At 35.5% G+C, this 72,089-nt stretch overlaps 1 protein-coding gene across 1 annotated transcript; it reads left to right on the forward strand.

Annotated features, from left to right (window-relative positions):
- Nucleotides 1-12,143: 12,143 nt before the first annotated feature.
- On the forward strand, nt 12,144-58,391 carry LOC149567606 (polyprenal reductase 2-like). The gene is made up of 6 exons (XM_089820846.1): nt 12,144-12,582; nt 12,709-13,061; nt 43,053-43,287; nt 57,523-57,624; nt 57,803-57,874; nt 58,041-58,391. The coding sequence occupies exons 1-6, from the start codon at nt 12,388-12,390 to the stop codon at nt 58,143-58,145; spliced, it is 1,062 nt and encodes a 353-aa protein (XP_089676972.1). The 5' UTR covers nt 12,144-12,387; the 3' UTR covers nt 58,146-58,391.
- The last annotated feature ends 13,698 nt before the right edge of the window (nt 58,392-72,089 follow it).

Here is a 72,089-nt window from a genome sequence, read left to right on the forward strand (position 1 = left end):
AGTGATGGGATGGGATGGAAAGATGATGAAGAGAGAGGGTGAGGTGGAGTGCACGATAGATAAATAATTTTCAAGAAGAAAGTGTTTATTATGAGATTCTTGAATTGAATCACGAGTAGAAGTTGAGGTAGAAGACCTAGACTATTCGGCTACAGGAACGAATATGTCTTCACTATGTTGGAACTATTGTAGGAACTCCTCGCCACTAATTGGTTTGTTGTAGAGTTTGAGGCGATACCCATTGACAAGTAACTTGAATCAAACAAGATCAATAGTAGACAACTAGACAACTCCATTTTGAAATACAACAATAATTTCATATGGTCCTAACCAATGAGTTTGAAACTTTCCTGGGTTGTGCTGATACCTGGAATCATAAAGAAGTGCCCAATCTCCCATGACAAACATTTTATCCTTGATAAATTTATCATGCCACTGTTTTCATTGATATTGGATGAGAAATGTGTTATTCAATGCATATTTACGCCACATCAAGGCCATTTAAACTTAGAATTTGGTCTTCTTGTGTAATAGTAAGTTCCATACCAAGCTTTAGAGCAGTCCTTAATGTCTTATATTCAAACTCTACAGGCATTACAACTGACCTACCATAGACTAGCTCAAAAGAAGTGAAACTTGTTGTATATTTCTAAGTGTTTCTATAAGCCCAAAGAGCTCTAGGAATGTGTGTGGCTCAATCCTTCCTATGGAGTGCTACTATTTTGGTGAGAATGGCTTCCAACTCCCTGTTGGTAACTTCTACTTAGCCATTAGCTTGTAGATGGTAAGGTGATGATTTTCCATGTTGAATGGTATATTCCTTCACGAGAGCATCTATCAGATTAGATGTAAAATGAGCTCCCTGATCAAATGTCAATTCCCTAGGGACACTAAACTGTGTAAAGGTAGATTCATATAAGAATTTAGCAATGTTGTTATCGCTTGGATGTTTCATGGGTTTGGCCTCTGCCCACTTGGTTACATAATCAGTGCAAACTAAAATATAGGATTTACCTTGTGAAGAGGATTCAATAGGACCTATAAAGTCAATCCCCCATTTATCAAAGGTTACAATGACTATCTAAGGTTGTAGGGGCATTTCATTTGATTTAATGGGTCTCCCCATGCATTGAAACTTATCACATTTCTTTGTGTATCTAGCTGCATCCTTGTGGAAACTTGGCCAATAGTACCTAGTAGTCAATATTTTAAAGGCAGTTTGCTTGGCTGCAAAATGACCCCCATAGGGTTCATCATGGCATGCCCTTAAGATATCATATGTTTCATCTTCCCTTAGACACCTACGCATTACTTGATTAGGACCAATATAAAACATAAATCCAAAAATCCAAGAATAGTTACAACTCTTTTCAACTAGTAACTTCCTTTTGTCAGTAGAGAAGTGAATTGGCATCTTTCCTATGGTTAGGTAATTCACAATATCTACATACCATGTATTTTGTGCTGACAATAAGAAAAGATGTTCATTTGGAAAAGTATCGTCAATGGCTACAGGATCATCAAGGACATGCAACTGAGAGAGAAAGTCAACTACCACATTGGCCTTGTCGGGCTTATCTACTATGGTGATATCAAATTCCTACATAAGTAGTAACTAGTGAGCTAATCTTCCTGATATTGCAGGCCTATTCGTCAAATAATTTATAGCAGAGTGATCAGTATGAACAAATATTTCATATCCAATATAGTAGTGCCTAAATTTATTCAATGCATAGATAATTGCGAGTAATTCCATCATCATGAGACATTTTTCACTATTTAGGGAAAGGTTATAGTCTTGGCATCTCTCGAGTATCTTTTCTAGGTTGCCTTTTGCTTCATCAAAAGTAGTCCCATAAAGAGTAAAATCATCCATGTAGATCTCCATATAGTCAACAGATATATGAGAAAAAGATACTTATGATAGCTTGTTAGAATATGGTTGGGGCATTACACAAGACAAAAGGTAAACTTGAATACGCAAATGTTCCCCATGGGCATGTGTAGGTTATTTTTTCTTGGTCCTCTAGAGATATTTGTATCTGATTGTAACCACTAAAACCATCTAGGAAAGAAAAATATTTCTTGCCAACTAGGTTATGAAGGACTTGATCTATAAATGGCACGGGGAAGCGGTCTTTCTTAGTGGCTAAATTGAGCTCTCTATAATCTACACAAACTCTCCATTTTCCTCCCTTCTTTGCTATTATAACTAGGGGTGAGACCCATTGGCTATCAGAGATAGGGTAGATAAAACCAACACTTAGTAGCTTATGTAGTTCATTCTTAAACTATATCCCTCAAAACAAGGTTGACTCTCCTCTAAGGCTGTCAAGACAGGTTCGAAGTTAGGAATGATGTAGATCTTATGCGTGTAGAGCATAGGATCTAATCATTTCATGTCCATGTAATCCCAAACAAATACTTTTTGATTCTTCTGTAGTAAGTGTAACACAATTTTCTGATGGGAAGGTGATAAGGCATTGTTTACATTTAGCTCTCTTTTTGGACTAACTTCCATTTTAATGACCTTATCTATCATGAATAACTGGGAAACTAGAGAATAATCTACCTCATGGGGTAATAAGGAGTGAAGGAATTAGGAGGCTTCTGAATACCAAGGTTTTTTCAAAGGTGATAATATGGTTTCTAGGATACATTCCACTTGAGAACACACTCGAGACTCTACCCCATACTCATTCATAATAATGGACAAAATTATCTCATCATCTTTCCAAGAAGCTACAAATGACTCTTGACCTATCATCATTAGTTGATGGATGGAATTGACCTCTGGATCATCATCACCCAAGTCTAGCCAGATTATTTGGTCATCTTGCAACAATGGCTAAGCAGGGGAATATAAAGTTAGGTTCATAGTATGGATAGTATTGGATATTGTCATCTTCCCAAACCGGAAAGCTATAAAGGCATCTGTAGTAGCTAATCATGTTCACCCTAAAATTAAAGGATATCTTCCCATGCTAGCCTTTGGGGAAAGGACAACAAAGTCTGTTGGTTACTCCCAAGATTTTAAGGAGACTATGACATCTTCTATCATCCCATCGACTTGATAGTAGAACTATCAGTAAGCTAAAGTATGGTTGGTGTTTCTTAGAGACGAATGATATGCAGTTGAGACAATACCTCCTTTGTCATGACATTGATGGATGCTCCTAGATCAAATAAAGCATTTTGAACATGCATCCCATGAATGGTGACAATAATCACAAGACTCCCAGGATCAAAAAATTTGGGTACAATTAGTTTCTCCAACATTAGATCAAACAATTATCCTAAGACATGAATAGTTTTTGGGTCCTTCTTTCTTCTTGGTTGTTTGATACATGCTTCCTTGATGGCTTTGGTATAAACAAGAACTTCCTTAATAACATCAAGTAATGGTATTTTTACTATCATTTGCTTTAGCTAATTAAGAAAATCAATTACTATTTGATTCTCTGTAGGTTGGCCTTGTTCTATCAACCCATGAGGAAATAGAGGATCTTTGGCTACAAGAGAGGTTTGCTAAACTAACACATCGACTTATTTAGTTGGGGAATCTTCAACTTCATTTATTAAAGGTTTTTGTGGTGAAGAAAGAGTAGTGCCTAACCTTAAGTGGATATCATTCAAGGAAATAACATAGCTTTATTGTTGTGCTGGCTATTTGGTATTGTTGGGATTAGGATTAGGCTAAACTGGTAGCTAAGTCTACTTAGGGGGAGTGTTAGTGGTTGCAGGAAGAGGCATTAGAGCCTGCTATCGAGGTGGTGGCATTAAGGCTTGTTTACTAGGTTAGTTATTCCAATTTTGGAGTTGCTGCCAACCTTGTTGAGGTTACTACCAACCCTGTTGAGGTTGCTGCCAACCCTACTAAGGTTGTTGCCAATTATTATTCCCACTAAAACCAATACTCTGAGAATTTTTCCATTGATTATTACTATTATAATTTTGGAGAGGATCTTGTGGCATACCTTGTCTTTGAGCCCATGGCCTTCATTGAGAAATGTAGAGCACCTGTCCATTTTCATCAATGGCTTTAAACTTAGTAGGCATTGGTTGTGACTCCAAGCTTACAGCATACTTTCATCTACAATTCCTTTTCTTCTTCCTACAATGTGGACAATATTCAACTAGCATGACATTAGTTTCTTCCTTCTTGCTTACATGGTATCCAACTAAGTGGCAACACCATTAATGATGTCTTGTTTGAAATTTGATAGTAAGTTGGATAGCTCCATCTTTGATACTCCTGAACTACCATTAGACTTATGTGGTAGGTCTGTAAGTCCCCTACCTTTCTTCATAGTGGTTCTAGAATAATTCAGACATATACTTTGTATATTAGTCCAATTTTTTTGAGTGATGTCTCCTCTCGCCATAAGGTCTAGGGCATCAATACTTCCATTATTTACACCTCTCTGAAAAAGATGTTTCTTTGATTCCTCATTTAGTTGGTGTTGTGTGTAATGCTGCAGGTTGAACATGAACTGCGAGACATAATCTTCCAAGGTTTCATCTTCCTTTTGGGACATTTTGAAAATGTCACCCCCCTTAAAATCTTGACCCCTACAATATTCTTTATACTTTGTAAGAAACAAATTGCTCATTGTAGGCCAATTTGCTATAGCATTGGCACCTAATCCCATGAACTATCTCAAAGCAACTTCCTTTACTTCAACTTGTGAATATCAGTTGTATAGTCATAACTTTTGCAAAGGATATCAAATTCAAAGAGGAAGGTTTTAGGATCTTTAGTAATTAGGTCATAGAACTTGGGAAGTGCAAAAAAAGGTATGTTCTTCAAATTCTTATTACCTTGCTGAGGAGGGATAGGAAAATGAAATTTAGGCTGAGGCTGAGCCATTCTTGGAGGAGGACCTAGAGGTGGTGGATTATAGATAACAAGGGCAAGTGGGTTGTCTTGGTATTCAGGTTCAACAAAAAGATCATTCAAATGCAAGGATTCTTCAGAGGATGAACATATTCGTTCTTGAGTAGCAACACATGGATTTTCAAAAGGTTCTTCTTCTTTGTTCTCATTGTGAGGTTCTTTTGGCTTAGGATTAAAAATATCTTCTTGATTATTATGAGGAAGAGATCTCCCAAGGAAGTCTCTTCTTCTATGCATGCAAAATAATGCATAATTTAAACTAACATAATGACTTTAGGGTTGAACTAGATTGACACCATCGCCAACAAAAACACTAAAAAAAGCTAGTTAGTTTAATACCTTAATAATAAAGGATTGGACATCCTTTCACAATGATTCTATGGTTAGAAAACATCATGTGTTTTACTTAAAATAATACACTCACTTCATTTGATTTATCAATCCAGGAGCATAAACTTGAAATGATGTCTACAAAGTATATGATCTAGTTCACCTTTAAAGTCATTACAACCAAAGCAAAGACAATGTTGAAGGAAATTTATGCTAGAAATGGAAATAAGAACTTAACTTAAAGCTTAAGATAATTTTGCAAATGGTAAACCTATCTATGCACCTATTCTACAGGAACAATTCATTGGTTCTGTTATCAATGGTTGCAGCAGCAACAAAATTCTACCTTACTTAGAAACAACAAGCAAATGAAATCTATTCTAACGAAATAGTTCACTCACCAAGTAGGCCCCCTTGAATGGGTGATCAAAAAATACAATCAATATAGAACTGTGCATTCTATTCATTCATGGTGAAAGATTACACTTGATTGAAAAATCGTATCATAATGTTGCTGCTATGAAAACTAGCTTATTCTATTTCTTTGATTGCACTCAAAGTTACAACAATCATTATTTAAAAGGAAACTAAAACTACTTCCTAAATCTAAGATTGCTCCATTAACGAGGATCAATTACAAGCTCATAAAGTTTGAAACAAAAACAACATTAACTACGAATAAATCCTCCAGGAATATAGCAAGTTGTGGAAGCTACATCTGTGCACTACAACAACAAAAAGCAATGATTGATTTTCCATGCTTGTGAAGGTCCACAATTGGCTTTGACTCCTTTAATGCTGGAATGTTGATCTTTGAATACTTGTGGCAAACACCTACACAAAAATCAATGTGCAAACAACCTCTGGGGGGTAGGGTATGTACGCCTCGTTTGTAGCGCCAAGCGCCTCTCGAAAAAGAGTACGAGGTAGTCCCATATCACTGTCACCATATGTAAACCCAAAAACTATGGCATAGTGTCGTGGACTATAAAACCACCTTTCCTTTCCTTTCCTTTCCTATACATACATACAAATAAATAAATTTAAAAAAATAAAAATAAATTACAATATATATATATATATATATATATATATATATATATATATATATATATATATATATATATATATATATATATATATATATATATATATATATATATATATATATATATATATATATATATATATATATATATATGCACTCTTAAGGAAAAGGAAAAGGTGTAAAGATGTAAAGTTCCAATTACCATCAATATTAAGGAAAAGGTGTAAAGTTCCAATTACCACTCTTGCAAATCCTATGGCTATAGGAGGAAAACTACCCAAAACATAGCATAGACGGGGAAACATTTATTAGCATGTATAACTACATCATTATACCATTTATGGGCATGAATTCAAGCAAATATAGCATCTTTAAAGTATCCATACTTTATGTTTTCACACACACACACACACACATTAAGTTCATATGCTTGAAACCATAAAGTAATGACTATTTGTAAGATAAGTGTTTGAGAACAAGATAAAAAGAACTTAGAAAGATGGCCTTTTGGAGGCCCATCATGTGGCTCCAATGCCCCTTACTTCAATGTCTGATGCACAAAATAACTTTAAACAAACATAAACATACTAACTATGGCCTTATTACATTGATTTTGAATATTTGGCCTTATTTTCCTCTTAAGAGTCGTGGTACTCCTACATCACTTTAATTCATGACAATGTTATGAAAAAAATCTGATTCTTGTTGAAATGTTTTGCTAAGTGTGTTGACAATGTTTCAAGTTGTGTACATAGTAAAGTTGAACAATGATTTGAGATTAATGACTTGTTTATAACTTAACTCTTACAATCTAGTTCAAAGAATGAAGAAGGTTTTAGCCTCTCAAAATAATAAAAACTTGAGATTAGAAAATAAATTCTCCACTTTCTATCTAAAATACCCTATCATCTCTGCTTGAAAATTGTCATAGTAAGCCAAATTGTCAATCTTCATAATTTTCTCTATAATTTCATCACCTATATATTTTTCCATCTCTTTTTGATCATTACACACAAGGCCTTTAATAAAAGAAAACAAATGTCCTCAATATAACTTCATGTTTGGAGGCAAGTCTAATTTGAGTGCATTTTTGTTGAGTTGTTCAAGAATTTGAATGGAACATAGCCAAGTGTTTTTAGTTTCTTTGATTTAACTCAGAGTCTGAAAATAAACATCCATAAGGTAACTTCATCTTTGGAGGCAAGACTAATTTGACTGCTTTTTTTCTAAGTTGTTCAAAAATTTGAATGGAATGTAGCCAATTATTTTCAGTTTCTTTGATTTAACTTGGAGCCTTTCTTTCTAGAGTAAACTTGCACCTTATCTCAACTTGGAAATTGTGTTCAAATATTTCTTGACCATTTCTTGATTTACAATTATCTTGAGACACTTTCAATCTCTCTTGCAATTGGAAATGAACTGATCTTAAATTCTTAAGGCATTTTTCATCTAGGAAGATTTCTTAATGCATTTGGAGATGAAGTTTATGTGATCACAATAAACAATGAATTAATAATGAAAATATTTATTTTTCCTTGTCTACATCGAAAAATCCTTAGCATGTTGAATTTGAAATCTATTTTTTTATTATCAAATCTGTCTATAATTGAATTTAGCTACAACAATTGACATTTATCTTTGCTCAAATAGTTTATTTCTATGTTTTTCTAAGAAAGAGTATGCTTTTTTTATTGGCATAAGTGGTATGGTTGTGATCATTGAAAGTTGTTTGTGTGCCTCAGTGCCACATGCAAACTTGTCTAAGTGTGTGCTTGTGTTAACTATAGTGTTTATTAGCAAAAGTTCTTTTCATATGATTAAGTTCTACAGGATGATTCTGAGCATACGTACATACATACACATATATGTATATATATGTATGTATATGTATATGTACACACACACATATATAAATATATATGTATGCATACATACATACATACATGCATGCACACACACACACACAAATTTTATATATATATATATATATATATATATATATATATATATATATATATATATATATATATATATATATATATATATATATATATATATATATATATATATATATATATATATATATATATATATATATATATATATATATATATATGTATGTATGTATGTATGTATATATGTTGTATATTTTCTGATATTTGTAAGTTAAATTTTGAGTCTTTATGAGTTATTGAAATCAATCATGAATTATCTACTAATTTTCACAAATGTTATCCCTAGCTTCTAGTGACAAACAAAGTGTTAATAGAGCATGGTTCTCCTTTGGAACTTGCAACTTCGGTTTATTTTTCATGCTTTTTATTGCATCTCTCATGTAGTTTCCACCTTCCCTGAGTTATGATAATTGAGACTAAGGGTAAAGGCAATATGCTTGACTATTTCCTCTTGTGCGATGGACTATTTTATGTGTTTACACCTCTATTACTTCTTATTTCTTTGTTCATGAAAAGTGATGAAGACATCTAACATGTCATGAAATTACACTATTTGCATCCCACTTTATTCTATATGTCACATACATGTTATGTTTAGCATGTGATATTTTTGTAAATGTGACTTCGTGTTATTTGTTTAGAGATGATGCAAAGTAGTAACAACCATTATTTGTTTTTGTCGCTATAATGTCGACCCAAAAAGACATTTATTTGTATCGTCTTATATGTACTTCTTCAATTATACTTGTATTTCTATTACCTTTGGAGGATAATAGGAATTATTTTTTCCATAAAATTATATACATGATTTACCATATGATCATATTTAGCAAAGAGTTAGTATATCCCTTTTTCTCTCTCTCTCTTTTACATGTTTATTTCTCTTAATTTGTCTTCATTCAAAGGAAATTCATACTGGAATCATGCTTATTTATTCAATTTATTTTACCTTAAATCCATTACTTCCATTAATGCATAAAAAAATGCTTTAATGCAGAGGCATACACTTTGCTCTTTGCTACACATTATGCACACACCATACTGATCATTTTTTTGCAAATTACTTGGTAAATCCTTCCTTTTGATTAGTAATATCCTCTTAGTGGGTATCTTAACAATTCTTTTCTTAGGGTTATCCCTTCATGTCCATGTGTATTATTTTGCCATGTACATTATTCAAAGACAGTGCTTTCCTTAGGTCTTATCCTCCTATAGAATATTTCCTTGTGGATAATGCTTCTCTTTGTTATCCTTTTGATGGGTTGACTAGCATAACACAAATTTCTAGACTATATAATCTATATTTTTCACCTATCTCTTTCTTTACACGACCCTTAGTAAGCTTACCCCTCCACCCCCACCCCCACCCCCTCCCCCCCCCCCCCTTCTCTCTATTTAAGATTGATGAGGAACTACTTGTAACTTGGGGGCTTGGTGTTCTCATTATCTCTTTCACCTTGATGAGATCTCTTTCATATGATTTTATCCACTTTATCACAAGTATGAAGAAAGTTCATACTTTCACTAAAGTGGGGTCTAAATGTAGCACCCTAACTATAAACACTTATAATTTTGGTCCTTAAGGCCTCCATACTTTTTATGTTTGATTACCTCAATTTGACACATTATTTGAATTATCATATCAAAATTGACCCCCAGTTAAAATTCAAGCAATTTTTTCCTCGACAAGGGTGCCTCAAGATGAGTAGGTCGTAAATTTTGTAACTATGTCATTACAAGTTTTCCTTGTCATGCTAATGGGCCCAAATTTGAATTAGAGATTGGGTATTATGCTTTTGAGCATGATTCTATATCCCAAGTTAGTCTATTTCAAATTTTGAGCCCCAAAATGCCCTAGTGAGGTATAAATCCAAGGCTACCTCCCTCTTGTAGGATCCAATCATATCCATCTCATACCAATATATTACAGGGTGAATTATTCAAGAATTTAGATATATCAAGTACAATACAAGGAGGAATCAAGTTAATTTAAACAACAAGCCTGTAAAATATGGAGTAATGTATGGGTCCTAACATGTGTGAAGGTATTCATGTTCTTCCTATCCCAAATCCAAGATCAAGACTACAACACAATTTTTTCTTAAGCATCTTTATGAGCCATACAATATTTGTGAGGGCATAACATCTTGTTAAGAATATTAGGTACTTTCTTCTTTTCTAATGTAATGAATGCAAGATGAAATTTGGTATGCAATGTCTCTCGACTTGTTTGATCATCCTAGTGGGAACTCATTCCAAACTATTAAAACTATTTTCCCCCGCTTACAATTAGTTTTTATGTTATCAATTCCATTGAGAGCATTTTGAATTCCTAAATTATAAGTCGGTAGTAAATATCAAAGCACTTGATGGTAAATTATGATATAGAATCTGTCAATATTTTCATTGCGATTAATAGGCAATGTGAAGTGCTATGTGCAACCATATTGAAATTGACTATCCTCTCAAAATTAGGGAATCATCTGTTGAATTTCATAGTAAATGCTATTTGTAATGGATACCTAGATAATTATTCAAGTAATTGCCAAACTATCCTTATATTAGAAAATCTTGAGAACAAATACTTTAATTACTAGGCAATTAGTATGAAGTTCAACTTTGTATCCATATTCTATCCAAGATAAGAGTTTCCTCTCTTTATCAAGAACCAATTGGGAGAATGCTCTTTTTTGTATCAATAACTTGCTTCCATGAACTACTGTTTCTAAGGGATTTTTCTAATGCATGATATAGTTGTATAACTATACAATGGAATGTGTTTTTTATCACAAAAAAAACACAACATCTAATGTAAATTATATTCTTCCACCTCTCTTGATTAAGATATCCTCTCCCCTTCTTCTTCACCATCTTCCTCAACCACAAAGTTTCTCTCATAATTAATTTTTTATATTAAAACCACCTTACCTCATCCGTGTTTTAAACAAAACTAGTTAGTCCATCAAACCCTTAATTCCTCGACAAGTCTAGTAACCCAATTAAGGAATGAGACTTCATATGATTGTATAAATTAACATGTCGTCTTATCTTGTCTACAACCATCTCTTCCCCTACAAATAACCCTTTTTGTGCCTTACTTTGTGATATGAGTTTCTCTTGCCTCTCTATGGTTCCATTGAACTTTCCAATTTTAAAAGTTCATTTTTGGGACAATAAAAAATATAAATTTTAATAAAGCATTAGAGAGAGCATGAGGAGAAGACAAATATTAAAAAAATTTAAGAAAACATAGAAGATCTAAAGACCAATGTTGTAGAAATATTTATTACATATATGTAGTAGAATATGACCATTAATATGATTTGTGTGTAATGAGAAGTGAGATAAAGGGAATGTTTATCCAAAGAGATGACTAAATGGACACCCACTAAAGTTTTTGATGACATGAGCAAATGACAAGCCTTCTTATGAAATATGATATTTTTAGTTTATAGAAGACACATTCTTATTTGCATATAAGCATACCTCTTGAATCAAGATAAATGTGTCCTTCATACTATTTACATGCTTTCCAACAAAACAATGTACTAATTTACCATCTTCAATAATACAAACACTAAAAACAATCATTAAATAAAAATAGAATACTAAATGACTAGAAATTGATTATTATATTAATGAATGAAGTAATGTGCACAAATGTTTATCAATTGCATTCAATGCAAAAGCATTTTTGTAGATTTTCATATACACTCATATAGAATAAGTTTTTAAAAAATGCAAAAAAAAAGTTTTTAAAAAATACAAACTTTAACTTTTTCCAAAAAGAAAAGAAAAGGAAGTGGATAAAAAAAGGTCCGTAAGAAAGAATTAATAACCAACTATTACCAGATATAGATAAATAAATTTTATGAATCAATACTATATAATAATATACATACAACTTGAACTTACATCCCTTGAAATTGTAGATTACGAATAATTCAAAACCTGCGCAGACTACAATTTTCCGAGAAGAAACGAATGTTACTGTGAGCATGGGTTCTCACTCTTAAAACTGGTCCATTTAGTTTCCTCTTCGTCAAAGGCAAATTCACAAAAAAATACCATATTCTTTGCTGCAAGTTTGGATTGCCGGAGATGCGAAAATATCTGGAATATAACAATGAGAAGACAGGCATGGTGGCTCGATTCATATGAGGAGAATGAAAATGATAACACTGGCAGCTTGGTGGCTGCTCCAACACTTACAAATCTTTTTAAGGATTGTCTGGGTTACGGGCATCATTCCAATTGTCATTGCCTCGATTCTTCACCCCCATGCGGGTGCATTCCACAGGTTCATCCTTGTTGCCGCAAGCAGAGGCAAGCTCATGAACAACGTGAAAACTGTGAGTAAATTACACCTAAAATTTCTCTCTATAGACAAAACAATGCACACTTGCACCTTCCGGTGGAAAATTAATACCTATATCCACCAGCACTTTTATTGAATCATATGTGTTTGTGTGATGTAGAGATGGAGTGTCCCACAGAGCTATTTCCTGCATTTCTACTTCGTGAGCGCGATATGGACCACATTTCTACTGGTTTGCATGTCATACTTTGCCTACTGTACCACTGTAACTCATTCGTCAGACTCTCTAAGGTACTCTAGTGTTGCAAGCTATCTAGCAGGAGGCGCTGACTCGCTGTCATCTGCAAAACCCCCTTACATCCTGGCAGAGTACGGTAAGCAGGCATGGAAAACCGTCTTGGCTCTGCTACTGATAGAAGCACAAGTGGTGCGACGGTTGTATGAGACGGTGTATGTGTTTAATTACAGCCATTCTGCCCGGATGCACATTTTGGGTTATCTCACTGGAATTGTGTAAGTCTCGTTTACTCATTGTATTTTTAATTACAAGGTCCGGCCAAATTGGATTCTGAATGCAATATTTGTGATCTAATGTTGTACATGCCCATGAGCTTATTCCCATTTATTAGATGATGGCCACGGGGGCTGAAAGTTATTGTTTATAGGAAGCATCAGGGGCGCAAACCTAAACGTTGAAATCAGTCTTGACTTTGAGTGACCAAGGTTCAGGGATTAAATGGCAAAACACACTTATTAGAATGCCCCGAAACTCATACCCCACGCGCCCACCCTTTTCAAGGCCGAGCTGTGGACCAACTCTACTAGTATACCTTATTACATTTAGAAATGAGCATTACACACTCAAACAGTGGATCCCTGGTATTCACAATGAAAGATTGTATTTGGCTGTACTAATTGGAGCTCCCTAATTTTTTTTTGTCTCGGCTTCAAACCTTTAGGAAGAAGTACATAACCGGACCTTATCATGCTTAGGGTGTGAAGCTACTGATGCTTTACTCTTGAATGCATTTACGATCAAATCGACCCTTGAATTGAGACCATTGGTGCTCCAATGTTTTGCATCGTGTAGATCATCTGCCAAAGATCTCACTATAACCCACCATTTCCATTCCCATCTCACTATAACCCAACATTTTCAGTCCCTTCCATTTCTAGACAGATTAATAGTTTGATAACATCCTTGAGGCTCAAAACAATAATGACAAAACATTGTTCTAGAAAGAATGGTGAATTTTTGCCAAAATTTCTTCTCAAGAATTTATTTTTGGCTTGATTCTGTCTTTTTTATGCAAGATCAGAATTTACCATTCAGAAAGTTATTCCTTTGGGAACAACTTCAGCATTCTGTAAATGGAGTAGGAACAAATGGGCCTCCTGTACCTACGCGGACCACCGCTTGGAAGAATTTTGTTTGACAATACGATCCATAAAAAATTTAGAGTTAGAAATAGATCAATGTAACAATCCTACTATAATTGCGACATATGAACCTTAAATGGTGCATTTGAATCTGTTGCCCAGATCACACAATTGGAGATAGAAAGAATGCCATCTGACTGTTCAATTAGAGACTCACTTATATGGTTGATGAAACTTTCATTCTTATCACTTGGTTCGAATAATAACTTGTTTGTTGTCCTACTTTGGGCATTGCTGTTTATGTTATGTGCCACTTAATTCTAAAAGTAACTTGTCCTGGGGTCCACAACACTGATTGCGGTAGATGTGCTTGGTTACTTGTCAGATGGAGCTAGATTGCAAGGGAGACTTAGTGGTGTCTTTCTTCTAGGGTGAAGCCAATTACTTAATATTTGCAGGTAACCGAGCCTTCACTTTCAGACTGACTCAACAACATTTGCAGGGTATTTTTTTCGCTTATATGTGCTTGAAGGAACTGTCAAACAGTGTGAGGGAAATTCTCCATTTATTTTACTGGCTAAGATGAGCCTCCTAATTTTCTATTAGAATATTATGATGTTTCTTTATGGTCAACTTACTTAGTCTTTAGATTATTAGGTAGTTTCTATTTCCGTCTTTAGTTCATGATTGTTTCTTTTAGAAACATCGCCTTTGTAAATCTATATAAGGAGTTTTCATCTCCTTTGTTTAATGCAACTACAACAACATCAATTATCATAACATGGTTTCAAAGCGGGTCGATGGGATTTCATAAAATTTGGCAAATTTTTTTCGGAAACACTGAAGCCTTTTTTGCTCTAGAATATTTTCCACGTAGGAGGTATTATGAATTTTTGTGTTTCATCTTCGAAGATTTTTGCTGGAAATCGCAAGCCTGGTTGAGAGTATTGATTCCATGATTTCTTAGTTGCTGCAAAAGATTCTTATTTTCAAGGGTTGTATGTACTTGCATGTGAGTTGCATGTTCCTGCATGTGCTGGTTTACCATGTGAAGTCTAGTTTTTTACCGCACAAAGGTTTCTTTGATGGGTTTTCATAATTTTTTCCCTTAAATTTCTAATTTTTTAACTCACAAAGTTGCGTGGGATTCTTTTGTTGGGTTTATAATATTTTCCTCAAAAATTATCTTGTGGGTTTATGATTTTTTTCTCAAAAAATATTTGTTGGGTTTTACCGTTTTTCCTAAAAAATGAAGCTTAGTATTCTCTAATCCTTGTCTTGAAATTCTGTTGTCCTTGATTTTTTGCCTCAAAAGTCATGTTAGGTTTTTGTCAAATTTTCTCCTAAAAAATCGTGGCTTTTTGCAATTTGTTTTGGGGCATCATGCTTATCTGCAAAGTTTGAGGGTTTGCCAATTTTATCTCAAAATCGTGCTAGTTGTTCTCAGTGTTTGTCTCTGTCTTCAAGGAAGAGCAGCTTCTGTAACCAACATTAGGTTGGGTGTTTTTGTGACGATTTCTAGTTAGATGTTATGCTGATTCTGGGAGGGTTAGTGGCAGATTTATCTTAGTGGCAAGCTCTTGTCTTTTGTTGCAAAGTATTTTGAAAAGGGGACATCCTTATCAATTTATTTTTGGGCGGATTTTTTGGCTTCTTAGTCATTTACATTTTTTTGCAGATCTAGGGAGGGTCTCAGCAGCAACAAAATGTTCTGAAGAATATGTGCCCAAAATACATCATTTACACAATGACCGTTAAGGGAGGGTATTAGAATATTATAGTGTTTCTTTAATGGTCATCTTAGTTAGTCTTTAGTTTAATAGGTAGTTTCTATTTCCTTCTTATTTCACAATTACTTCTTTTAGAAACATTGTCTTTGTAAATCTATATAAGGAGCTTTCATCTCCTTCGTTAATGCAATTACAACAACATCGATTTACCATAACATTGTTTGAATCAGAGTTGGCTTAAAAAAGTGAGGGAAAGCATCCATTTTCTAGGCATTTCTTTTGCTATTCAGTTATCAGTTGCTGAGCAGTAGAAATGAGTAATGGCTAGGTTTGAAAACAAATTTGAAGCAGCCTTGATCTCCCCTATGCTAAGAAGATTAATTTTTTTTGGTAGGGCACATCTACCACTAATGCCATTTTCGTTATGCATCTTTACTATATTAGAAAAGGCATGTGGAAGTTTTCTCTAGGGAAAATATGGAATTCACGGGATCCTCCTTTGGGCTTAGTTTTTTGCATCTTGCCTTGGGATCAAGGGAGGTAACGACTCCCTGACATTAGCCCCCATAGAGCTATCTTTGCTGGAAAGTAGGTTGTGTGCCTGGGCAAATTTTAATTAAATAATTAAACCAAAGTGCTCAACAGTTATAGTGCCAATTTAAGATTTGTGTCACTATTGTTAATTCAAAGATTAAGTGACAGTACTTGGTTAATGAAAGAATGTGAGACTACTTTGATGGTTGCAGACTTAAAAGTTTGGTTGAAGTAAGAAAATGATGAATAAAATCACCTGTGTTGTGTTAACTTATTTGTATCATATCATGGTTGTGGAATGTTGCAAATTTTTGCCAATAATAGATATTTGGTTGCAAAGCTTGTCAGCATAGATGATGTGAAAAAGAAAAAAAATCTCTAGCCAGCTAAGAATGGATTTATGTGAAGCTGGATCTCTCTAAACATCGTCATCTACAATAAAACTTTTCATATAAGTAGGAACTTGGCATTATGAATTAGTTATTACACTTTTCATGTAAGTAGGAACTTGGCATTATGAATTAGTTATTACATTATGATTTTTTCCATCTACGATTCCATATTTGCCAGAAATATAAGTTTATTCAACATTTAAGAGTAATAATAATTAATTCAAGCAAGATCTTATGACCAAGTTGTTAAGCTTTAACAGATGAAACACCAACAATGCATATTCAGAAGAAAATAGATTCTGCAGTAGTTGGAAAGGCAAAGCGATGAATGGATGGAGAACATAGAGAAATGGGTTCTTAAATAATTAACTAAAGAAAAGAAAAGAAAAGATTATGAAATGGACCATGCAAGGTTTTTGGCACAAAAGCGTGAGAGCCCCAGCTTTGTTTGAGATTGCTATTGTAGTAATGTACATATCTTTTTTTTGGTTAAATGTGAACAGCTTTCAGATAGAGACAGGAACAAGCTAATTAGTATTCCTCAGGTCCTATCCACAGCTTATTATGAGAATTTTGATTCTACTTAACAATTACCATTTAATAAAACTTGAAATCTGTTCATCACTATTCACATTTTGTATTTCATGTGCAAAGGATCAATTAAACAACAGCAACATATCCATATAATAACTAACACTAGATAATCACAGGGTGTGCATGCAATAATTAGGACATCCAATATTATATTACTGCCGCAAATCAACAAGTCCATTAAATATTAGCAATCACCTTAAAGGGACAAAATCCAAATTGTAATGATAGTTGCTGTAATGAAACTAAATAGCATCAAATCATATCGTACATAGAACATTTCATATATCAATTTCTTGGGTGTATTGTGTATCCATATCAAAGTAACAAGAATCGGAATCGGATCGGAATCGGCAAGGCCGAATCAAATCGTGAATCGGCCATGAATTGGAATCGAATCGGCCATGAATCGGAAAATTTAAAAAACCCTTGAAATTTAGTAAGTAACTTATTTCATAAACCCTTTATCGCTGATTCGATTCACCGATTCACAAAAAATCGTTTGGCTTGAATCGAATCGCCGAATCGCGTGAATCGCATGAATCGCCGTGATTCTTGGAACTATGATCCATATCATAATGGTGTACACATAATTACGACTAATGACTGAAGTACAACCATTCTTTTGATAATGGTACATTGAATACAACAAGGCTGCTGTAAAGAATACTAGTTTGAACTGCATGTTTTCAGTTGGTTCAACAACGTTGTGAGTACAAGAGAGAGGAGACAGTATCATTGGAGTGCTTTACAGACCACTAACTGAACTCCTGCACATCTTACTTTCTTGGGAATGGTCCTATGCTTCTTTAGGGAAGCAAATAAGGAGATTTGATAGAGTAAGAGAGAACTATGTCTGTGCCAGCAGAAATAGCATGAAGAACAAAAGTAGTCAAGTGGAACAAAATAACACCACGAACAGGCAGGCTATGAATGCATAAATCATGGATTCAGCCAAGCATATAAATAAACATTTTTTCTATTACATACTGTTTGTTTCAACCATGTTTAAAGCTTTTTCAGATTCATTAGCTTATCTTGAGTTTCCCAATTTTTGTAATTTCATAAGACACAAGAGTATAATGCTCGATTTAGAACAAAACCCAAAGTGATTAAAACACTAGTAAACCCTCATTCTAAGTCAAGCAAAATACCTTTAATATATAAAGAAGATCAAACCAAATAATTCTCACTTTAAGTTACCAAGCAAGAGACTTTCCTTATTGAATGGATTTGCACATGGATATGAGTGATGTAGTTTCTCTGGGAGACTTCAAGATCTTAATGGCATTGCCCCTTGTCATCAGTTCTAAGCTGTAAATATCTTTGAGAGGTCCTTAGCCTCTCCTATTACAATGATTGTTGAGTCAAAATCTATGGTAGTCTTCTTTGGATTCCCCTCCCCACCTTCTCCCCACCAGGCAGGATCTAGACAGATGTCTCAGAGATGATCTCTATAGATAGTGCATTTACACCACCTGGGTTAACCCTCATGGGGGCTTCAACCGAAGATGGCTTTTTATGTTGAACACTTCTTTGAGATTTAGGATGATATCATTGCTTTCCCTTCATATACTTCTCGTCATTGGTAGCACTCCCTAAGGATTCCTCTTGGGTCTTTTAGAGTTGGTTCCCATCATCTTCATGTCTAGATTGACCATTTTTTGGAGAGAAGGGACAAGATTTGTTAGCTTTGCACTCTTAGTGAGATGGAGTTGGTGGAGCACTTTATCTTTTGTTGTCCTATCTATTGCGAGATTAGAGGCAAGTTCTATTGTCTATTCAGAGAGTCTCGCTCCATTTCATCCTTCTTCAAGTACATGGATCGGCAATGTGGGGCTCTTTATCTTCAGGAGGCCATTCACTTGTGGGACCACTGTTTCTAGGGCCCCCTGTGCTCTTTATCAGATCAGCTCATTACCTCTTTCTTCTTAGAGATGGTTCACGACACCAAAAGATACTAGGACTCACCTTTTCGGCCTAGATCTATGAGACCACGGAGATCCTATTTATAGAGATAGTGGCTTAGATTTACTCCCTCTTCGGGTTCGAGACACCTCCAGAGGCAGCAAAAAGTCAGCATCGCCCCACTACCATTATCAACATAGTTGGAAAACTTGGCAAGTTTTAAAAACTCACCTCGGCGAGTTTTTCTGGCTCGGCAAAGGAAGAAATCGCCAAGTTTTCTGCGAAAACTTGTCGAGTTTTTCAGTAAAACTAATTTTTTTAAAAATATTTTTTTTTTGATTTTTTGTTAAAACTAAAAGGCTAAAAACTTATATATATTATATAAAATAGAGATAATTACGGTATGCTAGTAGAGTTGGGAAAAGGAAGATGTGATTGTAATGATGTATTTACTTCTAATTTGACATAAACTATTAACTATTTTGCTTCCTGCCATCAACATTCCACACAAGAATGCGATTTTGTACCCACTATGCATTTATATATATCTAAAATCTGCTTGTTTCATTTGTGTTCTCTTTAATTAACTCATTACATGCATCTTGTCATTGAATTTTGCAAAAAAAAAATTATTTTCAATTAAATTTAAGCTGTTTTTTTGGTGGCAGATTTTTTTTTGAAAAACTGGCAGAGTTTTTCCTTTTTTTTTTTTGGGGCTTGGCGAGTTGTTGCCAAGTGAGAGTTTTCCAACTATGATTGCCACATCTACGGACTACCCCTATGTTCAGAGACCTTTCTTGGTCTCATTGGCTTCTTAGCTGTGTTTGGAATGGTAAGGTTATCATCTTGCCCTTTCCACCCCCCCAAACTGTCAGGGTTTTTGCTTGTTCTTCCACTTTCTCTCTTCTTGTTGTTGGTTTGAGGTCACTGTTTGGTAGTCCTGCTGTTGGCTCTTCTTTGATTGTTCCCCCATTCCCTTTGACCCATTTGTGGTCACTTGTTGGACATTAATTTTTTTATCTTTATCTAAGGATCTTCTCAACAATTATTTTCTCTTTCATAGCTCTCTCATTAATCCTTAACTTCCATATCAAAGAGGGAAATCCTATATAGAAGTCTGAATTGAACTATTATCTTTCATTTGAAGAGTTTCAAACTCTCTTTTAAGCAACTGTAATTTGACTAACTTTATTTTGCTTGTCAGTCTCTTTCCAAGCGTTTTGAAAGTTTCCCACACCTTGGAGTAATTAGTTGATGCTATTCTGGGGAAAATGGCCTTTACCATTGCTGCTTCAAATTTCAACAATGCACAAGCCTTTTGCATCCTTTCACCTGATCTTTTTTAGTTGGATCTTTTGGGCATTTGTCAGGGCTGCATATGTAGCTGGGCCTAGCACTCTTGTGAAGCCATTCACAACTAGCTCAACAAATCATTAGCTATTAAAATGGTCTTCATTTTCGTTGGCTATACATAACTTTTTTCCATCAAAGATGGGTGCCGGTGCTGACTTTTGACCTCTGTTTCAGCCATGCGAGAAACCCAAAATATGAAAATCTAATACAGTAACTTTAATGCCCAATATAAACTTAAACCTTTTGGCTTCAATATAACTGAGCTACTGGTCCCTCTGTGGCTGTGGTTCCTTGTTGTTCCATCTGTGGCTTATTTTCAACAATGGTACACGTTAATAATATTCAGGATAGGACAACTCAGAACAAACCAAACTTTTATTTCAACTAACTTGATCCATAGAAATCAACAGGTTTTTGCTGTCTCAATAAGCATCAACCTCTTGATGAGGGTCTTTATCGGATAATGACAATCAGTCAGGACACTACAATTTTCAGTCAGGTAAAACCCACAGGCCATATGGGTTCTAATTGAGTGAACAAGAAAGTATCAGTTTGAGTTTCCTATAATATAATATTATTGAGAATTTGAGTTATCTATTTCACGGAGAAGCTAATTAAAACAGTCAAAATCAGAGATATTGAAGCAAAGCATAAGTTAATTTCCACAACTGAATCGCCTGGCATGGCAGTGACAGGGATTTATAATACCTTTCCAAGCTCTAAATAGATAAAATAAATGCATCTTTAAAATCAATTGATGGCAATGATGAAATAATCACTTATGTTAATTTGTAATGTCCCTTTTTGGGAACATAAGAAAATTACCAGCCAACTTATACGATAAATAAAGTGACTTTGGAGTTAAACTAAAACTATTAAAGAAGTCTCTTTTAATTAATACTGGGAAAAGGTGACAAATGGGCAATAAGACAAAAGACAAAATGAGAATCTAAAGTCGTGGTTGAGCTTTTAAAGAGGAAGTCTCATTCATTTTGGGCATGCTTGGATTATTGTTTGTTTAGAAAATTTTAGTTTCTCTTGGAGAAACATTGGGAGAGTTTACATCTTTCATTTCAGACTTGAGGACGCAAACCTTCAGCCATCATTGGTGGATTGGACGTAGCCCCAATTCATCATTGTAGTGGATTCAATATAGAGTTCATATTGGGTTTATAGGTTCTTTTATATGTTTCCAATTTGACTGTTATTGCTGTTTGTAAGATTGGACTCTATGCATGTTATTGTATTGCTGATTTATAATAGAATAGCAAATTTGATTTGTTAAAACCATAGTTGGAAAACTCGCCAAAGCCCAAACCTCTCCAAGCCCCCCAAAAGTTTAATTGGGAAAAACTTGGCATTTTAAAAACAAAAAACTCGGGAACCTAAAAAAACCACTGAAATTTAATTAAAAATACACTTTTTTTTGCAAAATTAAATGAGAAGATGCATCTAACAAGTTAATTAAAGAGAACACAAAAGAAACAAGTAGAGTTTAGATATACATAAATGCATAGTGGGTACAAAATCACATTATCATGCAGAATGCTCATGGCGGGAAGCAAAATAGTAAATAGTTTCAATCTGTCAAACTAGAAGTAAATACTAAATACATTGATACAATCACATCTTCCTCTTTGTAGCTGCACTAGTAGGAAAGCGAGGGGGTCTAGTCCTTGAAGAAGTGCCCTGCACTGTGATTGGGTGTGAGTTGCGTGACTGTGAAGTTTGTGGCTGAGCCTATGCCTCCTCGCTCGACATCCCTACTGACTGGCTCGATGTTTGGAAGAGGATGTATCTCCTCCTACATGTGGCATTGGTAATGCCTCGTCCTTTGAGCTTGAATCATCATCACTCTCGTCCTCAATGTCATACATTGTGAAATGAAAATCTGTTCCAACACCCCCCTCCATGGCCTGCCTCTCCAAATCAGCGATCTCATCCAGTGAAAACAATAGACCTGGCTCCTGTGCCGTCCAATCAAAATAATGATCTATCTCTTCTAGATCAAGTGAACCAGGTAGTGCTGAATTCGGTGCCCTTTTTATGTGCAACTTAAGATTACAATGCATATAAACAAGGTCATTAAGTCGTTTTTGAGTCATTGTATTTCTTTTCTTTGTGTGGATGGACTCAAATAAGCTCCGGTTGTGCTCACAATGGGATGCGCTACAAGGTTGGCATAGGACTTTGAGAGCAAAATTCTTTAAATTGGGGGTATTGCCACCCCAACTTGCCCACCAACCATCTGCAAAACAAAATATAAAAAGTTATAAAGCAATGAAAAAAGATAATCAGGAAACACAACTAATCAATTTGCAAAAGTTTTAAAGTTTGATAGTTTACCTAGTGCTTGAGTAGCTCTTGCTCTCTTTGCTAGCATAGAAGAGAACAAATTACCCCTTGATTCCACATAGACTGGTTGTTCAGTCACAACAAGGTCTCTCTTCGCTTCAATAAATATAATTCTCTCAATGCATTTAGTGAGACCTTCCATGACCTCTCCGTTAGGATCTGAGTAGGAATCATCAGCCCTAAAACAAATAGAAAATGATATCAAGTCTTACTACACAACCTTAAAAAGTAAAGTAAAATAAAGTTTTAGTAAAATCTCAACTTCAAGGACAGTCATAATACCTGAATTTGGGGTTGAGGAAGTAGCCTGCTGCATGAATGGGTTGGTGGAGCATATTGTTCCACCTCTGATCAATTATTTCCCGAATGGGGTTTAATCTAAATCTGTTCGCATGATAGTAATTTCTAACAGCCTCTTTGGCCTTATCCATGGCCTCATAAAGACCTTCCATTGGGGATTGTTGCCCATCACATATGTGCAAGACTCTAAACAAGGGCATAGACATCTACATTTGAAATTTGAAAAATACAAATTAGTTAATAACATAGTAAGCTATGAATTAATCATGAAACTTGAATCAACTAAAAATATAATATTTTGATTCTTTAAGTTATCTCCACAATCTCCTTAGCCTTTGCCAAAAAACTATCATCAAAGACTAGCTATGCTACAGCCTCTCCTTCGGGCTTCTTTGAGCAAGGTGAGGCAACCCAATCAGCACACACAAACATTTGTTTTAGAGCCATTATGTGGTCGAGAATACTTTGCAACATCAAGAACACCGTTGCAAACCTCGTCATAGCGGGTCTCACCAAATCTTTGCCTAAATCGCCTAGCATCTCCCACAATTGGACTCACCCAATCAAGTTTTCCTATGCCCTCCAAAAGAAGGTAAAGGACATGTGCTGCACATGGTGACCAAAAAAGCATGGGATGCCTCTCTTGGAGGATTCTACCTAAAAGATTAGTAAAAAAATCAATAATTAGTTACAAACTTTTCATATTTACATCAAATCTAAATTGATATTACCATAGCATTACATTCATGATTCATATTGAATATAAAAAATAAATTTATTTGCTGCCACATATGTTGCTGCATTATCTGTGATGATTTGCATCACATTTTCCACTCCCACCTCCATGACAACATTCTCCAACATTAAAACCAATGTGTTTGCATTTTTCACTTTGTTGGAGGTGTTAATGGATTTCCAAAGCACCACATCATCATTGCATGCAACCAAGAAATTAATAATGGTTCTACTTCTTCTATCTATCCACCCATCAGATAAAATGGTGCAGCCATATTTCTTCCACTCTTTCTTTTGTTCTTCTATCAACACTCTTGCCCTATCAACTGCATGGTCAAGCAACCTACAAAATTTAGGTGTAATAAAGTGTTAGTAAAAAATAGGAAATAACAATTAAGATTTAAAATATAACAATCAACTGAAGTGAATCACAATTATTTGCAATTACTAAATAGTAAAATGCTAACCTTACACTCAAATCCTTGTGAGAAGGCGGCTTGTACCCTTTGCTCGATATTGAAATTGGATTCACCAAATAACCAATAGGGACTATCAACCACATACATTGAGATATTGTTGAAAAACCAAAAATCAGCTGTTACAATATCAGTTTGCTCATGCACCTCCTTGTACCATCCAATGTCCTTTAATGATGGCTGTGATCCAACTGTGTTCTTGCACACAAAATAACTCCCTATCCCTAATGTGGATGGTGATGAAGAACTAGGAAATGTAGAAGAAGTGGAACCGGCAAAAGAGGCATTTTGTTTGTGGATCCATGGGCCATGAAGAGATCTCGGTATGTTCTCAAGTGCTTCTTCTTCTTCTTGCATATCAAAAGGAGCTACTTGAGATTTAGCTATGGCTACCCTCATAGCTAATTTCGCCCTCTCCCTATTCAATTATTTCTCTTCAGCAGCTGCAAGTAGGGCATTGATGAATTTTTTTCTTCTTCAGTTACCTTGAGACAAGGATTTGAATCATGTTTCTTTATGCCTGCAAGGTGGTATTTGAAGTGGTTTATGCTTCCAGAGATAAGTTTTTCACATGGAATGCATATAACCTTCCCAACATCGTTTGGAGTTTCATAGACATACCGCCATGCCTTATCTCTTGCATTTCTAGGCCGAGTGCCTATATATCTAGATGGGCATGGTTTTTGTGGTCACTCTTCTTGCAGATTTGTCATGCTTTTTTAATGCTTAACCGCTACCCTACACATAAATTTATAGAAAAATGAATAAACAAAGTTAGGACTTGGAACTTAGAAGTTAGAAACTTAGATCTATGAGTATGAACTAGTTTCTAAACAAAATAAACGAACAACTAAGGTTTGTTTTTAGAGAATCTTACATATTCTTCAAAAAAATTTGTTAAACATAGAGCTGAATGGCTTTCAAATGATTCAGACATAGAGTTAAAATGTTTTTAAATGATTTGAATTCATTTACAAGCAACAACAAAAACAATAGAACATTTTTAAAAACTATTAAAAGTTTTCAATTATGATAAAAAGAACATACCTGGAAAGGGATTTGTCTTCTAAAACTGGTTAGAATCCTCTACAAATCCCACTCAAATCCGCCTTGAATCACTTGCAATCACCTAAGAATTCCTCCAAACCTTCTTTTCTCCACACCTCAAGCCTCTAGAGTGCACAAATGCAACTGGCATTGCAAAAAAAGGGACTTTTTGCCCTATATTGCCGTCGCAACACACGGTTTACTGTCACTGCAAGTTCTTAACAATTACTCGCCGATTAATTGGCGATTTTTCCGCCCCAGCTAAGTACTTGGAATCAGCGAGTTTTTCTAGGGAAAACTTGCCGAGCTAAAAAACTCGGCGAGTGTTTGAAACTCGTTGAGTATTCGGCGAGTTTTCCAACTATGGTTAAAACTGAATATTTTAATGATCATTATCGGTCCATTTGCTGGTTTACATACTAGTTTGGTTTGCATGAGTTATCTTTTATGTGCTGAAATCTGTTTGAGAGAAAAATTGGTATAATATCCTTTAGGGATATTATAGTGGTATCAGAGCCCTACATCCTGCTAGCCTGTGAGGTTACAGTTTTGGAGAAGTTATCTGGGTTGACAACAAATACATTTCATTTAGATAGAGAGCATATAAAATATTTTGGTTTGGAAATTGATTAAGTGTTGGAAATATTATTGGCATGGAGTAATCCTTGAAATGATATATTCATGGTCATGGCTTTGATTGCCATATTTATTCATCATGAAGGCCATAGCGTGGAAGTAATATTTTTGTGCATGTTTTGAAGAAAATTTCAGGTCTTTTATTCATTCCTGAATAATTCAGTAAATTGGAAAATACTTATTGTAGACGACTTATTTTATGCATGCAAACAATTATTTTCATAAGTCTAAAACTTTGTTTTGTGGGTCCTAAATTTAATCGGCACGACTTGAATCTATGAAATATTTGCCAATTAAGAGTTTGTGAAGCGGTGGCTTTGAGGGTATGAACTATAATTTATTTGCCTTGATAGATATCTTTTGAGGCGAAATAACGTTGGAAGTCTGATAAAATTCTGTAAACCATTAAAGGCTTCTGAAAGTGATGCAGTGATTAAAAGTCAAGGAGATTGTCAAACTATAAACAGGCTACAAAATAGATATAATTTTATTGAACTGGTAGTGTATTTTCTTTGTTGAACAAAGTTACATTGTTGTCGCTTCAGAAACTATAGTTTTGCGGTAGAGTCAAGAGAAATTTTAGCGAGCAAATTTTGGAAGCACACAAACATCTTTGCAAGTAGGTTTGGCTCGTTTTTCCTATCAAGAGAAATTTCACGACTTCTGAATGCTGGACATACTAGGCCATTCTGGGGAGTACATGTGAGCGGTTATACTTGGAGTTGCCGTGAAGAATCTGGCTATTCAATTTTCTGCAGAGCCGCTCCATGATATGCCACGAGAATGAATGATTGTTGAGTGGTGGAAAAAATTTATGTGGAAAAATTTGTAGCATATTGGTATTACAGTGAAATAACTTAATGTGCATATTGGTTAATAATTTCTTTTGAACTTGAGACTGATCATCATAACTGAAGGAATAATTTCAGGTATAACAACACTGGCTGAGTTGTGGGCTGGTTGCATCTAGAAAGAGATATCATAGAAAATCTCTATTTTTGGAAGCTATCGAGAAGCAACATTTTTAAAAGACTAATTTTATACGATTAATAATTGTTGATAAAAGCTACAGGATTCGTTTAACAAGTTAGACAAGCCTAGAAAATTCAAAATCGATGGAAATTTGTAGAAAGGTATGGTCCAACATTTGAAAACTTAGAGCCTCGTCAGAACTGTTACACTAGATCATTAGCATAGCAAATGATGCTCAAGATAGGTGCTTACAGGGGGTTGGAATAGCGAGAGTGGCAGAAGTTTGAAGAATATATTGGGCCCTGTTTATTGTCCAACAAGATTACCAAACTTGGGCAGAAGCGTTACCTGAAATATTTAAGCGAATTAAGGCCATGCTATCATTTCATCTGTCGGTGACTGCAGTTTGTTGTTAATTTATTCTTCCATGAGCTGTAAGCATAACAACAATTTAGATGCAAGCTGTTGCCAGTCAATCTGCATTATAGTGCAGGCTTCTTATTTAGAGTGATGTCAATTAATTTATTCCCAGGCTCTGAACGTTGGAGTTAAGAAAGCAACATATTTTGGTTGGCAAGTTCAATGAGTAGACATGTATTATATCCTAAATAGTTACCTCGTCATATGTTGAAAGCATAGTTCCAAGAATCACGGCGATTCATGCGATTCACGCGATTCGGCGATTCGATTCAAGCCAAACGATTTTTTGTGAATCGGTGAATCGAATCAGCGATAAAGGGTTTATGAAATAAGTTACTCACTAAATTTCAAGGGTTTTTTAAATTTTCCGATTCATGGCCGATTCGATTCCGATTCATGGCCGATTCACGATTTGATTCGGCCTTGCCGATTTCGATCCGATTCCGATTCTTGTTACTTTGGTTGAAAGACAATCCAAACCTGTGCAAATAAAAACTTTATCACTAGGCAAAGTAAAGGTGTATACACAACTCAAGTAAAAGATATTGAGGGTGTGTATTTTGATCTTTGTTGTAATATTCTCTTTTTGCACAATATATCTAAGAAATTACCAGTCATTTCTGGTGGGCTGGAATTAACGCTTCACCACGAGCGTTTGAAATAAAGCAAGAAGAAGAAACAAATAATGGCTGCAGAGTATTGGAGTTGGACATGTGTGCTATTTGTGGATAACTTTCAAAATATGGTCACTTTTCGACTGAGCCATAATGGTGATCTTCCTTTTCCAGATGCAAGAATCTATACACTGTCATGTATTTTCTGACTGCTACTACAAATCTGTGCATTGAAATTTACAGTTTGTGCTCAAATATAGACAATAACAACTGCATAATAGAAAATGTTTGCGAATCTTTTTGTGCACCTATTATGTATCATCTGGTTTGAGTTTTGAATACAGTGAGGGGTTTTCTTTTAACTTGGTAGTGAGCTCTATTGTATTGAGGAGAGACTAGTTGTATCTAGTCATGGGGAAGTTTAATGGTTGGGAAAAAATCAAGATCTTATTAAGATACAACAATAGTTGGCCCTCTGTCCTTCCTGTTCGATGTTTTATGATATTTTGTTCTAGCGTGGCTAGTTGTATGGTGCTGAGGTACATTTTCTCGGGGGCTTTCTTTGCTTATCTGCTAGTTACTTTGTAAAAGGTTTCAGGTCCTTTCAAAATCTGTTTTTACTTAATCAAAACAATAGTTGGCTCAAAATTTCCAATCTGATATGAAGACTAAAATAATGAGCATATATGATGAGTGCAACAAATTCTCTCCACAAATTCATAAAGAATTACCCTTCATTGATTACATAAATTTTCATCCAAAGTTTCAAAACAAGAATGATATGGCAAAGAAGTGTTATGAATTGGTCCAGGATCTCCTTGCAAAAGATGAGTGCAGAAATTTGTATGAAGAAGAGAATAATCAACATAGTGGTGGTCTTGAAAAAGAAGAGAAGCCAACTACCACTAATTCACAGCCTTCTCATGATCATGGTATTGGTCTATTAATTGGTGGTATGGAGGTAGAGGATTTTTGCAAGGCTGCCTACATGTAACATCCACTTTTTCTAGGGCTTAACTAACAACTAGCATATCAAAGAAATACAATTATTATGTCATTTTCATAAGAAGACAGTTACATCAGTTATGTTCATGTGAATGAGATTAACAGTTACAATCAGTTAAATGAAAATTTTTATAACTAATAATTGATAGTATTGTCAATAAATGTAAATATAGAATTTGAGTTTTACATACCCTAAATTCTAAAACCGAAATTTGCCTAAGGCAACATCTGCAAAACCCAGGTTAATCCACATATACCACTTAGGGCACAAATAGCTATACCACTATCGAAAAGTCAATTACCATTTAGGGCATCAAATACCATTGCACCACAATGACAGATACCATCTAGGGCATCAAATATCACTGTATCATAATGACCAATACCACTGTATCCTTTTGTTAACTATGGCAACAACACAGTTAAAAGATACGTTCGTATTCATTATTCACATAAATGAAGGACAATTCTAACAATCATCAAGTAAGCCTATCTCTAGCATACATATATAATTCATGTCGAATTGGAAGATTAAGTGATCTAATTAGTTACCATTTACATTGCCGAGAAAACTGATTTCATTGCAGGAAATAAGTAATTCAACGATATCAATCAATCTAACATATCTTCAACTTGTAAATATCGTAAAAGTAAAATACCTGTTACCAACAGATGTTGAATACATAACTTATCTTTGCCTTGTGCATGTCTTGGCATCTGATGGAGAGGGGAAATATTGTTAGGGTCTTAACCTCCCAACCGCATACCCTTAAAATATCCCCACAAAATCTCATTCGAGAAAGGCCCTTCCTACCTGGAATAGACATGGAGCACCTTGACCAGCCACTGAGCATCTTGGTACTTAATTCCACCACTCAACTTAACAACTGAGTATACTTGGACAATCATGAGCTGACTTGGATGTTTTAGTAATTTCTTTTTAAGATGTTCATGCAATTGAGAATCTGATCATAGTTTGTGCTTCCTTGCAGGATTCCTCTCCTCTTCACCCATTCACATGGCTTCACTAGTCTTGGGTGCATCACAGGAGATTGCTATTATTCCTCTCCTCTTCACCCATTCACATGGCTTCACTTGTCTTGGGTGCATCACAGGAGACTGCTATTAATAATGAGATCTTTAACATATGGTTTCCTTGAATACCTTTTTGATTCTTACTACAACTAGTATACAATAAATATCGGTGAGTAAGTCAGAGTATCATATTATAGGATTCAAATTCTCACAAGATTACTTTATGCATAATATAGTAAAGAACATGTTATGGGGACTGTGATCTGCCCCTATGTAGTCATCACACAAGATCAAAAATAAAAGAAAAGAATTAGAGCTTATGCCTTATATTAAAAAACAACTTTGCATGCAATATACATGCCACACATTTACAAGTGATTGAAAAGCAATTATAATGATGTCCATCGTGCATGAGGGTGTGGGTTTGTATTAGTATATCACCCAAGAATCTCGAACAAAAGAATAACAGAGAGAAGAAAAAACTCATGCGCCTTCAAAATCAATAAGCTCTTGGCCTTTTGGTTACGACTAGTATGCATCATACAATCATGCTATCGGGGAATATATCTTTTCAACGATCCGCAAGATAAGGACATATAAAGGGAGCTGATTAAACAAATTTCATGACTCGAATATGTTGGTTATGGTCAATATCATGGCCTGGCTACCACAACCTTCAATCTTGCAAACAAAGTTTTGAATCATGATTTAAAGCTGGTAATAATATCGAGTCTTTGACTCAGAGCAATCAAGTGCGATTTAGAAATGAACTTCCAAGAGCAATAACTAAGGCAGCGGAAAGTGTATAATAACTCCCTTGCGCTCCATCGGTTATCAAGAAGATATGATGTGCACGGTCACTATTGGCCTCAAGAAAACTCTTCAGATGCTAATAAAATTTTGAAAGAAGAATATGCTGATACAAAGGTGGCATACGCTCAAAGACATGGAGCCAAAATAAAGACATAGAGATTATATTTCCATTGATTTAATACACATCACCATCGGTTGGAAATATTGGAAGGAGCATTTGAAACATAAAAAGCCCGATGGAAAGATAGGCCACTTCTCAAATCCATTGGAACAATAATAATGATAATTATAAAGGTTCTCCCTCCAAAAGATTTAAAAGTATATTGGCAACATGGTATCTTTGCCACTTCTATTTGTACGTACATACATACATATATGTGCATAAATTTAATCGAATATTTTTTTTGTTAATTAAAGAGAATACAAAAGAAACAAGTAAAGTTTAGATATATATAAATGCATAGTGGGTACAAAATCACATTCTCATAAGGAATGTTGATGGCGGGAAGCAAAATAGTAAATAGTTTCTGTCAAACTAGAAGTCTAGAAGTAAATACTAAATTGCTAAATACATCAATACAATCACATCTTCCCCTTTCTAGCTCTACTCGTAGAAAAGAGAAGGGGTCTAGTCCTCGAAGAGATGCCTCGCACTGGGACTGGGCGTGAGCTGCGTGATTGTAGAGTCCATGGCTGTGCCTCCTCACTCGACATCCCTACTGATTGGCTTTGCATCCTGAAAGTGGATGTATCTCCTCCTATATGTGGTATTGGCAATGCCTCCTCCTTTGAATCCTCATCGTTCTCGTCCTCAATGTCATCCATTGTGAAATGAAAATCTCTTCCAACACCCCCCTCCATGGCTTGTTTATCCAAATCAGCAACCTCCTTTGGTGAAAACAATGGACCTGGCTCTTGTGCCATCCAATCCGAATAAGGATCTATCTCATTTAGATAAAGCGGACCAGGTACTTCTGAACTCTGTGCCCTTTTTATGCGCAACTTAAGCTTATAGTGTACATAAACAAGGTCATTGAGCCTTTTTTGATTCAATCTTTTCTTTTCTTTGTATGGATGGACTCAAATAAGCTCCAATTGCACTCACAATGGGATGCACTACAAGGTTGGCACAAGACTTCGAGAGCAAAATTTTTTAAATTGGGGGTGTTTCCACCCCAACTTGACCACTCACCATCTGTAACACAAAATATAATAAGTTATAAAGCAATGAAAAAAGATTTTTAGAAAACACAACTTATCAATTTGCGATAGTTTTTAAGTTTAAACTTTGATAGTTCACTCGAGGCTTGAGTGCCTCTTGGTCTCTTTGCTAGTGTAGAAGAGAACAAATTACCCCTTGATTCCACATAGACTTGTTGTTCGGTTACAACAAGGTCTCTCTCCGCTTTATTGGATATCATCCTCTCAATGCATCTAGAGAGACCCTCCATGACCTCTCTATTAGGATCTGAATAGGAATCATCAGCCCTAAAATAAACAAAAAATTAAATCAAGTTTTAGTACACAACCTTAAAAAACAAAGCAAAATGAAGTCTTACTAAAATCTCAAGGAGAATCATAGTACCTGAATTTGGGGTTGAGGAAGTAGCTTGCTGCATGTATGGGTTGGTGGAGCATATTGTTCCACCTCCTGTCAATTATTTCCCAAATGGGGTCAAGTTTGAGTTTGTCCACATGGTAGTAATTTCTAACAACCTCTTTGGCCTTATCCATCACCTCATAAAGACATTCCATTGGGGATTGTTGCACGTCACATATGTGCAAGACTCTAACCAGGGGCATAGACATCTACATTTGAAATTTCAAAAATACATATTAGTTACTTACATAGCAAGTTACAAATTAATAATGAAACTTGAATCAAATAAAAAAATATTTTTTTAATTCTTGAAGTTACCTCCACAATTTTTTTATTCGTGTTACATCCTCTCCTTCAGGCTTCTTTGAGTACATCAAAGCAACGCAATCAACACACACAAACATTTGTTTCAGAGGCAATATTGTGTTGATAATACTTTGCAACATCAAGAACACCGCTGCAAACCTTGTCATAGCAGATCTCACCAAAACTTTGTCTTTAGTGGTCCTCATCAAACTAAGAACCCATGGGTGATTATAGATATATTTGATGACTCGCCTTGCATCTTCCACAATTGGACTCACCCAATCAAGTATTCCTATGTCCTCCAAAAGAATGTTAAGGACGTGCGCTACACAAGATGACCAAAAAAGTGTGGGATGCCTCTCTTGGAGGATTCTACCTAAAAGATTAGTAAAAAATCAATAATTAATTACAAACTTTCCATATTACATCAAACATTAATTTAATAATACCAAAACATTACATTCATGATTCATATTGAACATAAAAATTTAAATTTACCTACTGCCACATATGGTGCTGCATTATCTGTGATGATTTGCAACACATTCTCTACTCTCACCTCCATGACAACATTCTCCAACATTAAAGCTAATGTGTGTGCATTTTTCACTTTATTGGAGGCATCAACAAATTTTCAAAACACCACATCATCTTTGCAAGCAACCAAGAAATTAATTATAGTTCTACTTCTTACCCCATCAATACTCTTGCCCTATCAACGACATTGTTAAGCAACCTACAAAATTTAGGTTTAATATAAGTGTTAGTTAAAAATTATGAAATACCAATTAAGATTTAAAATATAACAATTAACTCAAGTGGATTTCGATTATTTACAATTACTAAATAGTAAAATACTAACCTTCCGCACAAATCCTTGCAGAAAGGGGCTTTCACCCTTTGCGCGGTATTGAAATTGCGTTCACCAAATTCAACCAATAGGGACTATCAGCCACATACATTGATATGTTGTTGAAAAATCAAAAATTAGTTGTTGCAATATCAGCTTGCTCATGCACCTCCTTGTTCCATCAAGTGCCCTCTACTGATGGTTGTGATCTAACCGTGTTCCTAGACACCAAATAACTCCCTATCCCTGATGAGGATGGTGATGAAGAACTAGGTAATGTAGAAGGAGTGGAATCGGCAAAAGAGACACTTTGTTTGCGGATCCACAGGCCATGAAGAGATACCGCTATATTCTCAAGTGCTTCTTCTTCTTGAATATCAATAGGAGCTCCTTGAGATTCAGCTATGGCTGCCCTCATAGCTGATTTCGCCCTCTCCCTATTCAATGTTTTCTGGTCAGCAACTGCAAGTAGGGCATTGATGAGTCTTTTTTCTTCATCGGTTACCTTGAGACAAGGAGTTGAATCATGTTTCTTTATGCCCGCAAGGTAGTACTTGAAGCGGTTTATGCCTCCGAAAATAAGTTTTTCACATAGAATGCGTATAACCTTCCCAACATCATTTGGAGCTCCATAGGCATACTGCCATGCCTTATCTCTTGCATTTCTAGGCCGAGTGCTTATATATCTAGATGGGCATGGAGTTTGTGGCCACTCTTCTTGCGGATTTGTCATGCTTTTTAAATGCTTAACCGCTGCCCTACACATAAATTTAGAGAAAAATGAATAAACAAAGTTAGAACTTAGATCTATGAGTGTAAACTAAACAAACTAAAAAAACAACTAGGGTTTGTTTTTAACTTTGTAAAAAATCTTACATATTCTTGAATTTTTTTTGTCAAACATAGAGTTGAGTGGCTTTCAAATGATTCAAACATAGAGTTGAAATGCTTTCAAATGATTTGAATTCATTTACTAGCAACAAGAAAACAATAGAACATGTTTTAAAACTTTAAAAACAATCTCACCAAACCTACTTGGATGAGAGATTTGTCTTCTAAAACCGGTTGGAATCCTCTACAAATCCACTGAAATCCGCCTTCAATAGCTTGCAATCACCTAAGAATGCCTTGGAACCCTTCCTCACTCCGCTCCTCAAGCCTCCAAATGCACAAAACAAAACTAGCGTTGAAATAAAGATTTTTTTTGGCCTATATTGCTAGAACTCACGTGCAATCGAGTTTTTAGTAAAAAGTTGCGAGGTTTTATGAAAAAATCGCCGATTACTCTACGAGTTTTTAGGGTTGGCTAATTTCTTGAATCTGCGAATTTTTCTGCATAAAACTCGCCTAGCAAATAAACTCGGTGATTTGTATCTAATCGTAGATTAAATTGCGATTTTGCCAACTATGGTCTCTACTTATGGTATGAATTTTTCTTGTGATGAATTTATTTCTGAATACGATGGTGCCTCTAATTCTTTTTCACAACAGAGTATAAAAGATAACATTGATGATATGGATATATGTGATGAAACTCTTTCTCTCACCTCATGTTCATTTGGCTTATCACATACACCCACTAGTTCACCTTATTTGGAGAGTCAAATGAAAGTAAATGAAACATAAGATTATTGCACCTTTATCACATTTTGATAATGTTAAAACTAAAGCCCAAAAATCCATGAAGATACCAAGCAATGAGAAAAAGACAAAATTGAAACAAAGAACACCAGAAATATCCTGGGAAAATCCTTCAAGAATGAAGGGAAAAACCCAGCCACACAAAAAAATATCTTTATTGATAATGAAATGTTCAAGTGTAGAGTATCCTTTGCTTGATGCAAATATATAACAATAGGAGAGACTCTTCACATTATAACCGAAGGTCTTTTGAGATTCTCATAATTCCTATAATTAATTATGACTCTTCGAATATTCATGCTTCAATGCATGTGAATGACACATGTTATTTACATTTAATATTACAAATTAAACCTAATTGACCTTTTCAGCTGAAGATGACAATAATGGTAATAACGTCCATATTTCGAGAGATAAAGATCTCTATCGCAGCTACAAACTTTAACACTCCCTCTTAGCAAGAGAGAGATCTTTAGCTAAACAGTCACACAAAGCTGCAAACAAAAATGTCAATGATAAATTTTGATCATACGAATTCAAAACATAATTCATGGAGTTACTCAACATGAAAACTTGTAATAATGAGTCATATTCATGGAATCACTCAACACGAAAATCTGTAACAATGAGTCATATTCATGGAATTATTCAACATGAAAAGATTTGTAAGACTCACAACTAAGCCTTTATTCACGGACTCTCTCAACATGAATTGTCATGGAATTTCTCAATATGACATCCAACTCCCATCATGGAATCTCTCAATGTGATGACATCATGGACTCTCTCAACATCATGTTCACTATTGCATAGTGAAAGAGTTATCATTGCTGATTCTTACAATCTTATTGTTGATTTCACATGAATAGAAATGGACATACCAAAACAAGACTTAGTGCCATTTAAGTCTCAGATTCTACAAATATCACAAGCATTAAAAGCATATATGAAAAATGAAGGGAATTCCATAAGCACTCCCTCTTAATTGCAAAGCATTCCTCTGAAGCTAAAATCCTTATCTTGTTGCATCCTCCCTCTAGAGCTTGATATACTTTTTCTGTATGATAAATTTAGTTCCACGACTGTAGGGAATTTTTCCATGCCTTTGCATGCATTCTCTTATTATGCCATTTCTTCTTGATTTATCCTGGAAGCAAGAATTAGTTCCCAAATCAAACTATTCACGAAAAGATATACACAGATCAATGCTAAAAGCATACACTATCAAGATAACCATAAATACTTATCTCTTTCTAGCCTAATTTCAATATGCACACAAGCATACACAATTTTTTTTAGAAGTGCCTCTACAACTAATGTAAAGCTCATAGCATCCATATACATTTTCCTAAAAATCTGATATTAACATCAGAATAATACTTATCTCTTTCATATGCAACCTATCCTGAGCACATCCAAATATGTCATTCATTTGAACAAAGATGGCAGTGTGTCCCAATAAGTGAAATTCAGGCTTGCTCCCACTAACAACTGCTACACTTAGCAAAGATGAAAGGTAGATGTGACAGTTACAGAAGGATGGGAACTGATCCGACCCTAATAATATTGAAGCATCTTGCCAAAGACAAACACAACATTCTTCATAGTAATCGGTCGAATCCTTAGAACTTGACAGACCACAAATGAGATGCTTCCTATTTAAACTGAGGATATTTCCAATAAAAGTATCCGAGGAAATCACTAGATTTGCTTGATGAATTTCAGCTCGAAATTGCTTCTCGTCTTGTCCTTCCAGTTTCTTCACAGCTACAAGTGTATCGTCTGTGAGCAATCTCTTGCTCTATGGCCACAACATCATTAGCATCCGAAGCAATCATCACTACACATCCAAACTTAGTGGCTACTTGCAGCTCCTTCACAATGTAATAAGACATATGAAGGTGCAAAGGTCCATCTTTATAGACCTCAATAAATTTCCCAAAACAATATCACAAAGATGTCAGTTACAAATTAAACGTCAGTTACAAATAAAAATCGTGACTCATGGCACAATAAAGATTGGATGCCGTCAGAGGATAGGAAGGGAAATCGACAGTCCACAACACAAAAATAAATAAATAAATTGGATGCCATGAGGACCGACCATTCTATGGAGAATCATCTTTAGAAAGCAATATGCATCAATGAATAATACAACGTTAGAACAAGGATTATATATTTTCCCTGAAATATAAGAAGCAAGAGATAAGAGCAATCAAGTCGAACACCTACGGAAGAGACATAGACACCTTCACCCAATAATACAAAGAGTTATTGCCAAGAACAAACACTTTTAAATAAGTATTATCAAACGCCCGACCAACGTTAATAATGCGCGTTAATAATGCACAAAGCAAAAGATGCGAAAGAAAATATCACCAGAAAGATGAAAGATCTCATACTTAACGGTAATGGAAAGCTTACAAATAGCTCGTGCTATCAAAGAAGAAAAGAAGAAAAAGGAACGCCCACAACACATAAATAAACATTGGCGAGAAAGAATGAGAACGACCACCAAAATGGAAAAAAAAAAAAATCAAGACTCTTGATCCAAACCGGGCAAAAAATTGAGGTTGCACAATAATAAGAAGACCTCCAATGAAAGCACATACAAGACCAGAAATCTTATATTGAGATCATACCTAAATCATACAAACTAATGAAAAAAAAAAAAAAACCTATTGAAGGCTGCAAAGAAAACAACTATGAAAGCACTTGCAAGAGAAGACTAGATATGGGTTCGAAATGAATACAATATTTGATGCTCATTGTGTGAAAAGATGTTCAACACAAGCATACCTAGCAGGCTAGCACTTCTTAACAACCAATAGAAAACAAAAACTTAACATTCTATTACAAGCACGATTTTGAACAACACCCATGACACTGCATAAAATGACATTTATATTGAACGAAAGATACAAAAAATATAACTTGTAAGAATGGAATTTTATACATATGAAAAGAGCCAAGAAATACAAGAGAGCCAAGGTATCAAAACAATTTCCTTATGAAGATTATCAATGGAAAACTGGCTTTGATACCATGTTAAAACTAAAGCCCAGAAATCCATGAAGATACTAAGCAATAAGAAAAAAACAAAACTGAAACAAAGAACACTAGAAATATCCTGGGAAAACCCTTCGAGAATGAAGGGAAAAACCCAATCACACAAAAAATATATCTTTATTGATAATGAAATGTTAAAGTGTACAATATCCTTTGCTTGATGCAAATATATAACAACAGGAGAGACTTCACATTATAGCCGAAGGTCTCTTGAGATTCTCATAACTCCTATAATTAATTATGATTCTTCGAATATTCATGCCTCAATGTATGTGAATGACACATGTCATTTACATTTAATATTACAAATTAAACTTAAGTGACCTTTTCAGCTGAAGATGACAATAATGGTAATAATGTCCATATTTCAAGAGATAAAGATCTCTATCGCAGCTACAAACTTTAACAGATAACACATATGAGATGGTTGAAAAACATTATTGGAAGGATCAATTAGAGAGAAGACAAAAGGGTCTCGAAGAGGAGTTCTCACATTTGTTTGTGATAAAGGAAGGGATAAAAACAATGAAATCAAACTATGCACATCTTCTTTCAGATTGTGATCATCTTCACAATCTCACAAAGATTTATTTAGAGGCCTTAAAGAAGGAAGAAGTGGACATCCTTTCTTGTGAGCTCACGAATTCGAAGGACATCCTAGAGGCTTCCTTAGTAGCATTTCAGGAGGCAGAAAATCAGATTGTTGAGCTTAATGAGGAATTAAATTTGGTACGCTCTACCTTGGCTCAACCTTTTGATGTAGGAGTTGATGAGATTGACAATGATGATAGCAAGAGGATTGACCATCATGAAGACAACAATTATATATCTATAGCATGACACTTGGATAGAGATGAAATAAGTGAAAATGACTTGGAGATTTCACTTGATGGTGATCATTTCATTGATGGAGATGTTGATTTGAGTGTTGTTACTTATGATGATGTTGAAAATCCCAAATTGCCCTTTAATGTATGCTGATAGTTTCTACCGATTATCTAAAGATATCACACAGTCTTCATGAGATGACAACTATGTATTTCCCAGGAGGTAATTTTATCTTTATGCACACTCCGGCTGTCATTGGGTTCTACGCTTGGTCTACTATTATTTTTTCAATTTTGGCTCAGCCTCTAGAGGTTAGCGAGTTGTAGGTTGACTCGTGAAGATACCTCACCTTGAGGCTTACACCTTATGAGATGATTACCCTTCCAGTACATGGGCAGAGTGACAACAACATCATCTTATGTATTGTTGGTTTGGTTTATGACATCGATATGTGGACTTATGAGTCTAACTTCATGCATATTTGCGGTTTTGGTTGGATGAACTGTTTGTTCAGTTGGTTGATCCAAGATGATAGGTTGTTAGATGTCCATTACTCCTTTTAGGATTGTATTGATAGGATGGTTTGGGATCCGAGTGTTGACCGGATGTATACGTGGCATTATGAGGATTACAATTTGAGTTTTGGTGCAATTATGATCAGAGTCACGTGGCCTACAAACGAAATGATACTTCACATATTGACATGGGATCCAAGGATCCAGTTGATGAATGAGTTGCACTTGGACATCCTGCTTCACAGAGTGGCAAAATGTGTTTTTAGATTAGGCTATAGAGCTACTTGCAGATTTATATGGGATCTTGGTACTGACTGCTTGAGGAAAGCCAATCTCAAGGAGTGAGGACTGTAATGTCCCTTTTTGGAAACATTAGAAAATTACCAGCCGATTTATAAAATAATTAAAAGTGACTTTGGAGTTAAACTAAAACTATTAAAAAAGTTTCTTTTAATTAATAAGGGGAAAAGGTGACGAAGGGGCAATAAGACGAAAGACATAATGGGAATTTGAAGAGTCACGGTTGAGCTTTAAAAGAAGAAGTCTCATTCATTTTGGGCATGCTTGGATTATTTTTTGTTTGGAGAATTTGGGTTTCTTTTGGAGAAACATTGGGAGAGTTTACATTTTCCATTTCAAACCCGAGGACACAAACCTTCAAGCCATCGTTGGTGGATTGGACGCAAGCCCGGTTAATCACTGTAGTGGATTCAAGACAGAGTTCACGTTGGGTTTACAGGTTCTTTTATATGTTTCCAATCTGACTGTTATTGCTGTTTGTAAGATTGGACTCTATGCATGTTATTGTATTGCTGATTTATAATACAATAGCAACTGATGTGTTAAAACTGAATATTTTAATGAGCATTATCGGTCCATTTGCTGGCTTACATTACTGGTTTGGTTAGCATGAGTTATCTTTTATGTGCTGAAATCTGTTTGAGAGACAAATTGGTATAATATCCATTAGGGATATTACACATTTGGAATAAAATATTATTCACTTAAGTTCTTATAGACATATATTGATGATGGGATCATCAAACTAAAGACCATATTTGACTTCACATGTTAAGCATAATATCAAAAGATTTACAGGTTCATCATAAGAATAAAGATGTTAAAACCACCCAACATCTATTCTGAGAAAAATAACAGTTATTGTTTTTATAAGCTCATGGCAGTATATTGTTGATCCCATTACAAATCCTAGGGTTATATCAAATAAGAGACATTAAACTTAACTTTTATTCTTTTGGAATTAACTGCAGGCACTCAGTGTGGAAAACACCATCCCAGTGCTATCAATACAGCTGAGCATAAAGGGTTCTAACTCACATGTGTCATGATTGAAACTCCTTAGAACAATTTCTATCCTGTAAATGTAAGAAGAAGTCGTCCTGTACAAGGCACCATATATACAGAGTGCTTTTGAAGCTGTGAACTCAAATTTCAGGTTTAATTCAAGTAGCTGAACCATGCAAGGACATAACTGAGACATGCCTGCATTTTAAAGTTCTTTTTGACTGCGTGGACAAGCTGAGCTCTTTGAGCAACCTATCTCTCTTCTCTATGAAATGATATCAAATTGTGTGTTGTCCACTGTCTTGAAGGCTAGACCTTTAAAAGACTTGAGAGAACCCTCTTGGAAAAGTGGAAGGAAAACCATAATATCTTCAAGCTCCTGTAGTTTAAAAAATTTGCAATGCTTCTTCCTATTATAATTCTTTTACGGGCCTTTGTTCTAGACTTTTTGTTAAGATGTGGCTTTTAACCCCCAGAACACTACACAATTTCAAGCGTACTGCCATAAACTCAGGCTTGCAAGCTGCCTGGTGAAACAGAGTTACTATCAAGATGACAATGAGCATAATGTTCTAAGTTTTAGTTAGGAGGGTTAGTGATTTATTGGGGATTTCACATCCTTAATTCATAGAAAGTGATTTCATTAAAATAATAATGCCATGACTACTTGTGCAGAGGCTCAGGTTGACTTTGGAGGTGGCATTTCAAACAGGTCAGCAGTTTTATAATGTTCATTCATTATAACTTTCTCTTTATTAAAAAAGACACGTACATTCACACTAATAAGTCTTATCACTTTGTTTATATACTGTGCTATGCTAACACACTAAAGATACATTTAAAACTCATCCATGCTGCATGTTAATGCAGTCATCAATGACAAAAATCTCATCAATGACAAAAATCTCACCACCAAGCAGTGTCGAAAAATTGTGTCATATGCATATATGAAATACTATGTCTATCAAACAATCATATATCAACAAAGATATTCTTATGGTATTCAATACTCTGTGCTGTCAACGAAGACAACATTAGCAAATGATGCATATCATTCAATCAAAATGCAATTTTCCATGCGGCAATTGATGAATCAGTGAGCATGGAGTGTGTAATCTCTCAAGTTGTCTTTTCCAAGTTTTCTGCCCTCTATCTGAAGATACACTCCTACAGGTCATGGCTTTCCTGAAGAGTAGCATCCTGCATCACATAGAAAATTAGTAGTTAGTTGTTTACAGTTCAAGAGCACAATGACAAGAGCATTAATTAGCTTTATCAATTAATTTGAATCATTAATTGCACCCTATAATTTAATAATTCAAATTAATCATGTATAGAGGTAATTCCCATTTACAAATTTATAGGCACATCTATAATGAATTGCCAAAGTTTATGATGTCAAAGTCATTAGATGATAAGTTGTGTCATTCAAGAGGGTTGTTTTACAAGTAAGAAAAGAGAGTTGGACAAACATCTCAGCCAGTATTTGGAAAGGCAGAAGAATAAGCCTACCCTAGAAGAATAGGTTAATAATACCGTTGCAGATTTTGGCACCAATTAATCAAAGTTGCACAGCTTGTGTTCAAAACTGAAAATTTAAGCACGGCTTCTCTAGATGCTTATGAAATACATCAGAACATTTTAAAGACGGGAGAAGGAGCACTATCATTGAACCTAGATTGCTAAAAATATTTATTTTTATCTATATGTCCAAGGATCGGTACAAGCCTATCTAAAATATATTTGTTTTTGAAACTGTTGAGTTAGTAAAGCATAATTATTTTTGTAAAAAGCTTAATAGGTGCATTAGTTTTGTCTTAATTCTAAACCTTGAAGCTATTGAACCATCTGGCATGTGTTTGCTGTAAGCTTTTGAGTTTTCAAATAGTACTACTTTTCATCAATGAATCATGCATAGTTTTCTTTTTGGTTTTGGTTTATCATCAAAGTATTGAAGTTGGTTAAACTGTTTGAATTAGCAAAACCCCCTCTAAGTTTGAGTGCCTATTGTGGACAAAGATCAGTGGTTGTAACTCTTTTAAGGCATGCATGCAGCATGACGATAGTGATGATGATGTTTTGCGTTTTTTGCAGTTTCTACATTGCAGCACCCTTATCAGTGTGCAGTTTGTGTTACCCGGAGGTGTTCTCTTATGTCATCACTCAATCAATCAACTCATTATTTCGAAAAGGAGCTCACATAGAAGACATAGAGTTCAAAGTGTTAGAATATACAATTTCTCTTTTGAAATTGGGATGGTGGCAGTGGACTGGTACTATTATTTTCATTTGGGGATCAATTCATCAACATCGATGCCACAAGATACTGGTAAGTATATAAATGTTTTATACAAGACTCTACACATGTTTTCAATGCCACAGATATTCTATCAAATATACAGCTTTCAGGAGAGAGAAATGTGGTCATGCTACTTTTTGGTTTTAAATTTCCAAAACATACATTGATAGCTCATCTTGTGTAGTGTATGAGACCAACAAATTTCTTTATTGTTTCGGCGAGTGTAGTATCAAATTCAATTTTCCAAAAATTCTAACTGCACTTACAAGAAAGGGCTCCAAACAAAACGGAATTGAGTATCCAAAACAATCTCAAGATTTGCAGCTAACAACGGAACTGATTTAAAACTTTTGAACAAGAACATGTTTGCTTGTTGATTTTTTAAAGTTAATTTCAAGGAAATTCATTCTCTTTCTATTGCTTGACTTGTAAGAAATATAATTATGTTACAGTTTCTGTCTTGTTATCTTGAAACCATAAGTGAACCATTTTTTAGAGATGTAGAGAGTTCAAAGTCAAACCCTAACTGGCAAATGTAATCATTAAGCAAGCATACTTTATAAACAATGCCATTCAACTGCCATAAAGGAAATCAATACTTTTAGGTCATGGACTTGGACTCATAGTTGGCAGCCTAAATTTTTGCCTCCTACAATATTAAAGCCTATTTTGACACTTAATTGTCATAATTAAAATGTGTCGTATGATCCTCAAACTTTAAGAAAAAAAAGAAAAAAGGATGCCTTTTTTGGCGTTAATATCTGCCTGGGCACAATTTTCTACAGGCTGAGAGTCCAAGCTTAGGATTCGGAAATGCGAGCTTGATACTCGGAGAGTTTTTGACCCAGACTCGGCCAAGTACTTGGCAAGACTCATGGAGACCTGGCTTGCGAGCCTGGTCGACTCATTTCGGCCTGTCAGAAAATTTATGTCTGGTGAGTTTGTGCAAATACTCAACATGTCTGCAAACTATGAATGAAATAAGTATGACCACCAGAAACCTTTTGAAGATTTCCTCTCCAATTGGGTTCCGTTTAAGTTCATTATACCCCATTAAAGTGACTCATTGCTGGTTACACTCATGTCATATTCATTTGGGGCATTTGATCATTCCTTTTGACCCTTCAAGCCTCCATAACTGCAGCAGTAGCTCAACAAAACTTGGGTTTCATACCAAAAAGACAGCATTTGGCCATAGCACTTCTACTGGCTATTTACTACTGTTCGTTTTTTTTTGTTTTGCTATGGGTGGTCAATTTTCTGTTGCTTGGCTGTGCTTAATTGTTAGACAACGATTCGTAAAGGGTTTCAGGGTCATTACAAAAACTGCTTTACCTTTAATGAAAAGTAAAATCAAAATGGAAATCAGAAAATCAGCTATGCCTATCATCAAGTTAGTCATTATGCAAATAAACCTTAAAATTGAAATAGTAAAAACAACATTAAAAAAGATCTTAAAATCCTACAAGACAACATTTTATGATTTTTAAAGCTCAAAAATTTGATTAAAAAACTGGAGCAGTAGTGTGATTCATTATTGACATATGTTTTTGCTTATCAAAATTTCAAAATTGAAATATTTAGGAATCATTAAAATCTAACATGAACATTGAACAACACTCAAAGACAGTGTGTGAATTTGTGAAGTCTTACTTTTAGGGCTTGACGAATGCTTTGATTGTCTGATTGATGAAAACGATCAGAATCTTTCCCCTCTTCCTCTTTCTATTGCTCAAAATAATGACAAATTGTTGACGGTGTTTCGGATAGAGGGTAATATGCACATTTATTCTTGGAGGCCCATTAGCACATTAGGGTTAGAGTTACGTTTTTAAGTTTTAACTAAATTTTGTTATTTAAAAAAGGTTCACTTTATGTCCTAGGTGGACAGGGGAGACCTTTACAGTCCTATTCTGTGTTGAGAAAATTGGGGTGTTTGTCCAACATTCCCAAGAGGGGGACACCTCCATGATATCCCTTGCTTTTGTAGGGGCTTCTCAAGTCTGTTGGCTTGCTATCTATGGTACTTTTCCTAAGATTAGGATGCAATCTACCAAGGTTGTTTGGCAACGATATCGTCTTCCAAGTCCATGCCAAGCATTATGGTTGGTATACAAAGTTTGGTGTTGCAATCTTATAGACTTTGTTGACTACGTTGAATATAGTAGAGGTACTTAGATAATTTGGTCAGCCTCGTGATCAGTTGGATATAATTTCTTTTCTAGCAATTCTTTGAAACTTTCATAACTGTTTATTGCTGGATTTTTGTCCTTGCCACAAGATGCAAGATAGCTTTCCTATATCTGCTGATGTTTAAGCATTCAAAAGAAATCCTCTGTGCTCCAATAAGATTATGAACATTGAGAGACGCCTCTTTTTTATCCATGTGTTTGATATCTCAGCATTAACTGAATCCTCAAATTTCTTGATTTTTACTGTGGTTTCAACTTTCAAAGGAGTTGCCCCATTTCTCTGATTCTGTGTCTTCCCAAGTGGGCTCTCAGTTAAAATTTTATTAGATATTTGCCCAGAAATTAAGATAAACAACAACAAGAAAGAACTAAACAGATACAATAAATATCAGAAAATACCCTTGGAAAACCTTTCTAGAATGAAGGGAAAAAACCCAACCACACAACAAAATATCATTCTATTGATAGAGAAATGTTCAAGTGTACAATGTCTTTCACTTGATGCAATATACATAATACATGGAGAGACTCTTCACATTACAACCAAAGGTTTCTTCAATTTCCCAAAACATGACTCTTTATCTTCAACTACAACTCTTCATATTTCCATGCCTCAATGCATGTTGTAAGACACGTCTTTATATTTAATATTACAATTATTATCATAAATGTCCTTTTCAGTTGAAGGTTACCATAATGATAATAATGCCCTTATTTCTAGAGATAAAGATCTCTGTCGCAGCTGCAATCCCCAATACTCACTCTGAGAGAGAGAGAGAGAGAGAGAGAGAGAGAGAGAGAGAGAGGTCTGTCTTTAGCTGAACAGTCACACTGGGCTGCAACAAAAAATGTCAATGATAAATCTGATCAGCATATTTTACAATTTTACTTAAGTGGTGTAAGTTAAGATTTTTCTAGATTTCTTTCCATTTGGAGGATTTTTATTGCATTTGTAATCATATTATTTTGCTATACGTAATCTTGGACTCAAGTGATTGGTTTAGGATCAGGTATTCCCACCTTGGCTTTGCAGAGCAAGAAGTCCAGAATACTCGAATCAAATTGTTTGGTTTTGTTAAGTTGGCCTTAACCTTGGATTTCCCAGCATTGAGTTCGCAAAACTCATAGGATTCCAATCTGTGGTTTTAGGAACTAATAGAGCATAGGGAATTAAAGAAGAATTAATGGAGAAAACGGGAATAGGAAGAAAATAGGAAGCTAATTCTTTCAAAGGGCAGTAATGATGAAGGGTTGTGACTCTATCAAAGGGTTGTAATAATGAAAGTTTGTACTCTAAGGGTAGAAATGATGAAAGGTTACGGCTCTCTCAAAAGGAGGTAATTATGGAAGGTTGTGACTTTTTCAAAGGATAGCACTAATGAAGGGTCATGATTCTTCCAAACAGTGGTAATTGTGAAAGTTTACAACCATTTCAGAGGGGCAGAAATGATGAAGGGATGTGACTCTCTTTCACTTTCGAAGATATAAAGGGGAGAAGATTTCATTTGAGGAAATCCAAGGGAGATCAAAATGGTGAATAATGTATAATTCTCAAAGGCAACAATGAATTCAATTCTTATGACAAGTGGTGACTCTTTCACTAAAAAAGTATAAAGGAGATTTCATTCCAAGTATTGAAGGGCTTATCAATCACAAGTCATCCATCAAACATTAATTGCTCAAGTAATCAAACAATCAATCTATCAGCAAAATCAAACAATTTAACAAAAAATCTTTAAATTCACATCAATCATCACTTCATGGGGTCAAGAATAAGTAGAATTCATTATATCATCTCTTTTAGTTTTAATCATCTAATCATCAATTACCTAAGCATTACTCACCAATACCTGAAATCATCAAATCAAAGGAATTCCTTCAATCAATCATCATTAAAAGCAAGCACATGTACAGAAGAAAACATTAAAACAAGTAACACAGACAATCATATACACTAGAACAATCTCTCTCTCTCTCTCTCTCTCTCTCTCTCTCTCTATACACACACACACACAACTTTATCTCATCTTATTTGTAAGAGAGAGGATTATATCTATATTTTGCTATTTTCTCAATTTGGATTTGTGAATTTAGGGCAAAGTAAAAGGTGGTGCAAGATAGGGACATTACATATTGTTCCACATATTGGTACATTTTTTCCCTTCTCAATCAACTTACTAGTGTATAATCTACAATCAATGAGAATGCCAAAAGTATTTTTTATAAGTAGTATGCCTTTAAACTTTGACAATATTGCTTCAAATAAATTGAATCAAGCTTAGAAAATGTGATACGTTTCTTGATTGTTGAAGAGAGAGGAGTCATTAAAAATCATTCCCTTATTAAGGAAATTACTTTGATTGTCAAAAGAAAGACTAAAATTACAATAGGGAAGAATAAAAACTTCTTTTGCTATTACTGTTAGAAGAATGGACATGTTCAAATAAATTGTGTTCAATGTGTCAAAGATCTTATTGATAAGAAATTGAAAATTGAAGCTCTTACAACATCTGGGAGTGAAATAGAATATTGTGGATTTGCAATGGATGAGGACTCTCTCTAGCATGATAGTGAGAAGGAATATCTTTTCTTAAAATCATGCAGTTAACATTGGAGATTGGAGGATTCTTTATCCACTTGGGCTAGCTTTTGGCTTAGAGATGATACTTTGCATGAGAAGCACCAATTTCATTTTGTGCCCCTTCATGGAGCAAGTGGGGGTTTGACACTTTTTGGCAGAATTTGAGGATTGTGTATCTACATTGGCTCAATTTCTTTGTGTGTCCTAATTGGCTAAATTCATTTGTAACTTAGTGGAGGGATTCGATTCTCATGACATTGGAGCCGTATTGGCACTTTTGGAAGAAAGTGGACCAGGAGGAGAGTTGTTCTCTTATATGCAGGCACTATAGGACGGATTATGACACTCTTAGAGAATTTTTAGACTCTTGGATCAGAGCTGTTCTCTCATTGTGCATGGAGGATGGGATGATGTTTACTCATGTAGCACAAAAGATTTGCAGATTTTACAGTCAGGAGATTCACTAATGGATTCAAATTGATGTTTCTTGGGTGAGCAATAAAAACTCGTGATGGTGCTTCATCAAAGTTTCTAGAAGGGCTGTTGTGTTCAGTCCTTGTAGTGTTTCATGATTCATCCTTTGTCCAGTTGATGGGAATATTGTAGTATTACATCTTTTATACGTTTAGAACTTTAGACTATAGTACATAATATTTTAATACATAAATAATAGATATATGGTAAATATTAAATTAGAATAGTTAGTTTTTAGAAACTTGTTCTTGTTGGTTTTTTTGGTACTTTGTACATATCAGCACATTTGCTTATGAGCCATTACTTTGTAGTGTAAAAGCGTGGTGGTGAAATCAATTCAATCTGCATTATTTTTGTGTTCCGTTTTCTCAACACATGCAAATTTTGTTGAAATCCGTTGCTAGATAACTTAAAGGTATTTTTTGAAGTAAAAGTGGGAAAGAATGTTTGTAGATTCCAAAGTTCTTTGTAAATATTCAGAAGCTTGAAGAATAAATTAGTTTGGCATAAAGGTCAAGCATCTGAGGTGGTGTGTTATGTAAAGCATTTGTTGGCTTTACAAAAAGAAAATACCTTTGCAAGAATTTCTGAAAAGGTGGTGTGTTATGTAAAGCATTTGTTGGCTTTACAAAAAGAAAATGGTACCTTTGGAAGAATTTCTGAAACTAAGGCGCATCATTTTTGAGTTTGAAATCTCCATAAGTTTAGGAAAGTTTTCTTGTAAAGTTATATTATGGTCTGTTAAATAGAGGGTCAATCTGGAAATGAAGTTGGATGGATTATCTGTCATTAGATTGAATCAAAGGATGGTTTAGGCATGAGTTTGTTAAATTTGCTAGTAGCTACTTGGTTGATTAAGAGGTAAAGCCAAAAACTTGGTTAGGGAGCTTTCTGAGATAATTTTAAATTGGATCTTTGTGTCTAGTCAAAAGCCCTTAAGAAGAAGTGAATAAAAATTTGCATGGACTGAGTTGCATGAAATTGAAGAAATTTAGGTATTGATCATTTCTTATGATGTTACAAGAAAAGATTATTTTATGAAAATGAAGGAATAGATCCTTAAATTCCATAGCACTCTTATGTGTGTTCAAAGGTTGTTTATTTAAGTAAAGGAGAAAGATGGATAATTGTACAACTTAGTAGTAAAAACAATCGGGAGTGAATACACAAGTTGGAACTGCTAACAAAGGTCATCTTGAGTTCTTGATGATGGGCTTAGTTATGCATTAGCCAGAAAAAAACATTGTTGATCCAAAGAAAGAGTGGATAGAAAAGATCAACTCCCTTATTCTGTAAGATCGAGATATATTTGAAGAATGTTCAATTGACTATTAAGGATCTTTTACAACACACAAAGGTGAGTGTCCAAACACCTGCTTATAAAATGGAACAAGCTCAACAGGATTTGTTGGGTTCTTGAGAATGTAATCATAATGATGAGGGATACATTGGATGAATATCAATTGATCCTGAAATGTAGGTTCACATTAATATGATGTAATATCCCCTCTCCAGAAATAAGATTTAATTACAAATAAGACTGATTAATAAATAATAAAAAAATTAAAATATAAAAATAAATAAATAAATAATAATCAATCATAATATAATATTCTTTAAGATAGCTAAGATCAAGCAAATCTAATAAATGAGAACTGTAAGACAATCGACAACATCAACCATGTATCCATCATTATTAGTAATAAACAGCTATTTATATAGTTAATAAGATAACAAGTATTAAACAGCAACTTGAAAAATTAATTATAGTTCATAGATAATAAACAAGGAAAGAACTAAGCAGTGATTCACCAAAAAAAAGTCCTAAGCCCTAGTTCAGAACTAAGCTTGTTTTTCTGAACTAAGCCCTAGTTCAGAAAAACAAGCTTAAGTGGCAGCTCATATCTAGTATGCAAAACGAGTTTATAAAGGTGCATTTGGTAAGAGGCGACACAAAAATGGATACACTGAATATACAAAGGCAGCGATTAGCAAATCTAATTGTTTATAAGAAGAGTCCCAATTTGGAAAGAATGTGTCCAGTCAGTCAAGTATTGCAAGATAGAAATCAGAGGTTGAATTGAAAATAGGATCACAAATTGAATGGCAAAAGAATATTTAATTCTGATAAAGAAACCAGAGGTAAAAAAATATACCCATACTCACTATCAGTAACAGAAAACTGGGAAGTTGTAGATTGTCTATGAATTTAATACTGTGAATTATCCTGAATTTTATTACAGGCAAGGAATCCCTATATGGACACATCTATGGCGGGTGTTCACGAAACCCTTGGGCTTAATTATGAAGGTGGTTCCAGTGCTCTTTGACTTTAATATCAAATAAGACTGATTAATAAATAATAATAACATTAAAATATAAAAATAAATAAATAAATAATAATAAATCATAATATAATATTCCTTACGATAGCTAAGATCAAGCAAATCTAATAAATGAGAACTGTAAGACAATCGACAACATCAACCATGTATCCATCATTATTAGTAATAAACGGCTATTTATATAGTTAATAAGATAACAAGTATTAAACAGCAACTCGACAAATTGATTATAGTTCATAGATAATAAACAAGGAAAGAACTAAGCAGTGATTCACCAAAAAAAAGTCCTAAGCCCTAGTTCAGAACTAAGCTTGTTTTTCTGAACTAAGTCCTAGTTCAGAAAAACAAGTTTAAGCGGCAGCTCATATCTAGTATGCAAAACAAGTTTATAAAGGTGCACTTGGTAAGAGGCGACACAATAATGGTTACACTGAATATATGAAGGCAGCGATTAGCAAATCTAATTGTTTATAAGAAGAGTCCCAATTTGGAAAGAATGTGTCCAGTCAGTCAAGTATTGCAAGATAGAAATCAGAGGTTGAATTGAAAATAGGATCACAAATTGAATGGCAAAAGAATATTTAATTCTGATAAAGAAACCAGAAGTAAAAAAATATTTCCATACTCACTATCAGTAACAGAAAACTGGGATGTTGTGGATTGTCTATGAATTTAATACTGTGAATTATCCTGAATTTTATTACCGGCAAGGAATCCCTATATGGACACATATATGGCGGGTGTTCATGAAACCCTTGGGCTTAATTATGAAGGTGGTTCCAGTGCCCTTTGACTTTAATTAACCATTTCCCATGAGGGTTAGGAAAGAAGTAAGGAACTAGGGCTTAAGTATTGTTGGTAAACAGATTTGTCTTCACACAATAAACCATCAAAATAACTCTTATTTGCCCAAAAATGAAGACGCAAAAAGATACCAACAGTTGGGTTGCTTCGCCATTGAATTGTGCAAGCGCCCTCCGAATTTTACAGGTCACAACTCCCCGATTGGATTTACAATGAATAAGATTTAATAAATGCTTTGAACCTAAAAGCGAAGGCTACCCACACTATTCTTGGATAGGGGGCAAATTATTACAACTGAAATAGAAAGGAAAAACTTAGCATACAGTAATGGAAGCATACAATCTTCACACCCAAATATGCACTCAGAAAGAAAGAGAAAGACTAAACTAACAGGAACAGCCCCTGCAATAAATGGATACAGTAGTAGAGTTCGATTCCATTATTCAGTCCTGATTCACACCTAAACCAAGAATGAGAACAATTTGAAGCACACAATCTTCAAAATGATAGAATCCTAATTCAACTCAAAAACAATACTATTTCTAAATGTACTACTGACAATCAATTTATTTCAGAAAACTAAAGAAGGAAACTAAAACGAACAGCTCTGAATACAATAAAAAACTGCCCTCTTCACACAATTTGAATTTTCCCCAAAAATGCAGCACACAGTTTGTAAAATAGTAGACTCTTCAGGACTCTTCACACCTTGAAAAGAGAAGCACACCATCTCCCCTCTTTCAGAAAAAGAACCTCTATTCTTTCATTTGTTGGCATATTTATTTCTTCCCCGATGTGGTTTCAATTCAGTTCGGGCAACTGATTCTTGGAAATGTGTACCTTACCATTTTCCTAATATCATAATCCCTTGGCAACATAATGTCTATCTCCTTCATAATAAGCAAAAACCGAACTTATAACATCATTAAAGTTGCAATTCAATTGGACTTGATAGGCTTATTTAATTTCTTTTTCTATGCATGAGGAGAAAATAGGGGAAATGACAAAATCAAATGATTTAGATGCAATGTCTCATAGCACTACCTGCCATTGTATATTTCTTATGCTATGTGGAATTCCCATATTGGCTCTAGGTATCTAGCACGTCTAGGCATTGGAACCTTCATCAACATATGTTCCAAAGGCGGGCTATACCATGTACTTTAACTTATAATACTTCCTTACCAAGAAGCGTGTATGAATGTTGCTAGCTATTGCAACCATTATATCCCCTTTCTATTTCTCAGGCATGTTGTCAAATGATCATCATGCATTGTCAATTCCCTCAAGTTCGACACGGGACTTTGCGGGCTCATCTTTTGTGGCTGCATGGCCATGGTCTCTTGGGTTTGGCGTGAAACTGAAATATAATTCTTATCCTCCAGCCAATCACCTCCTCATCATTAAGCAATCTGCATCCATTTTTCATTCATCGAGAGTGTTGAGACATGAATTGGCGGGCCTCCTTGTTAATATTTATGCATTTGTTGCCTACATCTCCATATGTTGTCTTTGATTAATGATTGTGCAATCATAACTACATGTGGCTCGAAATTCTTTAATCTGCAATCCTTGTGATTATGGATGAAAGAAACTCCGCTTTATCTCTAGCGTGGCCCAATAGCATCTTCATGTTTGGGATTCTACCCATGTTATACCTCACACATAATGTCAAACAGTTCAGATACATTCGAAGAAGCATAAATTGGTGCCCATATACTCAGACTTTTAATTTTGGTAGTGTCGCTGTCGATGACTTGACATTATGGGTGCTTAAGAAACCTTCGGTTTTGACCCCTTTCTCTGCACTGGCATTTAGCCAAATAGTCAATTTACATCCTCCATGCTGTGGGCTTATTCCTTGCTGTCCAAACAGGACACGACGAAGGATCCTTCTCCGCGTGAATTTGAGGAATCAATCTTCTTGACAAGGATGGAGTGGGTGTGGGATTTGGAGAAACTCTAAACTTGACTTTCCTTGGTGACTGCATTCGGTTCATATGTGATCCCCCATTGTTGTTGATGCCCATCTCCAAGCTTGGATGTGTGATAGGGCCTTGTCTCCCTCCCGATGTCACTTTTACAATAGAAATGTGAGAGGTCCAATTATCTTTAAGTTGCAGATTGCTCAATACTTTGTTCGTTCACACTGTTAAGTGTTCTGCATTGGATTCTCGAGCTTCACACTTGGCATATACGTGTCCCATATTTGATTAATTTGATAAATCTCCTCCCGCATTTTGTCAAACAATTGGTAGATACGCTTTGATACTGTATGATGAGAGCAATGTATCGATTTCAAAGTTGGATTAGAGAGCTGTCACTTCCCTTAGCAACTGAAATGTGTAATATGGAAAATATTTTGAACAAAAGCCATGATTTTTTTATGTAACTTGGACTGTGAACCCGAACATGGACAACATTTCTATTTTGGATATCTGAACTCTTGATGTTAGATTGATCACTTACAACTCAAAATCTGCATTTGGGGTTGTGAGTCTGAATTTGAGAAACTGAAACTGCATTTTGAATTCGCATTTCCAGTCTGACAATGGCGTGCATCTGAAAATGAAGTTGGAACTCGGGCTCTACAAACTCAAATTTTGAACCATTGAATCACTGAATCTTTTTCGACAGGTACGAAGTGGTTCAGAACCGCTTCGTACCATCTGAAACTGTTTTCTTGATCTCAAGTTTTGGCACATGTGTCACTTGGTTTGCTGTTATAACAATCAATCTGAATATTGCCTCCTTGAAACAAGACTCCATAAGGCATTTTTCAACACGGATTGGGGGAGATTGAGGGGCAAAATATGGAAAAGTTATCAAGGGGACCAAGTTAACAAATTTCAAAATTGGGGTTAAAACACCAACTAACAAGTATGTATTATGAGTTTGTGTATCGAGTGTTCTTAACTTCTTACTTAATATAATCTGATATAAATGCATAGTGTTGTATGTTAATCATTGAGAATTGGTATTCTTCTGGTAGGAAATATTTCAAGTTACCATTCTGAAGTACAAATCAAACCCCAACTTGCAAAATTTAAGTTAAATCAAGTGAAGTCCCAATAGGGTACATTACATATGAGTAGAAGCTTATTCACCGGATTAGATCACCAAGGGTGCCAAAATGGCCATTGCCCAAGGTGCCAAAACCATCATCACTAACATTGCATCCCATGGCAGAGGAAGAAGGGCACAAACAGAGCCCAATGTGGTGATACACGAAGGACATGCACTTCATAGGGCTGAACAGAAAAACACGCATAAGTGGCAGCTCATATCTAGTATGCAAAACAGGTTTATAAAGGTGCATTTGGTAAGAGATGACTTAAAAATGGATACAGTGAATATATAAAGGCAGCGATTAGCAAATCAAATTGTTTATGAGAAGAGGCACAATTTGGAAAGAATGTTTCCCATCAAATATTGCAAGATATAAATCCGAGGTTGAATTGAAAATAGGATCACAAATTGAAGTGGCAAGAGAATTATTAATTCTGACAAAGAAACTAGAGGTTAAAAAATATACCCCTACTCACTATCAGTAACAAAAAACTGGCATGTTGTGAATTGTCTATGAAGTTAATACTGTGAATTATCCTGAATTTTATTACAGGCAAGGAATCCCTATATGGACACATATATGGTGGATGTTCATGAAACCCTTGGGCTTAATTATGAAGGTGGTTCCAGTGCCCTTTGACTTTAATTCCCCATTTTCCATGAGGGTTAGGAAAGAAGTAAGGAACTAGGGCTTAAGTATGTATTATGAGTTTGTGTATTGAGTGTTCTTAACTTCTTACTTAATATAATCTGATATAAATGCATAGTGTTATATGTTAATCATTGAGAAGTGGTAGGTAGGAAATATTACAAGTTACCGTTCTCAAGTACAAATTAAACCCCAACTTGCAAAATTTAGGGTAAATCAAGTGAAGTCCCAATAGAGGACATTACATATGAGTATAAGCTTATTCACCGGATTAAATCATGAAGGGTGCCAAAATGGCCATCACCCAAGGTGCCAAAACCATCATCACTAACATTGTATCTCATGGCAGAGGAAGAAGGGCACAAACAGAGTCCAATGTGGTGATACACGAAGGGCATGCACTTCATAGGCCTGAGAAAGAAGCAAAAAAGAATAAGAAAATGGCTTGACTTGCTGAACAACATGGCATAGGAGGCTAAGAAGAAATACAATCACCAATTGTTGAACAATCAGCATAACATGTTCTTGGGAGTAACCACAGTTTGCCAACACTACTGCCAACACAAGGATTTGAAATAGGTGGAGCACTTTAATAGCCAGAAGTCCAAGAACAAATTCATAGGGATCCCACAGAGGGAGATAAGTACCTGAATGGAGTTATTGAAGAGTTTGCTGCAGTAGCCAACCAAAATAAGAAGTAAGAAGAATTTACAAAGCAACTCGGTAAACAGGGTCTTGACAATTGCCAAATTAGGATCTTTCACACATGGGCACAACTAGCTTTTCTGAGGGTAGACAATCAATTAGTCGGTGTAAATGTTGGTGGGATTAGCAGGTGGCTGAGTCAGCAGTTGAGAAGGAGAAAAGTGACAAGTAAAGGATAATTGAGTTGCAAGTACTTGTGACCATCCATTGAAAGGACTCCGATACATCACATGTTCATTCAACAAGGCTTAGAAAAGAAGAAAAGACTAGTAAAAGAGATATATAGAAGTTGGATAGCTATAAGGAGATAGATGTAAAGTAGAAGTATGTTCATAGTTCACTAATGAGCAGTGCACGTGCAGATCAATGTAGATGAAGCTAATATAAGGTTGAGCAAAAGATAGTAGAGTATGCCTTGTGCTATTTTCTCTATGTTTTATGTATTAGATAATGTCTTGGTTAACATAAAGTTTAACTAGAACATGCTAATTAGGAATTGATTCATGCACAAAACTCCCTTTGACATGCTAGGTGCACTGATAATAAATATATATAAATCCTCCTGGGAAATAAACCAACAATGGTTCTAGGGTAATGCTGTGCTTCGAATTAGCTCACAAGTCTCTTCCAGGCTTAAGAGATTGCTCAGTATGGTGTCCTTATCAGCTTTAGGGTCGCTATCAGTCTGTGCAGGACAAGAGGATGACCATTTGATCCCCTGCACCATTAATTGAGCCCAACTAGATATACCTTGTGACATATCTTTTTTTTTTCTCATCTAAGCAGATGATTTGTTTTTAGAATTCCTATTTTAAGTTAAGTAACCAGTACTGTATGGGGAAAGAAATCTCAGAATGAGGCTACAGGGCATATTTGTGGACACTTGGTTTACTTATTGCTAGTTTTGAGGTTCTATCCACCACTATCAATGAAGGCAAGAAAAAGAAAGAGAGAAAATGATTTTTTACTTAAATGCTTATAACGCAGGGCTCAAATATCTTATGCATAATTAGTTAAATCTCCATATTCTTGGCTTCATATCGCTTCAACTACTTGTTCGAGATCTCTGTGGAACAATGGATTTGTGTTGTGCAGACATATTGGAACATGAATATAGAAACACATGTCAAGAAACTAAGAAAGTGAAATGGTGTGTGTGAGTCCACACACACACACATACACACACACACACACACACACACACACACACACTATGTTGATATTATTGAGTTTCCAATCATTAGTAAATTTGAAATAATTTTTTTGGGTTGTGCAGTCACTTTGCATCAATAATTGATATATTGTTTGCTCTTTTCTTTAAGTTTTTTTTTTTGTATGCTGTAATGGTGATCTAGTGCCTTTTTTATTACTGTTTATTAATTATTGAAATAAAGATTAGTACAAAAGCTGTCAGGCACTTTTTGATACTAGTGTTGATTTTCAAAGGGATCTTTGCGAACTGAAAATCAAGAAGAATCAACGGACTATTTCATTCCATATGGTGACTGGTTTGAGATTGTATCTTGTCCTCACTATTTGGCAGAGATTGTAAGTATCCGAAGTACTTTCTGTAACATTATCTTGTTTTTATGTCTCTTGATTCTTTCATGCATTGACTTGATCGGAATGATTCTTTTTAGGGCAAGAATTTACACCACAGAAAACTTTAGCGACCACTAAGTATAGATGAGCCTGCTTTCATGTATTTACATCTCTTTTCTTGCAGGTCATATATGCGGGTATTTTAGTTGCAACTGAGGGTTCAGACCTCACAACGTGGCTTCTCTTTGGATTTGTGGTATGATATCTCTATTTGATTCATTAGAGTAGTTTGCTCTACTGGTCTTGATGCAATAGAAAGTTCAAAGAGAGAAATCATTGTCAGTCAGATATCCTTTATTCTTGGTTGCGGGTTATATTTGTTAGTGATAAATGTATGCTTTCTTATCTTGATATAATTGCAGGTTGCCAATCTCACTTTTGCTGCAAATGAGACACACAAGTGGTATCTCCGTAAATTTGATAATTATCCATCCTGTAGATGGTCCATCATTCCATTTGTATGTTAAAAGCATTATGTGCTTGTAATATAATGGGGTGTTTATTTGTTATTCATTTACTCACTGTACATTGCTTTGGTATATGTAAGTTTGGTGGAATATTTAGCTTGTAATTATATTTTAATAATTATGGTGAAGAATATCTATGCCTCAAAAACTTGAGGATGTAATCTTTAAATGGAATTGCCATTAAGTTTAGTCAATGTTTTGTCTACACGAAAACCTTGACGTATCAAGCATCTGATTTTTGGTTAAGGATTTGTAGCTATTTTCTGCTTCACTTTTTTGAATTATATCTAGCTTATAACTGGCTGAAATGTGAGCAATTGAGAATAAGTTAATACAATTTCAAAAGATCATTAGAAGGAATGCATTGAAGATGAGGGTTCACTGTCGTAACACATAGCAGGAATGATGGTTTGTATTTTTCCAGTGCAAGATGGTTTACGCAATATTTTAAGAGGCACTCAAATAATTGGTTCTGTACCTGCATATATATGCTTGTGTATTTACAAGATTATTTTTTGTTGTAATACAAACTTCTCAAGACTTTGCAATGCAACGGTTCTGTTAAGTTAAAATTTACATATCATATTAAGTTGGGGTACCAGTTTCTTAGAGGTCAAAACATTTGCAATGTAAAAATTGGTACTTAATACGTGATAAGACCTGGTTAGTGAGGAAAATGGGCATTAGTTGTATGCCTTGTGTTTGTTTAGTTGGGGTTTACAGAACAAGGGTTTCCCTTGGCTGTGCAAGTTTCAGTTTTTCATTTTTAATGATGAAATTAGCATTTGGTGACGGACCATTTATCCAGTTTCTTCCCTTTGATGTCAAGCATTTTTCATTTTAGTGGTAAGATTATTATTTGGAGAAATACCATTTGTTCAATTTCACTTAGATGTGTAGATGTCGGATGTGGCACCAATGTTTGGTATGTTTAAACATTTAATGTTTTCATGCTATTATGTATTCTGATAAGTTTCTTCATGTGCATGAAAGAATTCAAACAAATAATTATTGTCCATCGCATTACACAACCAATCAAATGAAAATACACATGCATAGTATATCAAGAAATAATATATAAAACATCTCAAGAGACCCTTCTCCAAGAGTCTATTGTAATTTTATGTAAGAAGTTACTTGAAAAAATAGGTAGAGAGAGACACACATGGTAATAGTAGTCATGATACATCAGATATTAAATATTATTTAATTTTATTTATAATTTTATATTATTTAATTATTTACTATTAAATAATATTGTATTTAATAATAGTACGGTATCATTTTAAATATTTTTATAATTAAATTAATTTTATAGTATAATATATCTTGGTAATATAGATTAGAGTCAATATCAACATGGGGCTCAAGTAGACTTGAACTAAGACTTCTTAGATGAGAGGCTCACAACTTACCATTGTTCTGCAAGGTGTCCTAACTACCTTATATATAGTTATATATAATATGCCAAGAGTCATCCTTCTTGGGGCACCTATTTTAATTCAAATCCTATGATTTTCTTTGGTGTAGGTTAGGATTTAAATAAAATAGGTGCTTCAAGAAGGATGACTCTCACTCTCAACATATTATCTATATATAAGCTAGTAGCATTCGTTGGTCACCATGGAAGACAATTTTTAAAGAAATTTGGATGGTTATGGTTAGGAGCAAGATATAAAATGTTTTAATTTTAAATTATATATATATATATATATATATATATATATATATATATATATATATATATATATATATATATATATATATATATATATATATATATGGTATTTTATTTTTAAATATAGTTGTATAAAGGTACTATAAAATTGTAGTTTTATAAAGTTACATTAAATTATTAAATAATTTTAAATTATAGTTGTATAAAGTTACTATAAAATTATTCTTCAACACTTTATATTTTAATTCTATATATGGTATTTTATTTCCAAAACTTTAATTTATTTTTATTTTAAGGACATTGTTATGTAAAATGTTACAATCAGGGGGTAGAGTTATGGTTAGGGTTAGGGTTAGAGTTAGAATTAGAGAGTTAGGGTTAGGGTTAAGATTAGGGTTAGGGTTAGGTTTAGGGTTAGGGTTAGAATTAAGGTTAGAGTTAGGGATAGAATTAGGGTTACAATTAGGTTATGGTTAGAATTAGGGTTAGGGTTAGAATTAGAGTTAGGGTTTGAGTTAGAGTTAGAAATAGGGCTAGAGTTAGAGTTAGAATTAGAGTTAGAGTTAGGGTTACAATTAGAGCTAGTGTTATGGGTTAGAATTAGAGCTAGGGTTAGAGTTAGAGTTAGAGTTAGGCTGAGAGTTAAGGTTAGAATTAGGGTTAGAGTTAGAGTTAGGGTTAGAGTTAGGATTAGATTTAGAAGAGTTATAGTTAGGATTACAACTAGACTTAGAGTCAAGGTCAAGGTTAGGGTTAAGGTTAGAATTAGAGATAGAGTTAGGATTAGGGTTAGGTTTAGCGATAAAATTAGGGTTATAATTAGGGTTAGAGATAGGGTTAGAGTTAGAGTTAGAGTTAGGGTTTGAGCTAGAGTTAGGGTTAGAATTAGAGCTAGGGTTAGAATCAGGGTTAGGGTTAGTATTAAGGCTATAGTTAAATTTTGAGTTAGCATTAGGATTAGGGTTGAAATTAGAGTGAAGAGTTAGAGCTAGAGTTATAGTTAGAGTTAGAGTTAGTGTTAGAGTTAGAGTTAGAGTTAGAGTTAGGGTTAGACTTAGGGTTAGGATTAGGGTTATAATTAGAGTTAAAGTTAGGGCTCTAGTTAGAGTTAGAGCTAGTGTTAGAGTTAGAGTTAGAGTTAGAGCTAGGGTTAGGATTAGGGTTAGGGTTAGGATTAGAATTAGGGTTAGAGTTAGGGTTATACAGTGTTTGGGCTAGGGGTTGGCATAGAATTAGAGTTAGGGTTAGGGTTACAATTAGAGTTAGGTTTAGATTTAGATTTAGGGTTAGAATTAAAGATAGGGTTAGAGTTAGAGGTAGAGATAGAGACAGAGTTAGAGTGAGAATTATAGTTAGGGTTAGAGTTAAGGTTAGAGTTAGAATTAAGGTTAGAATTAGTGTTAGGGTTAGGGTTAGAATTTGAGTTAGAGTTAGAGTTAGGGCACGAGTTCAAGTTAGAGGTAGAGTTAGGGTTATGGTTAGGGTTAGAGTTAAAGTTAGGGTTAGAATTAGAGTTAGGGTTGGGGTTAGAATTAGGGTAAGGGTTAGAATTAGGATTAGAGTTAGGATTATATATAGGGTTAGGATTAGGGTTATGGGTTGAATTAGAGTTAGAGTTAGGGATAGAGTTAGATTGAGGGTTAGAGTTAGAGTTAGGGTTTATGTTAATATTGTGGTTGAGGTTATTTTTGAGTTTACTACTATCACAATTGACGCTAGTGCTATTATTACACTTTAAGTTAGTGTTTTTGATTAAGGAAAATAGGTTTTGAAGGGTGCCTGAAACCCTTTAACAAAGTGAAAGATTTTCAATGGAGTTCAACCCAAACAACACTACAGACCAAAGTTGAAACAAGCCACCAACTAGAACAAGGTGGCTACACAGATAACACAATACTACTTAGCCACAAAAACAAGTTTTAAAAGGGTACCTAAAACCCCATGGTTAAAAAAGATAAACAAAAAGTCCCTAATCATGTAAAACAACAACAAACAATAGGCCAAAAAAAGCCAAGAATGGGATAGGGACTCAAGATTTCCCGTTCGGTCCTACCTTTTGAGAACATAAAGCCATATCAAAAGTTGGAGTGGAGGGCTTGACCAATTTACCTTTTACAGTTGTCCATCCATCCTCCACCAAACCAACAACCTTCTACCAAGCAAAGTCATCAGTACCACATCCAACCCCCAAAACCTCCGCAGCCCAAGAAGAACTTTGGACCGCAACAAAAGGAACAACCACAAGAGTGGCAACTATCGAAACACTAGTGACAAAATCCAAAGGAGGGAGAACAGGAGAGTTCACCACCGCAGCATCCAAAGGAAGAACTGGAGCCACCAAAGGGGCAACATCCGAACCATCACCTACAATCGAATTCGACACCAAGGAGTCCTGAGACAAGCCGTAGTCCCCAAAAAGGGGGGCTTTTTGAATTGTGTAGTGATTATCTGAAACTCCCTTCCACCAAGAGGGAGACTTCTTCGGTCTAGATTTTTTAGAGGATCAACGGGTAGCAAGGTGGCCGATCTTGTGGCATTTCCTACATTGGAAGGGGATACCCTCATAATCAAGCAACTGCATGCAAGAGCCCAAAGGGGAGACTAGCTTAATCTTTTTAGGGAGTCCCTTGGAGACATCAATCTCCACAAGAATGTGAGCATACGTTGTGCGAAACACATTGGAAGATGCCATATCAACTAGCAAGAAGTCCCCGAGGGCCTCCCCAACCTCCTCCAGGACTAAATCCAACCATAGGTGAAGGGGGAGATTTGGCAACCTAACCCACAACGAGAATTTATTGAAGGATTCTGTCAACGGGTCAAAATCCTTAAACCAAGGTTTGGCCATCAAGGGGAACTTCTCCCCCCATGAGAAACCATGGTGCAAGATGACATTTCTATCATCAACAGTAGCAAATTTCACAATGAAAAAACCCCTTGCCATAGGGTAAATCTAGGCAGTTTTTGAAATGAGGGGCTCCCAAACTCGGGTGATCTAGGCATGCAGATCTAATAGAGAGGGTCAGAAACCCTTGAATCAAAAAATAGCAGTGGTGGAAGAGAAGTCATACACATAGGTGGAGATCTCATCAACAGTTTCAGACTCTAAATCAATCATAATCAGGTTACTTACAGCGACAAGCACATCACGAAGCCTCGAACGCACATCTTGGCTGCCAAAACCACCTCCAATGCTATCTTCATATGCAACAATATCAACATAAGAAATATCTGAATGACCCACAACAACTTGAGGTGGAAAAATCTTCCCTGCAACAGAGGGTCCGCCAAATCCAACCACATAGGCAAGGGCGGGAGAGGCTGGGATTTGAATCCCATCTAGGGCACTGTGACTGGAAGGGTCTTGGGCAGAGGAAGGCGATGCCGAGCCAACCACAACAACCCCATGCTCAAGGAGGAAGCCTGCCCAGAACTCAACTTAATGGTGGAAGCATCAGTTGCCCTCATAGGCACAACATTTCGCTTTGTGGAAGGAGACACAGGCATCGTGGTCCCAAAAGAGTAGTATCCCGCTATACCAAAATAATTGAATACACTTTAAGTTAGTGTTATGGTAATTGTTAGGTTAATCTTGTATGTGGGTTAGGCCTATTAAAATGCTTATGATTTGTGTTTTGATTAAGTAAAAACAGGTTTTAAAGGACTCGAAACCTTTACAAAATAACAAAAGTCTAGAGATAAACAAGAGACGTAAACATTAGAGAAAAGCAACACATGACAATATGAGACAGACCTCCAAAAAGAACAGCCATGAGGTCACCCAAGACAAAGTTGGAAAAGACAGCAAAAGAACAACAAAAGAACAACAACCGACCAGCTAAGAAGTCTTTATCAGGTCAACAACCTGATCTGCCAGAATATGCATATTATCAGTGACGGCCTTCACCTTGTCCTTTTTACTCACATTCTCATTCTTCTTAGAATGAGCTCGGGTGTGTTTGCTTGGTCCTCAAGTCTCTGCCACTGGAGGGGAGTCCTGCCCTTTGTCATTCTCAATCCGCTTCAAGAGGTTACCCACATTATTAGCCATCCGTTTAAACAATTTTTCCAAATTGCCCAACTTAGCATCCATTTTAGACACCTTCCCCCGAATACCACTAATCTCTTATCCATCACCCTTTGTTTGGCCTCAAGTAGCGGTATCTTATGAATGAGGTTTTTCACTTCTTCTACATTCCCAATAACCTTTGAAAGTCTGTCTATATGTTGGCCCAATGTATGCTCACCTCTGGCAGTTTTGCTGACTTGCTCCATCAATATTATCACCCAAATCTAGAAGGTGCCCCTGTTCCCCAACATCCTCATTATCCAATTCCCCATTCTTCCTAGTTTGTAACCTCTCATCCTGCCACCTTAAAGATTTTCTTTTCCTTTCTAGCCGGTGAGCTAGAGGCTCATCGTCAAAAGGAGGAGAGGCCTGGTCATCTTGAAAGCCCTTAGTACCCTTTCCTTTACTTCCACTCCTCTTATTATAGCGATCTCTCATTAATTCCTCCATGAAATCACTTTCTTGGTTAGAATCACCTTCCTCAACAATCTTTTTCTTCTTTTTAGAACTACAACCTGAACCCTTTTTCAAACTCCCCATACCTCCTTCAGCTTCATCTTGGGTATTTGAATCATAACCCTTTTTCGGGAGACTCCCTTCCATATCTCGGTCTGCCCCTTTCAAAATGCCCCTAGGTTTCATAATCTTCTTGGACTTTGACACATTCATTATCAGGACCATAAGACCCTCATGGAAAACATGCTCACCATTTGGGTCTTTCTGAATAGCCTGAGTGGAAATACTAAGAGATTGCATTAAATAAAATGGGAAATTGATCCTAACATCATGTCGAAAGTGATTTTCCAACATGAAATGGTACCCATATAACTTAGTGAATCTCCCATCTAAAGTCAGATATTCCATTCTCACAAAAAGCACAAATAGCCATGGTCGAGAAACAGAGGCCAGGTTAAAATACAAATTACCTATTTTTACCAGGCAACTTTTCTCTTGCTTTGTCTCCAAAAAATCATCAATGGCCCTATTTGAGAGCTTCCTTTCCCGATACAAATCAATCCTGTCCATGTCCAGCTCCGTGGCCTCTACAATTACTTCTTCAGTAACATCCATTCACTAGTTACCAACCATAACAGAGCCATCCTTCCAAGATTTGATAAATTGGTGTGTAATAGCCGGACTTTTACCTCTAAGCCTTTCCATGTACCCTGTGAAATTGCCGCGCCTTAAAATATCCCAAACCTCCATCTTGTTCCTCCACTCTGAGCAGCTTGCCGGCTCCATCCTTTTCCTTTTCCCTCCCATATTCACTTCACCAAATTCACTAGTATTCGTTCTCTGAAATCCCCAAATCACTCTATAGCAAAAGGCCACATCACAAACAAAAAGAGTAATGGCAAAAATTGCCCAGAATCTGTGCAAAATGCTCGACTTCCTAAAAAGCATAACCCACGACACTCCGAAATAGTTCACCTCATAATTACAAATCAGTGACACCATCATAATTAAAATATTTTTGCTTAGATCTCCATTTATCATACTCGATAAATTGGTGGCCATCTGGAGGTAAGGACTCATAAAAATCTCAAATGATTTTATGATCACTGAAGCATGCCACATTCATAGCCCAATCAGTAGTATGGTTGGCTTCTTTGAAATTATGAATTATAATGCATGTTTGAAAAGAATTTATAATGTGAATAGCCTTGAAGATAATATTGCTAATTGTCCACGATGGTTCAATAATTTTATTTAAACAATTAATAATGTTGAAGGAGTCACCTTCCACCCACATGTTCCTCAAATTCATACTCTTGGCATAGAGAAGACCATGAAGAGCACTAGAGGCTTCTGCAACATGATTGGTTTGATCCCCAATTGGAATAGCCATACATCCCACATAGTCACCATTAGAGTTTCTAATAACAACTCCACATCCTACTTTGCTCGAGTTCCCTTTCGAGGCCTCGTCAAAGTTTATCTTGAACCAATTTGCCAGAGGACAATCCCATCTAGCATTATCCTTAGGATTAGGATTCTTAATATTCATTCCCAAACTCCTTATATTCTAGCTATTAAGCACCCATTCTTCCCACTCATTACAAGGTTGCTATCTAGAACCATTAATTTTAATATTTTCAATCATAAGGACCTTAATTTTATAGAACACCTGATCAGGACTAGATTCCACTCCTCTAAAGATCCTATCATTGCGCTCCTTCCAAATGCCCCAACATAGATAAGGAGGAATGAAGTCCCACAATTTGATAATCAAAGCATTCCTAGGAGCCGTCCAACTAGTAAAGAATAATTGAATAGTAGCATGGAAAACCCAATCCACTTTCAATAAGCTACAAACTTTATCCCAAAGCTTCTTGGTAAAGGGACAATGCAACATGATATGATCCACTGATTCCCCATCATTCTTGCAAAGAACACATCGATTAACAATGATGAAACCTCTCTTCTTAAGATTATCAAGAGTCGTAATTTTATTCTGTAGAAGAATCTAAAAGAAGATATTAACTTTGGGTGTCATGCCTTTCACCCAAGCCTTAGCCCAACAGGGTTCATCATGATCATCGAAAGAATTAGCATAGGCAAAGGCAATAGAGTACATACCACTGGGGTCAGTTTTCCATATCAGAACATCCTCTTCATGGTTTAAAAAGAATGTGTTCATACACTTACCAAGCTTAACCAAGTTGTGGTTCACACTATAAAGATCCACCCACATATCATCCTTCCAATAATCACCCACAAAAGTACCAAACTGATTCTTGCATTGTTCCATATACCTATTCCACCTTGGATCATCACAAAGTGGGTGGTCCAAGATCCAAATGTCTTCCCAAAAAAAAAACCCTTTTCTACCATTTCCCACCTTCCATTTAACCCCTTTCCTTAATTGAATTTCTGAGAATTCTTCCAGATCATAGATCCCCCTTGTTCTAAGTCACTATTAAGGAAATGATAAAAATCAAAGTGGTCCCTATTATATTTATCAACCTAAATATTCTTCCATTCCCCCTCTTCCTTGTGCCATCTCCATAATAATTTAGCCAATAAGAATTCATTCATTGTAGTAATCCTTCGCAAGCCAAGCCCTCCCTTCCCCTAGGGCATACAAACATTTTTCCAAGAAATCTTAGGTAGTCTTTTTTTAATCTCCGTTCTAGTCCACAAGAAAGTCTTATGAATTTTCTCAATAGCAAGAGCAAACTTTCTCAGAATTTTAAAAACACTCAAAGCATAAAGCGAAACAATTTGTAGGATAGACTTCAAAACAATAACCTTACCAGCCTGACTGAGGAGAGAACCTTTCCAACTAGCAAGTTTCAAGTGAATTTTATCAATCAACGAGTTCCAAAAGCTGTCAGGAGGGGCTAAACCCAAAGGTAAACCTGATAGGTTCTAGGCAGAGCACCAATCTCACAGTCAATTATCTTTTTGTTCTTATTTTGTCTTGGCTCACTAATATTAATAAAGTAGATCAAACTTTTTCTCCAGTTAATGATTTGACCAGTGGCCATCCCATAGTCACCCAAAGCCTTCTTAATGTTCCTAGCACTTCTCACCAAAGCTTCCCCCATAACAATAGAATCATCTACAAATTGTTGATGAGAGAAAACTAAAGCAGAAGATGAGGGATTCAGTCCCACAAAGTCCCCTTTCACCACCATATTATCCACAAATCTCCCCAAGCATTTAGCCAGAATAATAAAAAGAATAGGAGAGATCGGGTCCCCTTGCCTAAGATCCCTAGAAGCCTTAAAGAAAGAGGTAGGGGAATCATTAACAAGAACCAAGAAGGAGGCTGACGAAACTAACATGAAGATAAGATCCTGAAATCTCTTATTAAAGCCAAACGCTTCCAATCCACGTAGAAGGAAGTTCTAGTCCACTCTGTCATAAGCTTTAGATAGATCAAACTTAAGAAGAAACCCTTCCTTCTTAGACACCATAAGAGAATGAATATTTTCATGAAATTTTATAACGGAATCCAAGATTTGTCTACTAGGAACAAACCCATTTTGCAACCTTGAGATTGTAGCCAAAAGAAGGGATAAAATTCTGAAAGTAAGAACCCTAGAAATAATATAATAAAAAGAATTACACAAACTAATAGGCCTAAAATGATCCAATTTATTTGTAGAAGGGCAATAAAGGTGCCATTTAACTCTCTAAGGATGTTTCTGGTACCAAAAAATTCCTTCACACCATTACAAATATCAGCACCAATGATATTCCAATATTTATGAAAGAACAAAAAAGGAAACCCATAAGGACTAGGGGCTTTGTCACCCTCGAGAGAGAAAACATCCTTATAAATCTCATCCGTGGAAGGAATGGAATTGAGGGACAGATTCTAAACCTCAGAAATACAAGTTGGAATGGATTCTAGAAACATATTATGCTTATCCAAATCCAAATTGGGGTCACCTTGAAGCAGTCTGCTAAAAAACTCCACAGCCTCCCTTTTGGTAACCTCTTCATTATTAGTCAAACCTTCATCTGTATTAAGTCTTGAAATTCTATTAGTCATCCTATGCTTTAAAGTAGTCAAATGAAAGAACTTAGTATTTTGGTCACCTTCCTTCAAAAAGAACTTTCTAGAACACTATCTCCAAAACATCTCTTCCTTGGTAATAAAGTCATGAAGTTCAACCAATTTGCTACTTTCATCCTCCCTTGAGACCACCTCATAACCATCAGTCTGAATCCTATTTTGTATATCTTTAAGTTTCTCCAGAATCTTTTTTTTGTTCTCAAAGATGTTACCAAAGGTATGTTTATTCCATTTCTTAATATTCTTCTTGACATTTTTTAGTTTGGCTGCCACTCTAAACATTGCCGTACCTTCCACTTTGATACCCCACCACTCCTTAATGAGAGTCTCCAAGTTCGGATGAAGAGTCCACATTTTCTCAAATCTGAAGGAGAAATTCTTATGAAAGTTGAGCTTATCAGTAACTAGGAAAATAGGGTAGTGATCCGATCCCACACGAACTTGAGCATTAAGTGCACATTTATAATTCAGGAACTAGTCATTACTAATAAGAGCACGATCCAACTTGATTTGAATAAGATCCTTTCCAGTTCTTCTATTAGTTCAGGTGTACTCAATCCCATGCTAGTCAAGATCATGAAGAAGATGATGATCAATAAAGTTCATTAAATCTAATCTATTATCCAGATTGGTCTGGTTGCCTCCCCATTTTTCAGATTCTTTTAAAGGGGTATTGAAGTCCACCATCACCATCCAGTTCTCCTCAGCAAAAAGCTTTCTCTGATTAGAAATTTCTTCCCATAAGGCCTTCCTTCCCCATTTGGAGTTGGGGACATAAACATTAGTAAGGACCCAACTAAAATCATCTTTAGAATTAAAGAATCTAACATTCATCATATTTCTATTTTGAGAGATAAGCTCCCCTTGAATCCATCTATTAATCCAAAAAACAACCATCCCGCCTGACGCTCCTTTAGAATCATTTCCAATAATCCTTCCTCCCTTGAAAATAGGAAGACATTCCACCTTATCCTTTAGCATCTTGGTTTCTTAAATAACAAAAATGTCTGGCCTATTGTCCCTAATCATATTTTTCAAAATGTCAAGTTTATGAGGGTTATTTAATCCTCGAATATTCCAAGAGATTATCTTCATAATTTATGATTTTTTTTTTTGATTCGAGGATGGTTCTCTGACTACCATCAACAATGCCTCTATTTGCCTCAGCTGTTCTTTTCTGCGAATTGGATGATCTTCCAACCGGAGAGGGGGAAGACCCAACATCACCATTCTTGAGGGTAGTTCCAACATGCATAGAAGAAGAACATCCATCTCTACCCTTAAAAGTTTTAGACTCCCCTTTTTTTAATCTTCTTTGGGCCCTTTCTTATTGTTTTTGGATGGAGCAGTCTCCTCATCTTTTTTACCACCTTTCTTCCTACCTTTAGACTATTTGCCAACTGAAATCCAATTGGCATTAGAACTGTCCTCTTCCCACACTGCTTCCTCATCATGAGAAATAGTTAGAAGGTCCTCAACTTCACCTCTAACAAAGTTGCTAGCCATCACAGTCTCCTGAACCCTATGCTCTATAGGCAGAACTGTATCCTTTTGGGTCCCCTCTTTGACAATATCCCTCCCCTCCTTGGTCATGATCACCTTATCTTCTGGGTTCCTCTTCAAACTATCAGTATTAGGGATCTCTGAAATAACCTGGGCAAAGGCATCCAAGCCACTCTCCATCTCCATAGGTGAATCCAAACTAGGATGGGGAGCTCCCACATCATAGTTTGAGCTTTCTAACTATTCTTAAAGAGGAGCACCCTCACCTAAAGTCTTGGGGGAACCTCCACACCCCTAGTCTCACTCCCAACCACACCACCATCTAAACACTTAGATTGTTCATTTGGGGAGGCAGACTCACCTAAATATGCCCCCTCACCCTTAGAGAGTTCCTTTCTCACCCACACTTTCTTGACCTTCTTAGCCTTTCCTTTCAAAGAAGGACATTTCTTGGCCCAGTGACCCACTCTTTTGCAATGAAAGTAGGCAAAAGGAATAGACTTGAACTCAATTCATTGGTCCTAGATACCAAGTTTAGATTTTAAAGAGATAGATTCAGGCAAATCCACACCTCTTGAAACTCCAACACAAAGTCTAGCAAAGTTTAGTCTCCTCCTTGAAATAGTCACAAGATCTAAAAAGAGGAGCTCCCCAAAAGTATTAGCAATTCCCTTAAACACATCTTCCACCCATAACTCAAGAGGGAGACCAGGTAGTCTAACCCAAACAGGGGCTTGAATAGCAGTTTCATCCAAAGAGTAAAGATTGGGGGTCCATTTTTGTAACAATAGGGTATGCTTTCCCATAACCCAAGGACTGCTACAGAGGATATCTCGCTTATCCTTCTCACACGAAAAATAAAAGGAGAGACACCCTTTGGCCATCACAGAAATGTCAACTTGTCCTTTCAAAATCCATTTTTTATGAACAAAGGCCCGCACATCTTCAATATTGGGTCTAGCCCTAATGGATCTCCCAACCAGAGTCGAGTCCATATAGGAAATGTTTTTGTCAATAATCTAATCAGGGATTTCAATTGAATACATACCTTTATCCCTCACAGATATATCCCTAACCGGCGAGAAAGCAAACTTGCTAGTAGGGCGTACACCAAATAAGCAGGACCATTTTTTAATCTGCTTGGGCCCCCCCTCTCGAGTCCTCCAAAAGCTTGCCATCATCAGCATCCCTAGATTCAACATCCCCAAATTCAATAGGGGAATCTCCAGCTAACGCAGATCGCTCACCTAGTACAGAGGAATCCAAATTCACATTCTTGCCCGAACATTTCTCCCCACTCCCACACGCATTCCCGCTCGCCATCTTCAAAGAGCATGAATATCTAGTATGCTTATGATTAGTGTTATTGTGACATTTTTTATTTTTTATAATGTAATCGCTCCTTGTCCTATCCCTTTCCACCCTCTCTAGAGATTTACTTTAATTATCTCTCTCTCTCTCTCTCTCTCTCTCTCTCTCTCTCTCTCTCTCTCTCTCTCTCCCTCCCTCCCTCCCTACTCTCTAAATGCACATCTCTCTCTCTCTCTCTCTCTACATATACCCACTACCCTCTTTGTTCTCTAAATACACCCCCTAATATATATCTCTCTCTCTAGAATATCTAGATACACCCCCTTATCTCTCTCCCCCTACTCTTTAGATGCACCCCCTAATATCTCTCTCCCTCCATACTCTCTAGATACTCCCCCTACTCTCTCTCTCTCTCTCTCTCTCTCTCTCTCAACACCATCATATGCCTATCTCTGCCCTTATCTCTAATATATCTCTCTCTCTACTGAGAATATCTCTATAAAAAACATAATATGAGCCCCCTCTAGTCTCTAGATATGCCATATATATATATATATATATTCATTCCCCCCCATATTAAAAATATAATATTATTTCCATTTAGTAGTAGATAAAGGGTTAAGGTTAGGTATATAATTTACTAAATGCTTAGTACAGTCACATATAGAGTTAGGATCGAAGGTTTACCATTTCAATTATATGACACTTAATTTTATGGTTAGGGTTAATAAATGGTTAAATTTTACACTAAAACAATAGATACGGTTAGGGGAAGTATGAGATTTAGGTGTAGTGTTGGAGTAGAACTATGGTCAAAATTGGGATATAGGTTTTAAAAATGACTCTAATAGTCAA

The sequence above is a fragment of the Cupressus sempervirens genome, chromosome 3 (assembly GCF_028749045.1).
Source record: "Cupressus sempervirens isolate cs-2001-9-10 chromosome 3, ASM2874904v1, whole genome shotgun sequence".
NCBI classification, from domain to species: Eukaryota; Viridiplantae; Streptophyta; class Pinopsida; order Cupressales; family Cupressaceae; genus Cupressus; species Cupressus sempervirens.

Bases quoted from the DNA above. Each gene is read 5' to 3' on its own strand.
- LOC149567606 (XM_089820846.1), top strand. From the start codon at position 12,388: ATGAGGAGAATGAAAATGATAACACTGGCAGCTTGGTGGCTGCTCCAA. The intron at 43,288-57,522 runs GTAAGTATATAA...TGATTTTCAAAG, and splicing joins ATCGATGCCACAAGATACTG to GGATCTTTGCGAACTGAAAA. The intron at 57,875-58,040 runs GTATGATATCTC...ATATAATTGCAG, and splicing joins GGCTTCTCTTTGGATTTGTG to GTTGCCAATCTCACTTTTGC.